The sequence below is a fragment of the Engraulis encrasicolus genome, chromosome 24, assembly GCF_034702125.1.
Source record: "Engraulis encrasicolus isolate BLACKSEA-1 chromosome 24, IST_EnEncr_1.0, whole genome shotgun sequence".
NCBI lineage: Eukaryota > Metazoa > Chordata > Actinopteri > Clupeiformes > Engraulidae > Engraulis > Engraulis encrasicolus.
This window is the reverse complement of record NC_085880.1, coordinates 31555266-31615265: the sequence shown is the minus strand read 5'-3', so window position 1 is coordinate 31615265 and position 60000 is coordinate 31555266. Positions and strand designations below refer to the sequence as shown.

Sequence of the window (60000 nt, the reverse complement as noted above, 5' to 3'; positions counted from 1 at the left end):
GCAGAGAATGTTTATTGTGTTGAGGTTGTGACCAAAATCCTTTTTGGGAACATTAAAATTAGGCCAAATCAAAAAATTAAAACGTGTTTTGGTCCCCATTTTAACTCATTAAAGCAGAAGTTTGGGTTGGGGGTGCACGGCTTGTCTTGCGCACCGGTAAGGGGGTGCTTTAAGAAAAAAAAAGGTTAAGAACCACTGGGCTATGGGGTGGTGGTGTTGCTGGACCCCCAACTCTGTGCCTGCCTCACCGTTTTCCATTCCACCACCTCCCCTACTCCCTCCTTTAAGAGCTTCAGTAGCCTCATTAGACATGGAGAGTCTTTGCCAGTAGTGCATCCATACACTTACACACACAAGCATGCACACACATGCACGTGCGCGCACACACTCGCACATGGGAAGGAATACATGCGCGCACACACAAAGAGACAGACACACCACGCATGTGGGAAGGCACGCACACAAACACACACTAGGTCTGGCCAGGTGTCATGTGTCAGCGCTTCATGTCTGCAGCATACATCTCTTTCGGTGGTCTTAATGCTCTTTTGCACTACAGCAAAATGTACACACACACACGCACACACACACACACACACACACACAGTGGTGACCCACTTCTTTAATAGCTAAGTTAATGACATTAGTCACAGTGCTATTTAAAGATCTACTGCAGAGGACTGTGGCTGGCTGGCTGTTATATTATTATATTATTGTTATTATTAAATTGTCCAAACGCCCTTTACAAGTTCCTAACATTCCTCCTGTGTGTAAGGCAGTCAGGCTGCTGCTGATATGGCTATATTGGAGTCAGGGGAATGGAGTAGGGATGAAGAGTTCAAAGGTTAGGGGTTTCAAATGGGTCAATGGGTGTGTAATTTACATGATAAACTATCACAAATAAGAATGCTGGTATGCTGTAGTAACCGTTATACTATAATATATATATATTTTTTGTTTTTACCTGTGATGAGTGGACAGAAGGTAGGACCTTATCACTGACCAAAGCAACTTTTAACTTCTTTCTCAAAGAAAACTATGGAGATATTTGCAATATGTTTTGGCTTTTTAAAAAAATATTTATTTATGTTTGAATCTCCAAAAAGGACACTCCCTTTAATGCAAAACATTCTTTTTTTGTGGTTTCCACATACACATTTTTCCTGAGTATTTATTGACTGTGGTCACTATTAATGATAGCCTGTGGAATGTTGGCTTCTTTAGAAACCCTAGAGACCCGTCGGCAACAAGGGTCAGTAGGTAGTTGTTGGAAATATATTTGCACGCGAGATGAAACGGATGAAAGATGACTACAAACAAAACAAAAAAGCCTTACAGAGACACTGAGTTGTATGTACACTACCCTTAAATGTACACTTCATTATTGGATGCAGACAAAGCAAAATGTCTATGAGTAGACGAGGAAGCGTTCAGGTGGTATCTCCCTGATGTCATCTTTAAGCCATGTCTACTATGTTCAAAATGGCTACTTGGGTCACTGCGTACTGTAGGAATATCCAAAAGTTGGCCGCCTAAATGACTGGAACAGGTGACATTTTGTTTTGGATGGCTGACTTACTGGGACTGGATGTTTCCCATTTTATTATTGTAGTGTGAAGCCTGATCTGCATGTTAAGTAGAGTTTAGGCTTTTTTGTTTTTCAGTGAAGAATGGAAATGGGTAACCCACTCCTTTTGTGTAGGAGGGAGAGGGCAATATCTGAAAGCAAATCATGCACCGTTCAGGATATTTACACTTCATCCCACTCAAAAGCACATGTTGCATTACAGGATGCATTTCTGGGTTTATTTTGTCTTCATCCGGGCTGGTGAATAAGCATGCATGAGTGCTTTTGGTAGATAATGCTCAATAAGGCTCCAGCCAGGTTGTCACTGACCAGACTGTTTAAACTAACACGTGGTATCCAGTCATGTCCACACTGGCATGGTATGTTAACACCAGACCAGGAAGGGATTCATTTTCATAATCTGAATTTTGGGGGGTAACAATATTGTCAGTAGACAATCAGTTTAAGTGGGGTTTTTTGTGGGGTTTTTTTGTTGATTTGTTTTTTTGGAGGGGGGGTTTTAAGAAGAGAATTACAAAACTGAATCTGGAAATGATTGGTAGAGGGGAATGGTCTGGGATTTTTCTTGATTCGTAAGAACCAAAACATTTTTTGTTTAGTTTTTCGTGGTGGAAGGTTGGACAAAAATGCAATGTTACTTTAAACTTTGTTAAACTGATCATCATTAGACTGTACTTTGCAAGAACCTACTTGGAGTGTGAAAAGAACTACCGGTAAATGGAATTCCCCCTCAAAAGCCTTTTTTTGTGCTCATCAAATTGACAAGAGTAAATTTCGTCAGCCAACAAAAATGAACATTCACTATTTTTAAAAGGCCATCATGTTTTTTAAAATGTTCCAAAACTGCCCTCTTATTTTAGAAAGTAACTCAACCTTGTTTTTTGCTAATATATATCTGAGTGGTTTACAAATCATTTTTAAGCTGCTAAACCTGACTGGATAGACATGAAGATTATGTACAGTACAAGTATGTATGTTTTTAAATAATAAAGGTCTTGGAGAAATGGTAGCCTATGTCTGCTCTTTTACTATGGTATACATTTGGTGTTTATGGTGTACATCGGTCATTGGTTTGTTTGTCTGTCTGTCAACAGGATAACTCAAAAAGTTATGAACGGATGTTGATGAAATTTTGTGGATTTGTTGGAAATGACAAAAGGAACAAGTGATTCAATTTTTCGATTTTTCAATCCGGATCCAGGAACTTTTCAAAAGATTCTTCACCATTGCAGCATAGGGCGTATTTTGACATTTCAGTTTCAGTCTCCACAAAAAAACAGGCAGAAAGACTTGGAAAAAAAGTAGGATGTAACCGTCAAGTGTTCTATCAAATCAAAGAAGGTGGATCTAACAAGAAGCAAAATTTTGTTTCTTTTCCGGTATCCACTTTATGTCGGGTGAACGCCACTTTAGGAGACCTTCGGTTAGGAGACCTTTGGAGTCCTGAGGTTGAGAATCAATGAAGTCCCCTTAGCGCTGTAGATGGTGGTAGCGCACGTCTTGCGCAAACATAGTATAGGTTGATATGTAAGTTTTGGAACATTTCATATAGATTTTTCCATTTGGTGTTTTTTTTACTTCTAGGACCCCCCCGAATACAAATCCACCTGTTTCCATTTTTTTCGTGAACATTTAGTGGCAAATTCAAGATGGCTGCCATTGTGTGTAGAAATTTCACCATTAATGCCGTTTTAAGGTTCAATTGAACTGTTTTATAATTCCAGGGCAACATTGAATAGAAAACAAATTATTTTCAATGTTTTCCTTCATTTTTTGTGGCAAAATCCAAGATGGCTGACATAATGTATGGTGAAATTGGCATATTTAATATTTTGAAGTCTATAAAGCCATTGTTGACTTGTTTTGGTAATATTTGTTACATGAATGTGAAGTCAGCCATTACATAAACTAAGCCCATTACAAAATCCAAGATGGAAGACATTTTGTTTAGCAAAATCAACATTAATGTTGCTTTCAGGTCTATAAATCAATAAATGATACTCTACTCTACTCTGACGCCATTCATTTGTGAATTCGAGCACAGAGGATTCCATGCTGGTCCAAATTATTGTTCCAACAACAATTGCTATGAGTCACTTCATGTACAGTAGGCCTACCTATTATGCAGTGCTACCTGTACAGTAATATGCACATTCACTGGATTGGCTGCCTATATCGAGGCAAAGGGCTACAAAGTTGCTTCAAGTTCGGCCTCAGCTTATCTGAAGGCTGTGAAACCGTATGTTCTATCCGGGATGTTGCATTCCTCCAATGCCAACAATCTTGCCATGCTCTCTGCTCATAGAACTGGGCTTTCTGGCATGACAGTCAGAGAATATCCTCAACTGTAGTGATGGGTCATACCCTGATATGGTCTTCCCTACGGTAAGCCCACTCATGTGCTTCACACGCTCTGAACGTCCCTCATATAATTCCCAACTTACTTAGGCCTATATCATCCATGGTGTCTAATATTATGCTTCACCCATCAGTAGCATCCATTGAGATCATGTCTCTGTGGGTCTGCTGTGGCTCATCCGGTTGGCATGCCTATGTTGGCCTCATAGCAAGTCATCCCAATTCTGAAGCCATGTGTAGTGAAGAAGAGGAGAGTGGGCTCACACGACTTGGAACCAAGGCCTTATTTGAACCCAAACCCAAAGTACTACCATATGTCATGACTCAAGGGGGCTTGGCTGTCCTCCCTGCTGGTTCCTTGGTCTGTCCTCTGTGTTTCAGGTGCAAGATTGGCAGGTGCGCTGACTGCTGATTGCCACACTATCATACACTGACCTTTGTGAGACCTTTGGCATCATGAGGATCCGTATAAGTGGCACAAGTGTGAATCTTTTATGAAAATAATTGACATAAAAATGAAAAGAAACTGGCTCCCTCAATGATGCTGCACATCATGAAGGTGGTCCTCTTGCCCATTATTTTTTTTACAGTTGTTCAATGAAATGAATTAATAGGATTTTCTTTTACTTTCTGATCAGTCTAGAGAGTTTAGTTGGAGGCAACAGGCCAACTTTTTGCAACTAGCCAATTGCTAGCCGACATGTGCGCACAAGATTTACAGTGTGTCACCCCAAATTCCAGATGCTCTTCCTATGAGACGAAACATTTAATGTAATGACAGTTATGTGCCTATCAAAATATTACCAATAGGCGTACAAAATAACACAATAGCTTAATAAACCTGAAAATACCAAATGTTCATATTTTGCTACAATGTTGACCATCTTGGATTTTGCTTCTAAAAATTGGAAACAGATTTTGTTTTCAGAGGGGGTCCTAGAAATATAAAACACAAATTATCAAAGGGGTCAGCTCAGATTTGGGATGAGACACATCAGGCCATATAGAGAGGTAAGCTTACGCAATCGTTTCATAGATGTCATGTTGAATTTTTATAAATTTTAAATGATTTTTGAAAAAGTTCATGTAATGACTGACTGAACGGTCCTGTATACATCAAGAATATTAAAAATACAAGAAAAAAACACTGACTTTAGAGACCTCAAAACACCAAACATGTCATTTTATATGTCAAGTTATATGTTATGTCAGCCATCTTGGATTTTGGTTCTAAAAATGAAGGGGAGAAATAGAATCAGGTAGTTTTGTATTCAGGGGGTCCAAGAGATGCTAAAAAACACCAATTCCAAAAATGTATATGACATGTTTCCTTCCATTACATTCAATTGTGTTAGAATCTGACTGCATATCCGCCATCTTGGTTTTTGGGCGTTTCCACTTAGGAAAAAAAATGGAAACAGGTGGATTTGAAGACTATGGGGTTTGTAGTTGATAAAAACACAATTTGGAAAAATCTATATGAAATGTTCCTAAACCACTTTTTTCTGACATATCCACCTGCACTAACACCTCAAAAAGAGAAGAAGAAGTAGGGGACAACGCCCCCTTAGGAGACCCAACTTGAGCACACGCTTTTGCATTGAGTGGGCGTGTTTTGCGATATCTTGGTTTGATTCAGTATTTTTGGTGGCGTGCACAGACATTGGGTGCCTTTGACTTTGCATGATTATCGACATGGTGACAACAAAATCTAAAAATGTTACTTTCAAAAAGGAGCTTTTTTGTCCAGTAGGGCAAAGGGGCAGGTGCTTTAGCAACACCTAATCCCCGTCTGTGCACACCTAGGACAGGAGGGACTAGTTTGAGTTTCACTCATCAGTCTTGTGTGGCGTTTCCTATGACTGCCAGGAAAGAATGTATTGTCATGCACAAGTTTATACAGTGCAAAGAGAGATGGTCCTGCTACGTACAGGTCAGACCAGTATCTGTCAGCCAGCCAATAGAAACAATAGAAGCACCAATACCAAGCTGTGGCATGATACGTCTTTATTTTGCATACGTGTTAAATATGACTGACATACAATCACAAGTGAGTTCATACAGTACATGTTTTTCTCAGTCAAAAAAACACAAATAGCCTTTGCTATGAAGTCACACACTGACAAACACACATACACATTCATTATTCGTGTTTAAAGAAGTTTGGTAATGGTATATGCTAAGGTTAACACAATCTGTGGATTGATTGTCCACCACACCACAGGAATAAGCCAGGGTGATGATGAAATGCTTTTTTATTTTGCTTTGGAAGAGTCCTTTTCAGTGATTCACTCAACGTCTTAAATACACCACCGAGCTGCCTTGGACACTTGCTGTCATATGTGTTAAAGGTCACAGACTAATAACAGTGGTAACCCACCAGGCGGCATACCATCCTGACGCTTGCACCCACCCCCACCACCACCACAAAAACATCCCATAGAGTAGAAATTGGACAAAAAAAACCATACATGGTCACAGCAACAACAAATTATCTTGTAATGATAAAAAACCGTGTCCAACCACACAAATGTATTTTCAACAGATATTTAATTTAGTCGTTCATTTTTCCTTCCACAACTTCCTAAGAAAACCTTGGTATGGCCAACACCATAAACACTCCAGAGGAATGTGAAATATCATCGCGTCACCTTATCATGATCTCCTAGCACAGCTCGTCATTGCACATAAGAAGACTAGATGCAGCTTTGACCACTCCTTTGTATTAGAGCAAATGGCTGAAGTCAGATCACTGCCATATTTTTAGCCAGTATATTGCTGCCATTGATCAGTGACAAGTCAATACACACATTATCCTGTAGGTGGCGGTAACATCTATGAGAAGTATTATGATGCAGACCCAAGCTGGCATCGCAAGGGGTTGGGACACGCCAAAAAGGCTGAACATGGCCTTATTGTAGTCAACTATGGTCATTGCACATGATGAACACATTCCAAAAGGTAGCCAAGTTAACTCAAGAGTGGAGGGCAGTATACTTTCTAATAGAGGAGCCCAGCCTTTAACCAGCAGAAAGCCTCAGGGCCCTCATATTAGATGGATTACCACTTGATCTGAATTAACATAACCGGCTAAGTAACTGAGCCTGCTTTTTGGAAATGGGGAAAGCCTCACTCTTGTCTGGGCTGGTGGGCGTTCCACAAAACAAGAATGAATGGAGGCACATGACGGACAGCGACTGCGTAAGGACACATGATGGAAGTTAAGGTGCATTCTCTTACAAAGTTTTTTTTTTTAAAACAAAAGGTTAAGTAGAGTAAGGCAACATTTTTTTTTGTTTCCAAAACAGGCTTCTTGGAACCTGTCTCCAATGACATTCATTGGACCCATGTCACATGGTCTGGCAGGAAAACTTAAGGAGTGATGACATGGATATGAACACTAGACAATGCATTGACCACTCCTTTTGTATTGCAACGCCATGTTTAGTCGGTATAACACTGCCATCAATTGGTGACAAGACGACGATACGCACATTATCCTGTAGGTGGTGGTGAAACAAAAAAGGATTCTGGCCCAAGATGGAGGCACCCAGTGATGGGTCACGCCAAAAGGATGGACACGGCATCTAGTGTTCATATCTATGGAGTGAGGATGGGAGCCAATGAGGAGGAGGAAGGGGAGGAAGAACAGGAAGTGGCTAGATAAGGTGTGGTCTCAGTCTGCCAATCACTCGTCGGCACTGTAACGTGGCTCATTGGGAGACGGGATTTTAACGTCAGTTGGCTCCACCCCCCAGATCTCCCTGGCGTATTCAGAGATGGTGCGGTCGCTGGAGAACTTGCCAGAGGCAGCGATGTTCTTGATCACCATCTTGGTCCATTCCTTTGGGTTCTGAGAGAAATTGATGAAAAAGTATTTTGCAGGCGTTAATGTTCAGTGGGTAAATAATAATCAGGTACAGGTGCATCATTCAACTAGACATTTTCACCAAAATTGCAAAAAAAAGTAGCCCCATATGCAAGCCGTTCCACCAGTGGAACACTGTAATAGTTAACTACACAGCACTACACTACCATGACATAACAGAGGGCCTTGCCCTTTAGCTATACACTAGGTCTTGGTCATTGCCATACTGGTAACTTTTCCTTTTTTAAGGATGACAATATTCTAATGCACTATTACTGTACTGTGTAACTGAATTACAAATAATCCCTCTTCACAGGAACCCCAATGTCCTCCTGTGAATTTGACTTACCCTGTAGAGTTCGTTCACTTTGTCCTGGCAGGCAATATATGCCTCATAATCAGCAAACACTTTGAATCTGAAAAGATCACATCAAATTTGATTGAAAAGAAAGTAGTAGTAAAAACCTAATTAAAATGGTGTTTTTAAGCAACAATGATATGCATGGATTGTCTGTATGCCTGGGCTGGCAATGTCATGACCTCTTAAAAAAAAATCCACAAGCATCACAAATGAAAGAGTCTAAAAGTACCAAACATGAACTGGCATGGCAGTGGTGATGTGCATGTATCCATACCTGTCGTGGTTCATAAGCATGTTGACCATGTCTTTGAACATGTCTGGATCTTTAGGACTGAAGAAGCCATTACTGATCTGGTCCATCACCTGTCGCAGCTCTGGGAGCCTGTCATAGTACTCTTTGGCATTGTACCTGCACAGGGGAGACAGTAAAATACACTCATTACCCGAATAACCGTATGAACAGACCAAGTCGCTGTTTACACAAAACCGGGTATTTTGAAAAGCGAAGACCTTTCCCTTCGTTTGTGCCTTTTGTTAAAAAATGTTTTACAGCCCTGCCGTGGCTTACGCGGTAGAGCACGGCACTGCTACACCGGTGACCCGGGTTTGATTCCTTTGCAGACCCCATCTCCGTCTCCCCACTTGCTTCCTGTCACACTCTCCACTGTCTCATCACAAATAAAGGCCCAAAAAGCCCCAAAAATATTTAAAAATAAACAAGTAAAAAAAGAAAAAAACTTATATCACCAATGGTGTCTCTCCTTGCATCCTGAGGGCAGGGGGACTGGACGTTGGGAATGAGATACTACATTGAGTTTGACCCTAGCAGTGGCCATAATGAACTTCAATGAGGTATAAAAACTACATCTCCCAGCTCACCCCTTCTTGTCCATGGCCTCCACGTCCTCCACCCTCATGCCGAAGATGAAGAGGTTGTCCTCGCCCGCCTCCTCGGCCATCTCCACGTTGGCCCCGTCCATGGTGCCGATGGTGAGGGCTCCGTTCAGCATGAACTTCATGTTGCCCGTGCCCGACGCCTCCGTGCCCGCCGTGGAGATCTGCTCAGATAGGTCGGCCGCCGGGATCACTGGGGGAGAGAGAGAGAGAGAGAGAGAGAGAGAGAGAGAGAGAGAGAGAGAGAGAGAGAGAGAGAGAGAGAGAGAGAGAGAGACAGACAGAGAGACAGACAGACAGACAGACAGACAAGCAGAGAGACAGACAGACAAACAAGCAGAGAGAAAGAGAAAGAGACCGACAGACAGACAAAGAGAGAGAGAGACGGAGACAGAGAGAGAGAGCGAGAGAGATTAATAACATGCAATCTTTCCCTGCATTTCATTCATACTCAAAATGTGTGTGTGGGAAGGGTAGCATGTAGTAATAAGAAGAAGATCTGCTAAGACAGGTTGAAACGCCCGCATCACAGGGGGTAGCGAGATGAAGAGGGGAAGAGTTTGAACACACACTCACACACAAAGACAGAGGGAGAGAAGCGTGCTTCAACAAGATACGCTAGACTGAATCCATTTCCATATGCCTCATGAATACAACAGATGGAGGTTCAGCACCTCAGCAGTCAAGGTCAATGCCAAGGCCACAGCCTGCTTTGTTATCCAACCCCAGGGAAATTCAGGTGAACCGCACATTGGCACATCTCCTATGTGTAAGAACATACGAAGGGTTCAGATGCAAAACCCCCTAAGTGCCTTTTCAGAAAATAATCTTAATTAATTTTTATTTAATACAAAGCTATCAAAATTGCACGTTTTTTTATTTTATTTATGTAATATAACTATTTATATGTATTATCAAGTGCATGAATGTAAACCAAACCAACAATGGGATTCTCTAAAAATATAGAAGTGCAGGTCTTCAGAAATGGAGTTAGGGGGTTTTGCATCTGAACTCTTCAGGCCATGGCTGAAATGGCTATGGCACCGTACTGTTACGTCAGGGAGCCAGATTCCATTCTGTCCTGAGGTGATTTCCCGATCCTCCCCCATGTCTCTCTCCCACTCCCTTCCATTTACCATCTCAAACTGTCCTATCAAATCAGCATAACAATAAAAAAAAAACAGAACAGGGGTGCATTATTCAAAACTGGAGTTGCTGACTAGGTTAGCTACTTCTGTGTTTGCAATGCAATTTCCCATTGGCAGCTACCCAAGTTGCTAACTGGCTAACAACTATGCTTTTGATAAACGCACCCAGAATCCATCACACTTCCACGCTCACGCTGGGCTTTTTATTAGGTGTGGGAAAGCCATGCATGTTTAAGCACAACTTGACTTTGAGAAACAGTGACTGCCTCACCTTTCTCTGCCAGGGAGACCCTGTAGTTCTCCAGGAAGATGACCTTGAGGCGGTCCCCCACCACGGGGTCGTTGTTGACCACCTGGCCCACCGCCGTGATCAGCTTAATGATCAGCTTGGCCATGTGGTAGCCTGGGGCCGCCTGAGAGAGAGAGAGAGAGAGAGAGAGAGACAGAGAGAGACAGAGAGAGACAGAGAGAGACAGAGAGACAGAGAGAGACAGAGAGAGAAACAGGCAATCAAATAGAGGTCAACCTCACCATATAGCCATATAGACAGACTATTCTAGAATATATACCAAGGGCATAGCCGTAGGTTTGGTCTGAGCTTTGGTGGGGACAACTTCAACCCCCTGGCACAGCCTGGCAAGATTGAAATGGTTCAGGAACATGACTGTTGTTTGTGTTCCATGCAATAAGTGAGGTGTTTGGTGTTAGAAATGTGTAGAAATGTGCATGATAAATATCACCCTTCTGGTTGCACTGTATTAGGCCTACTGTTGCGATGGCAAAATAACTTCTAATGTCCGCCCTTTTCTTTTTTGTTGTCTCTGAGGCTTATAAAGCTCACATTCATAATGAAACACCTATGCAGTTTGAGTTGAGGGCTTTCAGCACCACTAGCACATGGACCACTGCTTCCACCTGAAACTACCTGGCCGTCTCATGTCCAATCACTCTGTTGCACCCAATATCGGCAACATGGGTCATCATAGCTCCGAATAAACAGCGGAATCTCTCATATCATAAAGAAAACACTCAGTTTAAAATTATTTTTAAATTAATGCTACCACTGTAGTATATTGAAATCTTAAACTAATCAATGTAGATTTTCAATAGCCTACGTTTAAATAATATGGCAAAAATTGCTAGGGACAATTTTGGGCAACCATATTTCTTCCGGGCTCACAGTTATTCAAGGATGTTCAGTCGTATGCCTGTCCAATGTCAAATGCAGCCATTTTAACATTAAAAAAGTTTGCTCACCTTTCCTCCAATCATGATTGTTCTTGGGACAAAGAACTGGTTTGGGTCCCTCTTAATGCCTACATGAAAGGAGAAAGAGAGGAGAGGAAGAAGACATGTTTCAAGAGATATGTGCTGGGATAAGAGCGGTCATGATGTAGTTCTTCATCCGGCAGGAAGAGGGCAGCAAATCCTTACTAACTACGGAACATGCCTCACGAATGCCCTCTCTATGCCAACCTATGTATTCCTGACAATCAGTCAAAGCAATTCAATAGCTGCATCTTGTACGCAGTTGTGCTATACAAATACAGTTACTATTTTAGTACTCATCCAAGTATTTGGAGCCGTTTATGAACTCTTTTGCCAATTTTACGATATAATTGTATGCTAAATGTAGACTACTTCTCAACTATGGCTACTACCTTCAATAATATGAGAATAATAATAAATTAATACACTACTCCTACTAATCCTACTGCTGCTAGCAATGCTACTACTACTGTGCAGTGCTGCTACTACTGTTATTATTTGGTGTGCTCACGGTTGTAGAAGGTGATGATGTGGAGGCAGTTGAGGATCTGCCTCTTGTACTCGTGGATCCTCTTGACCTGGATGTCGAAGATGGACTCTGAGTTGATCTTCACGTGATACTCCTTCTCCAGGTACGAAGCAAACTTCTGCTTATTCTCCTACAGAACAAAGACAAAACAAAAAAACGCAAACAAGTCAGAAAAACCTACTAAATATATAGTAACAATATTCAGTTGTATGATCAGTTTTTAATCCCAGAGTACCAACATGCACTGAGGCAAATGTAAATATGTATTTTAGGGTTCATTCAGGTATGGCAGCCAAAATTTAGAAGTGGCAATTTCTTGGACTGGGAAAATGGTTGGTAGGTGGAATGATGGGCAGTCATGGGTAAGTGGTTAGAGTGTCGGACTTGTAACCCAAAGGTTGCCTGTTCAACTCCCGACCCGCCAGGTTGGTGGGGGTAGTACAGTAATCAACCAGTGCTCTCCCCCATCCTTCTCCATGACTGAGGTACCCTGAGCATGGTACTATCCAGCTGCACTGCTCCCTTGGGCTGCCCCCTTGCACGGGTGAAGCATAAATGCAATTTTGTTGTGTGCAGTGATCACTTGTGTGCTGTGGATTGCTGTGTCACAATGACAATGGGAGTTGGAGATTCCCAGTTGCACTTTCGGTTTTCACATAATAGATATTGCTGTATTTTTATTACAATATGGTTAAAATTGAGTCCGAGGTATTTGCAACACAGCTGCAAGTTTCCCTGCATGAACTGCTGCCACAATTTACTTAAGTCATTGCATAAACCAAAGCTGCAATGGAGAAGACCGCTTAATGTCATAAGAGCGTACTACGACATGGTCGTGAGCGGAGACACTTTCTTCTTCTAGCTGCCCTACAATCTAAGAACGCAGTAACTCTGAAAACTGCAAACCGAGAAAAAAGGCTTCAAAGTTTCCCATATGGCGCGACAACTGTGTTGTCGATAAATTGGTGGTGACACTTCCTGGTAATGCTTTTTTAGGATAGAAATTTAATGCACACAAAAACCCCCCAAAAAAACAACATTTATGTGTCTTTTTGCCACAAAAAACAGAGTTACTGCGTTCTTGGCTGGTATTACTGCCACAAACTGGAGTTACTGCAGGAGTTACTGCGTTCTTGGCTAGTATTACTGTCTACTCCCAAACCATTCCCATTGGAACGTGCAGCAGTAACTCACCGACTTACTGCGTTTTTGTTTTGTACGACATAACCTTTAATCCAACACCACAGTAACTTTTTTTTTGGTCATTTTTGCACTTTCAAAATGAGTTTTCTCCAAAACGGGACGGTGTTGGACCACCATTTTTTGATACAAGACAAATGAGGTAGTTTCCGATATAATTTTTTTTTCGACTATTTTGAGTTACTGCGTTCTTGTTTTGCACGGCAGTACGGTCAGTACTAGAGGAATGGTAAAGTACAAAGTGCCACTAACACCAGGGCTGGAGAGTGGAACAGGTCATAGGACACCGTGAATTTTTGACAGCTGTTATTAATTATCCCCCACAATTAGCGCTGACTGTAGTTAATTTGGCCACAAACTGAACATTGACAACCGGATATTGTCTTTCCGCCGGAACTCACAGTAACCGCTCGCATCCACAACCCCATCCAGAGTGACATTAGAGGATAGAACGTTTATCTGTCCAACCTAGCAACTGTAACTCAAGGGGGCGGGACTCAGCCAAAGGCAAATTGAGTAGCAGTAACCACGCACCTGTTTAACGTTGGCCACATCCCTGATGAAGGCATCGTCTCCAAGGTAATCCAGCAGCTTCCTCAGCTGGAACATGTCAGTCATGAAGTCTTCGCCTATTTTCTGGGGGAAACGGAGGGACTGGTTCATATTTGGAGTGATAATTTGCATTTGTAGAGTTGTACAGCAGACTTCATACACCATGGGTTGCCGTGGCGAGGAGAGGAGCTGTATATCAGAGGGTTGCGGGTTCAAATCCCACCCTTCCACTCTCGCTCACTCCAGGGCTGCGGTGCCCTCAGCAAAGCACCTAACCCCACACTGCTCCACGGACAGTAACCAATACCCTGTACTGATAATAATAACTATACTGATAATAAAATAACTAGCTGGCTTTGTAATGTAAGGCAATACACCGAATGTATGGTTACAGTGCTACACAGGCAAAAGAACATGGGACAGTGACACAGACCTTGTTCGCTACAACATGAAAATGTTTATAACACTAGAGACATCTCCTAAAGGTACTGTACCTTTGGCTAGGACACAAGACCCAAAGCCCATGAAGATCTGTGCACTTCACCTGTTGGACTTTTCGTGCATGAACGCATTGCCATGCGAGTTTTATGTCAATTTTGCACACGGCAGAGCACCAGTCACATCGTACACAGACGAGTGTGTACGGTGCAATATTGACAAAACATCGAGGGGCAATCTTCCGAACTTCCACGTTGAGTTTAGACTCAAACAATGGAAGAAAATATTAATGACGGACTCGGTCGCAGACGGTTGCATGCCACACCAAGCATGTCCTCGGGTTTACTGTAGCGTGAAAACATCCTACTACTGGCAAAGACATGAGGCTGACGGGGAGACGTCCAGCTCACCTCAGCTATCAGGTCGGCTAGCCCAGGATTGCAGAGCAGCAGCCAGCGGCGAGGAGTGATGCCATTGGTCTTGTTCTGGAACTTAGCAGGCTCTATGTCACAGAAGTCCTTGAAGCTATCCATGCACAGAGAGAGGACACACACACGCACGCACACACGCACGCACGCACGCACGCACACGCACACACACACACACACACACACACACACACACACACACACACACACACACACACACACACACAAAATACATTTACTTGAGTATGATAACTTGATCAAATCTTAAAATGAGATTTTGTCTCTCTGTGTTTCAATGGGATTACTCAAAGATCGCAGATTCAAACATGGTAGGGCAGTTGGCAGGAAAAGCACAACAAAGTGAATGATTTAAACTGAATAACTAACGTAAACCAAAATAAACCGTGGTTAAGTTTGGGCAGCCCCTGGTTTAGACACTCACACAGTGCTCTTGACGATGTCGGAATGTATCTGGGCCACCCCGTTGACGGCATGGGAGCCCACCACACACAGGTGAGCCATGTTGATCCTCTTGGGGTCCCCTTCCTCAATCAGGGACATCCTCCTCAAACGGTCCATGTCCCCTGGGAACAGCTCTTTGATGCGCTGAAACAGGACACCGAATATAGAAGACGCACAAGTCAAACACAGGAAAACACTGGGCATCGTCTGCCATTCCATTCCATTTGAAAAGGATATAGACAAGAGGAGGCAGTGCTGAATTGCCATTTGGAGGCATTAGTCCATTTTATTTGTTTAATACTAAGGGGGGCATTGGCAGGGTTATGATGAGGTCAAGGGGGTGTTGGGAGGCTTATGATGAGGTCCATGGGGGCGTTAATAAAAAAAAAAAACAACAACATCAGTTGAGAACCACAGGCTTAATCCAACAGGGCCGCGACATGCAGTGTGCCACACTGACCTCCAGGTGGTGATGGTTGATCTCGTAGATGATCTGCAGGTGTCGGGGCAGCAGCATCTCGAACATGGACACTGGCCACCTCTCCAGAGCTTCAGGCAGCACCGTGTGGTTGGTGTAGGCACACGTCTTAGTGGTGATCTCCCACGCCTGCAGGCAGGAAAGAAAACAAAATAGCCAATCTGTATATGAGCAATCGGGGAGTATTCCTGGTACACCTGCTAATAGAGAGCCACAGGCAGGGCTGAGCTGGGACAAAATATTGGGCCGGGCATTTTCAGCCAACGCCATTCCACTAGGCATCTAATTGGAGCCATTTTGACCACCACAGCCAATGTGCTTTATTTAAATCTCAGAGTAGCAGCATAAGGACTGATATCACTGAGGGGAGGACCAGGCCAATATCAGCCACAGTCCATCAGGCAAATGCCCTGTATACCACAGGGCCAATACACCCAGGCCTGGCCACAGGTGTAGTTAAGAAGTTAAAGCAATGAGCACTCCAGGCTCTTCTATTGGTTGATTTGTCACTACTCAAGGTTAACTTAGCTTAAACTACTACTGAGCCAGGTTCTTGGAATAGACCCCAGACTTTGTACAAGACAAGCATACAGGAGAAAAACGAAGGCCAAGTCAGGTAGGAATCTGTGGTGTAACATCCCATTCATTTGACAGAATGAGGACAGCTCGACATGTTCCTTCAGCGAACCATTTCATCATCATCTCAACAAAGCAATCTCACAATGAGACAGCAAAAAAATCTCTGCTATGGTGGAAAATAAACAAATGTACCATCTCCTGATTTTCAGGGACTGACTGTTCAGTCTTGAAGTGAACAGGCAAGTATACTTCTTACGGGATTACATTTGTAAAAGAAAAGACAGCTCATAAGTTTCCTGAGGGGGGCATTAAAAAAGCAATGCAAACAATCAGTTTACCCATTTGCAAGAACAGAAATCCCCTACATCTAAATTACATACCCCCCTGTGAGAACATCATAAACAAGCAAGCAAATAACTAATGAGAAAAAAAAAATCAACCTTGTCCCAGTCCAGCTTCTCTATGTCCACCAGTATGCGCATGAGTTCCGGGATGGCGAGGGCTGGGTGGGTGTCGTTCAGTTGGATGGCCACCTGGGGGAGCAGGAGAGGCGATTAGTACACCCGGCAGGCAGACAAACATCCACAACAGAGGAGTAAACAGTCAGTAGTCATGCGTTAGCAGTTAAGCGGTCAAACAAGCAGCAAAAGGTTCACCAGTTCAATTCAGCTCTCTACTCTTCCCATCATTGTGTGCACCATGTGCTGTGTATGTGATCTAAAAGAAAAATGGCAGTCACTGAAAAATCGTCTTTTAAAGTGATTGCCATTTTTCTTTGAGAACTTATTATAACCTACTTATTTGGCAAGCGTCGTCTGCTATGCCAATGAAAAGTAAACAGATTTTTGTCCTATAATTTTAAAGCCACCTATAGACCTTATTATGCACTATGGTCTGGTGTGTGTGTGTGTTAATGCGCGTCCCTTGTCCCTCCTCTGGTCCTCCTCACCTTATCAGGGAAGGCTTCGAAGGAGGTCCTGACGGGGTCTCTGCAGCCAAACTTGGAGGACTTAAAGCGCCTGATGATGTCCTGAAGAGTAGCGGCCACCACGAAATACTCCTGCTTTAGACGCAGCTCCTTTCCCTCGAAGAACTGGAGAAGAGAAGAGAAGAGAAGAGAAGAGAAGAGAAGAGAAGAGAAGAGAAGAGAAGAGAAGAGAAGAGAAGAGAAGAGAAGAGAAGAGAAGAGAAGAGAAGAGAAGAGAAGAGAAGAGAAGAGAAATTAAATACTCCAACTTCAAACTCTGGTCCATACTCTTGAATAACTACAACACAGAGACACACAGGAAACTGGCAATTGGTGTTGCGTTTCTCCAGTACCAACCGTTTAGCTTTGCTCTCTACTGACCCAAGGCGATCTCAGTCCAATCAGTTTTCGACCATACCCGTATTCCCTCATTGGGGGAATAAGCTACCAGTTGCTACAAGAGCAGGGTCATGCCTCTCAACCTTGTGAAGACTCATCTTTTCCGAGAGCTCTTCCCTGCAGAACAACACTAACTCTACTCCTCTCACTCTAATCCTGGGCACTTACAGTACGTGCACTACACTCAATAAGTCTTCCACTTTTTATACATTACTGCTCTCTATATTTTCTACATAACTTGTATACTGTTGTACTATGTATTGAAGACACACTGTGTTCTTGTTTGACTCTTTGTCCTCTTTGACACTAGAGAAGTAGAATAACCTTGAAAAAGCTTTATGTTACAACTCTCACTACGTCACATAAATCAAACTTCACTATTCTATTCACACCACTTCAACACATTCAGCAAAGCCATGCCAATCAGACACAAACAGCAACATGGCTAGGCTGGGTGACCTAATATAACTCAATATTGTCCCTCTCCTCTTACCATAGACATATTACAGCAGGCTAATGCAGTGGTTTTCAAACTGGGGGCTGGGGACCCTATGGGGCCATTATGGGTGCTAGGGGGGCCGCAGCAGCTTGGCAGGAAAAACAACTGAATAAACTAAATTAAACTCAGCACGCCAAAATAAACCAAAAATAAGCATCAAAAGGTGGCAATTTGTGGTGGGTGATCAATGGAGATTGCACAGACCTTGCAAGGAGCTTGCTTGCTTAGTTATTTAATTTATTCAAATTATGTATTGTTTTTCCTGCCAACCTGCTAGCTCTAGCACCCCCTCGCAGCCCCCAGGGATCACCGGCCCCCACTCCTGGGCCAGGCCAACTGAGCCAGAGTAACATTTGCCTGTCTTCTTCTACCAAGGCAGACACAACACCTGAATGACTCAGCAGCCCGAAATACCTTCCATCACATGGCACCTCTCCAAAATCGCCCTCATAATAATAACAATAACCAAACACATGACAGCTCATGCTGACACGGACATTAAATGCACTGCTATAGTTGACTGGTTTTATTTGCTCATTTCGTGAGGAGCTTTATTTATCCCGGAGGGTCTCATTGAGATGCATCATCTCATCTTCCAGGACCTCATTTCACCTTCCGGAGTTCATGGTCAAGAGACGGACAATGAGTGCAACTTAAGTAAACAGATGACATAGCTACAGTAACCGCACAAATAGACCAAGCGCGACATGAGCGAGGTGAGCGAGGCGAGCGATGGAAGTAATTGACTTTGTATTGAGTCGCGCGACAAATGCAATTCTGGAGACTAGAGGCGATTCGCGCGACGAGAACGAAAGTTTGAAGTTGAAATCCTTTCAACTTTCTATGACGTGGTTCGGCGACCAGCCGCGACAGCCAATGACTGTACACTCGCCTCCAAAAGAGTTGTTGCCTGTCCATCTGTTTGGAATAACAGCTAATAACCTGACTTTCAATTAATCACTTGGCTTCAAAAGTCACTCATATGAAAGCTACAACCCTCCCGAATGAAAATGTATGTACAAAAATAAATTTCATGCACCAACGAAAGATTGACCCTTTATTGTACACAGACAGGCAGATTGTGACAAGACAAAAGTTTTTTCGCCTATCGAACATAATGTGAAAATGAGCAGATAAGTCACTTCAAAACACTTCAAATACGCAGATTGGGTGTCATACTTAATCACTGAATCACTCTCACCTCTCCAGAAAATCAACTTTAGCCTTAGGTGTATGTTTAGGGTCATTGTAATCATGGAAAGCAACACAATGAAAATCAATGGAGTTCAATGAGAGATGGTGACATATTCGCTATTCGTAGAGCAATACATGTTTAACTTCATGATTTAATCAATGTTAAAAGCCCTCAAACACCTGCAGCATGCATGCAGCTCCTCATAAGAGCTGTATCTGTACCATGTTTCACTTTATGCACCATTTCTCTTTTTCCATATTCTTCATCTCCAACACCATATAGTTTTGATGCTGTCAGTTCTAAAATGGTTGATCTTGGGATCTTGACTTCAGAGTATGAGTCCCATTAGCCTTCATTTTTGTCAGAATTAGGCTTGACATACTCTTGGTTGGCTTTTTTGAGACAGGGCAGTGGGAGAGACTTCTTTGGTGTTAAAGGTGAAGAATTTGGAATAAATACATGGTGCCTAAAGTCAAACATGGGAGGGATACAGCTCTTATGTGGAGCTGCATGCATGCTGCTGGTGTGTGAGGGCTTTTATCATTGATTACATCATGAAGTTAAAAATGTATTGCTCTACGAATAGCAAATATGTCACCACCTCTCATTGAACTCCATTGATTTTCATTGTGTTGCTTTCCAGGATTACAATGACCCTAAACATACACCTAAGGCCAAAGTTGATTTTCTGGAGAGGTGTGAGTGAATCAATGATTAAGTATGACACCCGATCTGCGTATTTGAAGTGTTTTGAAGTGACTTATCTGCTCATTTTCACATTATGTTCGATAGGCGACACAACTTTTGTCTTGTCAAAATCTGCCCTGTCTGTGTTCATTAAAGGGTCAATCTTTCTTTGGTGCATGAAATTTATTTTTGAACATTCATTTTCATTCGAGAGGGTTGTAGCGTTCATATGAATGACTTCTGAAGCCAAGTGATTAATTGAAAGTCAGTTTATTAGCTGTTATTCCAAACAGATTGGTAGGTGACAACTCTTTTGGAGGCGAGTGTATAGAGGTCAGAAACCACAGCCAATAGGAATGTTTGAATGCTTTGCCTTCTGCCTGTACGGACATACTCTAGTCTCTTCAATCGCTCGTATCGCTTGCTGCTGCACTCTGTCGCTTGAATCTCATTGTGCCTGGTCTATTCGTGCGGTAAGACAGCTCACCACCATCACCCTTAACACCTTAAAATACTGCAATTCATTCTTAGACATTTCATGCATCTTGTGCTATTCATAGTTTACTTTTTATTACAGCGGTCATATCTGGGGTAGCCAAATAGGCCGTTTCACTTTATTGAACCACTGAGGGAAGAAAGTGTTTGCCCTAACTTCAACTGCGTGTCTGTGGTAACGGTCTACACTGCACAGTGTGTGCAGTAGAAGTGGCACGTCCTTATTTGGTCGCTAGAGTAGAGAATGCACCACCCCTTCCCCCTCCTTCCCCTTTCCCTTCTATTCTAGCTGTCTTCCTGAGAGAGAGAGAGAGAGAGAGAGAGAGAGAGAGAGAGAGAGAGAGAGAGAGAGAGAGAGAGAGAGAAGAGAGAGAGAGAGAGAGAGAGAGAGAGAGAGAGAGAGAGAGAGAGAGAGAGAGAGAGAGAGAGAGAGACACATGTGCACACACGCACACAGCAACGTAAGTGAGTTATGATGACAGCCATTCCACAATAGCCAAGTAGTAGAGGGAATAGTTCTACTTCTACTGTTATTAAATAGCAAGCCCTTGGGCCCTGTCTCCTTGCATTGCCATGAGGGCACACAAGCCTGAGGCAACCTTTATATGGTGACTATCAAAACAGACCACGCAAAAGTGGTGTCTCTTCTTTAATTTTTCTATGCCTTTTACACAAGGACAATTGCGTGTGGAAGAATTTTATCTGACGTGTCTGTCGTTTACACGGCAACCTCGCCGTCGGGGCCTAAAGACCAAAAAAGTGTGACACGAAGGTGTATGGGACATGAACATATTTTGGCTTTTTTGCGGTTTTGATGGAGACGCAACCCGGTTCGTCTTCAAAACTCCCCACTTTGAAAGGAGTCTTCAGATTTTTGCGTCTCCAAGCCCTGAAGGCAGGGTTTCCATGTGAACTAAAGGCACTTCTGATTAACTGTTTTGTCGTTTTCCCTTGCAATCGTCAGTCCCTGAATAAAATTTTGATGTACACTGCATCCCAAGCATGAGGACTTGTGGTCCTATTGTTACTGGACTAGAAGTACCCTACTAGTAGTAGAGTACTCACCCCTTCTGCTATTATTACACTGCCAACGATACCCTAAATAATATGTTTTGCACTTACATTGTCATTGGGGTACAGCACCCTGGAGATGTTCTCTGCCAGATTCCTGTCCAGCACGGACTGAATATAGTCCCCGACGTTGACTGTCAAACAAACAAACAAACATCAAGGTCAAAGATATGCGTGAACAGATTAAACCTCCTCCTTGACCACTGACTCCCTACTAGGCAACCATTTTAATCTCTGTGAGCCAACTTCTATTTATGTTTAATTAAAAGTTGCATATCGACATAGGTTGAACACAATGCTTTGACACAGATGTGCTACTCAACATTTTTTTAGCAACCATGCTAAAAGAAACAAAGATGACACACGTGCGAACGCACACGCACACGCGCACACACTCACACGCACGGCTGTTATCAAAGGCTACATGCATCCTGTCTGACTATCTGTCCATGTATGTGCAGTATGTGTACGTGTGACAGTGCATGCATACTACTACTGTATGTGCCAGAGCCCAGGAGAGCCTATGCAAGAGAAGTGTTAAGTAGCATGAATGCTGTGTCCTGCACGTTGCCTTGTCATGTGCTGGGCATTTGAGGAGACACTGGCATTTGGCCATGAGAGCTGAGGAGGGGGTACGAGGGTGTTTTGGGGAGGGCTAAATGACACACTGACATGGTATTGCTTAGCAATTCACACATACGCTGTGAGGGGGACCAACTAATCACCCCAAATTACCCTAGCATGTACAAACACACCCCCACTGGCTTCCCCTTCACTCTGGTTTCTCAGATCACAATTTGAAAGCACTCATCTAACACACACACAGACATCTAGCTCATATTACACCCAACATGAACTTGGGAGGCTGCTCTCTCTCGCTCACACACTCGCACGCACACCTGTGTGACTTTATATCTCAGCACACAGCCCACTAGACCCTACAGGATGTTTGCACATTTTCATCTTTTTGTTGTTGTTGGAATATTGTATTATGATTATTAACTATACTGTATTCCCACAGAAAATGCAAAACTTGGACTTTATTTTATTGTGAGCATTATTGAAACCGTCAGTTTCAACTGTCATGGCTCAGTGGACAGGTTTTATTGGTTCTATGGCAGTTGATAATGCGTCAAGTCTTGGGCAGGATTCTAACATCGGAGTTCTAAAATTCAAATTCAAAATTTGGAAAAAACTGGCAGTTGGTGAGGGTGCTCTCTGCCTCCTGCACCTGTGCAACTTCTGGCTGCTAAAGTGGAGGAGAGCTTTGTGACATCATCAGCCTGAAGACAGAAAACTGTCATATTTTTAAGGTCATGAGACATATGCTGTATTTCAGACATTTGAATACATTTAAAGGCATTTTAAGGATCCACGGGAACCTGCCTTCGATCACCAACTACATTAATATGATTAATTCATCATGATAACATTGTGAATATCATGATGAATAACATCAACATCAACATCAACATTAGATCATTAACATAATGTACTAGCTTTCTCTTACTGTAACTTAACAACTCTATCTGGCAAACAGATCAGTGGCTGTGTGTCATCTTTAGTCTCCAGAGATGGCAGGCTATAACACACCAGTGTGTGCTATAATCAGCTGAAAGGTCTGACTGGCTGACTGACAACAAACTTATGCACGTGGCCTATCAGTGCACCTGTCTGACTGCCTGTCTTTATGACAGCCTGTGAGGGGTGGGCGAGAGTGAGTACGTTTTCAAAAAAGTGAATGAAGGTGAGTGTGTGTGTGTGTGAGAGAGAGAGAGAGAGAGAGAGAGAGAGAGAGAGAGAGAGAGAGAGAGAGAGAGAGAGAGAGCGAGAGAGAGAGAGAGAGAGAGAGAGAGAGAGAGAGAGAGAGAGAGACCAAGAGGGAGTGAAGTAGAGGGGACCTACAGTCACTGAGGTTGAAGTCATTAGGTGCCTTGGCGGACCAGAGCCTCATGGTGTTGACCGTGTTGTTCTTGTAGCCAGGCACTGGGGTGTCATAAGGCATAGCCAGCACCACCTGCAATGGGGGGCAAGCAGAAATACCAATCATTAGGTCCATTTATACATACTGCATACAAGAGGTGTCAAATTCCAGGAGCAGAAAGTGAAAACCCGGCCACATTTTTGGTCCAGCCAGTGAACCATCTGATCCAAATGACAACATCCCGTAGGCCAGGCTGATGAGCAAATAAGTGGAATCGGGGGCGTACCTACTGTTATGTATGTATGTTGCCCGGGTCCTATGTTCCCGGTCTTTGTATGGGACCCGGGAACTTAGGGCCCTTTTTCTAAAAAAGGGTTCTATGTTCGCCGCATTGAATCTAACCCTTCCCAAAATCATCCCTAAACTTAACCTGTCAGTAATGCAATATTTCCGAGTTTTCAAATTGTGCCCTTCCTGGCTCAGTAGTAAACAAGGCTAAGTTAACAGTGATTTTAGAATTACCCTCCTGAACAGCATTAAGTCCATCTCGATCAGTGCTAAAGTTTTAGTTGTGCAGTGTCCCAGTGGCCGTGGCTACCATGCCATAAGGCCAGCTACAACCTTAGCATGTTGGCTGTTTTTTATTCATAAGCAATGCTCTAGTCCAGGGGTGGGCAATTATTTTGGCTCAAGGGCCGCATTGGGTTTAGAAAGTTGACCAAAGGGCCGGATGTCGTAGGCAACTTGCCCATGCCGATAATAAGAAATGGTGTACGCCAACATAATTACACCATTGTCAGTTATGCCATTCCTGCTAATTGTATCCAGATGTAGACTTTAGTAATCTTAGGTTTCCAAGACCCTTGTTTTAGGTAGCGCATTGAAGAATGAGTGACCATGTGAATCTGCATTTTTTTCTTGGAAAGGCTCTGAGGGCCACATGAAATGGCCGAGCGGGCCGCATGTGGCCCCCGGGCCTGGGTTTGCCCACGTCTGCTCTAGCCTAATTATTATATTATTGAATTATCTTAAAAACAGCATTAATCCATACACTGTACACTGTAACTAAGGCAATGTAAAGGCAGTGTGTGTGTCACCTGAGTGCCGACCCACTTGGCCCCCTCTGGCGTGTGCTCCACGCGACCGTAGAAGTGCACCGGCAGCATGTACTCAGGGCGGGCCTTCTCCCAGGGGTTGCCATAGCGCAGCCAATCATCAGCCTCCTCCACCTGAGTGACAGTGAGAGTACAACATGCATGACTGAATACTGCTGTACAAAGCAACAACATGTTTTGTCAAAATTGAGTATACTGAAAATAGTCTTCATAACACCTCTTTATTATCTTGCGGCAAAGCTTTATGGTCCAAATGTGTCCTGTTTAACTTATCTTGCCAGGCCAAATTTACAGTAACTACAATATCCAATCTGGTAAGTGGGTCTTAATAATAATAATAATAATATTATTATTATCTGACCTGCCAGCCGTTGGTTATCTTCTGGTTGAAGATGCCGAACTCGTAGCGAATGCCGTAGCCATAGGCAGCCAGGCCCAGTGTGGCCATGGAGTCCAGGAAGCAGGCTGTGGAGCAGAGGGGCGAAGAGAACATCTAGTAAGATCTCCAAGAGAATTTTAATTCCCTTCACTTAAGGCCGTGTCATCATTGATCAACAAGAAGGTGTCCCAGGTCAGCCCTCCATTACCAAGGCCATCATTATCATCATAATAATCAAATAAAACATTGTTCACCTGCCAGGCGTCCCAGTACTATATTGGCAGGGTCAACATCATAACCATCACCAATATCATCATCAATGTCTTCATCAATATATCATCATCATCATCATCATCAACAACACTTATCTGCTACGTGTCCCATTCCTCTGTTGTACAGTCCATAATCATCATCATCGTCATCATTATCATCAACAGTGTCATCATCACCATCCTCATCACCCCTGCTCACCTGCCAGGCGCCCCAGTCCTCCGTTGCCCAGTCCAGCATCCTCTTCAATCTCCTCCAGCTCCTCCAAGTCCAAACCCAGCTGGTCAACACAAAGCCAATGCACATTACAAACTGAGCGGATCTAGACAAAACTACTGCCAGAGAGACTCCTAGAATCTCTGCTTCTGCACTTAACAAATAGAGTTGATCAAGACAAAACAAATGAAGAGTTCAGATGCAAAACCCCCTAACTCCATTTCTGAAGACCTGCACTTCTATATTTTTAGAGAAACCCGTTGTTGGTTTGGTTTACATTCATGTACTTGATAATACATATAAATAGTTATATTACATAAACAAAATTTAACAACATGCAATTTTGATAGGTTTGTATTAAATAAAAAATAATTAAGATTATTTTCTGAAAAGGCACTTAGGGGGTTTTGCATCTGAACTCTTCAAATGCACTTTACAAACAGTGCTGGTCATGCTGGACAAAACCAATTCATATTTACAACCAGGATGCAATGCCTTTGTGTGGTAGCAGTGCTTTAAATGTAACCCAAGGTGGGGCTTTCAAAGTGGCTGTTGTATTGCAGTGGTACTTTGGGTTTTGGATTGAGAAACATATTAGGAAGACTGAAAGTCTTCAGTAAAAACACTCAGTAAAAACTTTTAAAAGATGCCCATACAAAAGAGGGCTTTCAATGGCGCTGTAGTACTCGAGTCGAGACCGGTCTCTGACATAGCTGTCTCGAAGGGATTGGTGCATAATCATTTACTATGTATTACGCACTTATTCAAATACAACCACATCATACGTGACTTTTTAGTTATTTACTTATTTCAAGTTATTTTCTCATACTGATTCTTTGTAAAGTTCCGTAGAGCATGCAGAGTATACAGTCACTATGGTGTACAGATTCAATGTTGACATGCAACTGCTACATCGCTAATCTGTTTAATCAGTTTTTGGTCTCACCCTGTCTTGGTTTTGGTTTCAACTGGTCTGTCTCTGTCTCTGTCTCTGTCTCTGTCTCAGTAATGTCTTGGCTTGGGACTAAGCGGTCTCGACTGCATCACTGGCTTTTAGTGGTCTCATAGATGGAGGGGTAGGGAGAGGTAAGGGTGGGATATGCACCTGCAACCAAGGCTATAGATTAACACAGCCAACCGGCCAAATGCTGGTGAAATTTCAGTTTGGCAGGTAGAAAGCAAAGCGTACTAGCTACTTTGCCTGCTAGTGAGTGTATGTAGCATGGCTAGTAAGGTTTAACATCTACTATCCAAATTTACTGGTTAAAAAGTTAATTTATAGCAGTGTTTCTCAAAGTGTGGTCCGGGGACCACTGGTGGTCCGCGACATAGCTCAGGTGGTCCGCGAGTGGATTTCTACATTTCCAAGACAAGCTAGAAGTAGGCTATATTTGTAACACAATTACAAAGTTAAACACATGGAAAGTCTTATTTTCACCACAATAATACAGGCTTGTAATGTAAATAAAAAGTAAGTGATCTGCATTGAAATTAGCCGTGTCAAATTAACACCCCTCAAATGTCAATTGAGTTGACAGGTGGTCCCTGAACACTTTTTGGGGGACAAAGTGGTCCTCGGTCTGAAAAAGTTTGAGAAACACTGATTTATAGTCTTTTGAGACCCTCAAAGTATGCCTACAGCGCCTATAATATAATAATGAATGGTCTCAAAGTATGCCTACAAGCACTGCAACCAAAGGTACAGCACATTGCATATTATGTGTGGTGATGTAAAAATGTTAACTTCCTTGTGATGTGATGGGGGATAGGAACGGAATGAGGAAACCGAGACAGAAAAACCTGCAAAACAACTGTGACCTGACAGACAAAAACAGGCGACTGCCCTGCAGGAGAGGGGCATTCATATTACATTTGGTTCTACCTGGTTCTAACGGGGGGGGGATGAAAGAACCAACTATCCCCTTTAAGTGGGCAAGTTGTACATGATGGACCTGAATTTCAAGACATGTTAGGACTGGGACGGCAGCCTTGGGGGACCGGAAGTCTCCCTGCTCATCATCACGGCTCTTTGATTTGAGCAGTTCTTTGATAGCAGTTTGAGGCTGGCTCCCAATGGACTGAGTTTGCATTCCATTGAGATGGCTGCCCTCGTCCACCTCCATTTAATCAGCTAATACCAACTGGAATTTTATTTGTTATTAATACTATAATTATAAATGTAGTGTGCGTATGTGTGCGTGTGTGCGTGCTCAGTGCTCCAATGGTCTTTCATACATCGCCAAGATGTGTGGGTGTATGCTGCTCACTGAACCATTGACGATTGGCACTGTGCGGCAGCTTTCAGAGGCGATGTGTGTGTGTGTGTGTGTGTGTGTGTGTGTGTGTGTGTGTGTGTGTGTGTGTAAACAGGTGTGGCTGGCCTCTCACCTGATAGATTGCCTCGTCGCATGCGTTCTGCAGGCCCAGGTTGATCATGGTGTTCTGAAGCGTGCGGCCCATGTAGAACTCTAGTGACAAGTAGTGGATACGCTGCAAATGACAAGAAAAGGTAAACCATAGCATGGCTCACACGGCATTTCTACATTTGTAAAATCAACACCCATGTTTCAAGTCAGAGGTGTGCTCAGTCCCTTCAGAAAATAAAAAAAAGCTTTTGGATGGGCACTCTTTGGCCCAAGGTTAGGTCATCCAAGGTGAAGTGAAAATAAACACTATACTTGACCAAGGCCTCATGTAAGATCTGACATTGATGGATGATGCAGAGCAGACGTCGGACAGCATCTTATCCACACCCAGGGTATTCGCATACTTCCCCTCAACATCCCTTATTCTCTCATCCAGGAAAAAGATATGTATTCAAACTTAAAAACTCTTCATGCAAATGTTTGTTTACGTTACATATCTGAGCTATGAGATTGCAAACTATTATGATGGTAGGGTAGTTCTGCGCAAGATGAAGTTCACTTTTGTACCGGTAATTACTTTTGTCTGCCTTGTTGAAAGTAGGCCAACCTGGCTTGGAGGTAGCTCTATATGCATACTAAGATTTGCTCAGAAAATATGGATTTGTGCCTGCAATTCTCGTTTCACACAACAACAAAAATCCGCAATAGCATACTGTGTCCTCTTGTCCTGATAATTATCCAGCATTTTGTCTGACACCATCCAAGTTAGTAAGAAGAAGTGAGTGAGACAGTACTGAACAGAGATCCCCTGGCCTGCAGGTAGTTCTAATGCTACAGCACAGTGGCTACTTGTATCTTATCAGGAAATGACACCGAACAAATACCATGCAGTCAATAGATCCAGGCAGAATTATGCAACATCCATATAAGACTTCAGTAAGACTGACAGCTTGGGCATTTAAATTGGTGAAATGGCAGAGCCAGACCTTCCCTTACAATTTCAAACGACTGACACTTGACAGTGCACCAGTTTATGTCGGCTATGCGCTCACTTTCACGGTATGTAACACCGTAATCCAAACTACACATGAATAGCAGGAAACTTCCTGTTAGCTGCAATACTACATGGGAACATATACACACACAGAGACACACTGCCAGGAAAACGGCATGTTACCTTCGGGTCTTTCTCATAGTAATACTGCTGGGTCCGAATCCACCTCCCAACCAGGTGGTCTCTGACTGTATGCGCCAGAGCGAAGAAATAATCTCTCGGCGTGGCCACATTGCGATCCTTGACCAGCGTGAAGTGCAGATGCCTGTTGAAGTTGGTCTTGATTTCCGCGACATCACCGAGCCCAGCGATGCCCCTCACGCTGATCTGCCGTCTCTTCTCCTGGTCGCTCAGCGGCTTCGCCATGTCAGCAGCACCTCACTCACTGCACCTTGACGAATAAACAGCAGATGTGGATGCAGGGGTTGAGGGAGGCGATCAACAACTCGGCTGGGACGACGAAGGACCTTGCACAACAACTGTGTGCAGAAAGCAGGAATATTTGCGACACACCCCTTATAGTTGGTGTGCAGCGAGAGACAGGCCGGGCAGTGTTCTCGGCTCTTATTGGTGGAAAAGCCAACACAGCTGGGTTTTCACAGGCTAGTGAGCTCTAGTTCTACAACCTCTGCAGTCAAGTATGTTCAGTCCATGCTTTGTGAAACCTGTAAAGTGACAGCGGCTCTCGAACGTCTTCCGCGAGGAAATGAATGCCGCTGTTGTGCGTTGCAGAGTAATTCATTTGTAGGAATAGGACTACCGCATAAAGTGTTGTCAATGTTATTGACTACTACTGATAGGCCTAAAGGAGATTCCCAAGGGTTTGGAGGTGGTGGTAATAATGTAATTAGTTTCAAACGGTGTTCAAATAGTCAGAGCCCGTTCTGCAAACCGAGGTCCCACCTCGAGATGACCCGATCTGACCCCCTCGCTGTGGAACGTTCAAGTTGTTACAATTCGCTTCTTGTCACTTGTTACACTGTTGCCAGTCATGCCCCAAAAGTGATTCATGTCTGTCACAGCTGATAACTTTGCAGGTCGTAACGTCCTGGAAGAGACATTTTGGGTGGCAAATAAGCCCATGAATAGAACGTGTGTCACTATCTAAATAACTTTTCCCTATTTTTCGGTGAGTTCGAGACAGATTTAGGAGTCTAGGTTAGGGTATTTAACTACTTTATTTAGGCTTAACTTTTCACCCAACACAGAATTTGAAGATGGGCCTAAAGGGCTATCATCCTAATTAGGCTATCCAGCCAAACGGGTTACCCGAGATGAGGTAAATCAGGCTAACAGGTGCCTGTGACCCAAATATCAGTTCCTTCACGCAATAGCCCCACAGTCTCGCTGTGAGATTTTTGTGTGGGGCCAGGGACACTTCCCAAGACGCTGTTTGGAGACTTGCAGAGGAGGGGAGAGACATCCTAAGATTGTGAAATGTCCACCACATCGCAGAAACACCGGGTCTTTGTCGGGGAGCCTATGGGCGACAAACCTGTCACGGATTTGTCTGGAATCGGAGAGGTTTTGGGAAAGAAGCTCGAGGACCAGGGTTACGACAAAGTGAGTAACTTATCGTGTGCCCACTAAACCAGTTGCTATTGCCTATCGACTGGCTACTGGCTTTGTGTCAAACTGGCTACAGGGCCAGACAAACTGGATGGGTAGCCAAGATCAGCCAGATAATTCCTGCTGAACGTGCGCTTATCACAGGTGGTTTCACTAAATTAGCGCGTCAACGACCAGGCTGTGTTAATTAGGCTGGAGCAGGTATGTGGCAGGTATTTCGCATCCTTCTTGAATCTTTCTGAACACCTCTTTCCTGGGAATGAATTTATTTTTTCACGAGGCCATAAATCTAAAAAATAAATAAAAAAAAGCTTTTAAAAACGATGACCCAAATCCCACTCCTTTCATTTAGGCCCCTACTACTAGGCTACTTGGCATTGACCCTTTCAACAAGGAGGCTTATTAGGCCTAGTGCAGGTTCAATTGTCTCAAAAATAAGGTTTAGTAACATTTCATATAGATTTGTCCAAATTGTGTGTTTTTTTAATCAACTACAGACCCCATTGTCTTCCCATTGTGATCCACCTGTTTCCAATTTTTTTCTTAAGTGGAAACGCCCAAAATCCAAGATGGCGGATATGTGGTTCTTACACAACGGAATGTAGCCTAATTGAAAGAAACATGTCACCATTTTGGAATTGTTGTTTTTAAATATTTTTTACACCTCCTGAACACAAAACAACCTGTTTCCATCCCCACCCCCTTAAGTTTTAGTAGGCCTACCAAAATCCAAGATGGCTGACATGACATAGCATAAGTTATATATTTGGTGTTTTAAGATCTCTAAAGTAATTGTTTTTCCTTGTATTTGTAATATTCATGATGGATAAAGGACTGTTCAGTCAGCCATTACATGAACTTCATTCAAAAATTATCCAGTCAGTTGTAAAAATTCAACATGACATCAGAAAAGGCATTGAACGGCTTTTTATAATATGACCAGGTAATATGTCTATTTATTTGAAGGACCCAGTGTTAATTTTGTCATCCATTTTTCAATTTAGTATTAGTCTTGTGTCAAAGTTCATTCTTAGTCTTAGTTGCTTTTAGTCTTTCAAAAATCATTTTTGTTTAGTTATTATTTAGTCGACTAAAAGTCCTCAACATTTTTGTCTAGTTTTAGTCTTTCTCAAGTCATTTTTGTTTAGTCATTATTTAGTTGACTAAAAGTCCTCAACATTTTTGTCTAGTTTTAGTGTTTCTCAAGTCATTTTTGTTTAGTCATTATTTAGTTGACTAAAAGTCCTCAACATTTTTGTCTAGTTTTAGTCTTTCACAGATACTTTTTGTAAGAGTTTAGTCGACTAAAACTCTAAAAGGGTTAATCGACTAAAATATTTAGTCTAGTCTAGTCGACAAAATTAACACTGGTAGGACCCCCTCTGAATACAAAACAACTTGTTTGTATTTTCCCTTTAACTTTTAGAAGCAAAATCCAAGATTGTTTTGAGGTCAATAAAGCCATTCTGCAGTATTGTACGCCTATTGGTAATATTTTGATAGGCACATAACTGTCATTACATGAAATGTTATCAACATTGATCTCATATTTTGCCAAAATTCAACATGATATCTAAATATCCTAGATCTCATCTATATCTGAACAGACCCCTGACCTCATATTTTGCCAAAATTCAACATGATATCTAAATATCCTAGATCTCATCTATATCTGAACAGACCCCTGACCTCAATAGCATAGCAGCAGGTGGAGCCGGTGTGATTTATGACAGGAGTGGAGGCCTCTTTCCATCCTCGTGATGCCTCAGTCTCAGAGGAAGAGCATCTGAAATTTGGGGTGACACACCATAAATGTTGTGCGCAAATGTTGGCTTCCAATTGGCCAGTTGAAAAAGGCCAGTTGTCTCCAACTAAACTCCCTCGACTGATCAGGAAGCACAAAAAAATGCTGAATGGAAAAATCTATATGAAATGTTCCTAAACATACAACTGAACCTGCACTATATGCCCATGCAGCTGTTAAAGGTGCACTGTGGAGGATGGTGGCCAGTGTAGGTATTGCAACTATGCTGCTGACACTGTGCTGCCTATGTTACCAAATGTAATCTTTCCATGACTATATACAAGTACTAAAGTGAGCAAAGTACAGTACATTTTGCTGCATTAAATGGCTATATCTGGAAATGTAAAATGACTCATGGAAAAGCTCCACCTTTTCATGTATGAAAAATGCTGTTTTCATAACATTTGTGAATGGGCAGCATGCATGCTGGAAAGAAACTGCTACACAATATTAGGCAGTGCACCTTTTTAAAAGGCACGTGGCACGTGAACTGGATAACCAATTCAGGGTTTGAAATGCATCTGCCTTTCTCCGCAGGCGTATACAGTTTTAGGGCAGTTCCTACTGTTGCGAAAAGACGATGAACTGTTTATAGAGTGGTTGAAGGATACCTGCGGAGCCAACTCCAAACAGGCAGGGTCCTGCTGCCAGTGTCTGAAGGAGTGGTGTGATTCGTTCCTGTGAGGTCCATCAGCAAGTGGTGCCAACTGTTACACAGGTCAGTCCACTGTCACTTATCATTTCAGGAATTCATCTAGTGCAGTTTTTGCAAAAGTATCCATTCAACAAATTAATATGGCATCTTTACAGTATTTGCATATAAATGTTCCAACAATATGCAATATCCCTGTTATCAAATAATCCAGTTCCAACAAGTTTACTTGACTAATTAGATTGATGAATTAGGCCTACATGACTCACATTTTTCTGCATTGTTTCTCTGATGTAGGTGTTTTCGAGACTGTCTCCATTCCTGACTGCCCTCAAAACAGCTTTACAAGAATTCCCTGCCATGAATTTTGAATCTAGTAGACTTATTTTTTATATATTGCTATAATAAAGTTTCAGATGGAATTGAGGATATGTGTGGATTTTTGTGTCACTGTTGGCCACACTTTTTAAGTGTACGGTTTGCTCAGAAGCATAGGGTTGGTGTCAGTGATGTTTTAAAAGATTATTATTGGGTACTCGTTGGAACTAAAAGTATCTGCAGCCTGTAGATTTCAATTGAGGTGCTGTTTCCACGTAGCTGGATATTTTTATATGTGGATTGGTTTTGCATTGGTTTTGGCCTTCCGCTTCCACGTAGCAGATATTTAAAAATCCAGGTGCAGGAGAAAAAAATATCCTGTTTAGGGGTCTGAAACGCATTTGTTACAATGGAGGATTTTTTTTATCCACATGTTGCGTTTCCACGTAGCAGGAGAAAAAAATATCCTGCTACGTGGAAACAGCACCTTAGTTGAACAGGTGTATGTGAGGTCCAGGGACCCTGATCAGTACGCCACTGTCACATAATCCAGCAAAAACACCACAACAGATTATAAATCCTGAAAAAAGGGTTTGTAATGTATTTTTTTTTTCAAAAGTAAAAACAAAAACAAATGTCATGCATTTTTTTTCAACATACATGACCATCACTACCTTTGTGCTTCTTCATTCACGGATTTACACAGACATTCATTTACTCAATACAGATTTACATTCAAACTGACAAATCTAGTTTATCATTATTACCCCCATGTAAAATATAAAATACAATCAATGTTATCCCAGAGTAATACCAGAGTCCTGTCCATCCCAGGAAAATTGCTTTGGTAAAGACCCAGTAAAAGTTTAAAAAAAAGTTTTAAAAAATTGACCAGCGCTCTCCCCCATCTTCCTTCATAACTGACGTACCCTGAGGGTGGTACCGTCCCACTGCACTGCCCCCTTGCATGAATGAGATGTAAATACAATTTCGCTGTGGGCAGTGAGCAGTGCACTGGAGTCACAATGACAATGGGAGATCCCAATTGTTTTTTTTTTTTCACTTTGTGGAGCTCTTTGTGGGAGCAGAGGTGGAAAAGCCTGGGTGCAGAAAGATAAAAACCCTTCGACTGAATGGCAGCTGTTAGCAGAGATGGCATAAGTCATATACCATCATTATTTTACTTCTAAAAGGCACGTAGAGACAATAAGATATTCACTTTGTTGATTAAAAAAAACACACACACGGTTGCCAACCTGACTTTCGCCACATGAATAGCTTCGGCCTTGCTACACAAACATCCATATGGAGTTACGTCATAAGAGTAGGTCTCCGAAGGCATGGCTTTATCAAAACAGCCTGGCACGTGACTGGGATAACACTTAAAAAATGTAAATTTAAATAATAATCACTAAAAAAAAACTATTTTTTCCCTTTTCCATGACGTTTAAATTTTTATCATGTCACATCTCTGAAAATCCTGCGACTCTGATACAGTAGATTCTTCTGCTTTTTGGTTTGGGAGCAGGGCGAATCCAGGGGTTCTCCTGACCCTCTAGTGAGGGCACAAAGCTGAGCTTGCGAAAGTCAGGCTTCACAATCGCAGCTGATCTGACAAACTCCACATTCATTTTCCACTGATATAACGAAATAAAATTTCCATGAAATGAAAAGAATATCAGCTGTGTGTAATTTTTGGATGCATTGTAACAATGATATACGAGTGTTGATATTGCTCTGCTACCAGCTGCCATTCACTGCAATTCATTCAAGGCTTGATTTTTTTTTTTCTCCCCCCTCTGCATACTCCGCCTTATACTAATTTTGTGTGGACGGACTAGACGTACCGACTGGATTTGTTGAGTTCTTTCCATTCTCCTAACTCCCGTCCTCCCTTATGCTTGTGGCCTCGCGATGACATTGCAAGACGTCATGCACAACAGAAGTTTAATTTAATATCACGCAAAAGCGTAATATAAAGGGCAATTTCTCATTTGCTATCGCAATGTTGAATGAGGAAAAGACCCCGCAAAAGTTCTCAAAGTAACGTCCCTGTGCACAACCACTGTCCAGGTGCTGGTGATGTGCAGTAAGAGTAATCCAAGTAAATGAAGGATGAATCACCGCACACTGGTATCTTTGCTAGTAGTTTATGTGGTGAACGACGCGTTTCGCTATTGCTTCATCAGGTTCACCAGAGTGAACCTGATGAAGCAATAGCGAAACGCGTCGTTCACCAAATAAACTACCAGCAAACATACCAGTGTGCGGTGATTCATCCTTCATTTACTTGGACCCCGCAAAAGTTGTTGTAGCTAGGATGACAGCCTGGAGACTTTATTATTTTCTCCACGGAGGAGGAGCGTCAGTGAAGTGCAAGGCCACAAGCATAGGTGGAGGGTGGCAGTCAGGATAATGGACAGTACCCAGAGCCAAACTCCCCGGCAACAGCATGTATGGAAATGATAAATGAGTAGAAGTACAAGGACGGATTAAGCGTAAGGCTACTTTCAAATCCACACACCGATGATGAGCACCCTTTTACAACACATTTCTTTTACGTTTTGGGCCTTCCTGCCCCTTCCTCTATAAAAGGGAGGTCGTCAGTGTACGGACCATCCTTTGCATTTTTACCTGAACCGACGTCTTGATCGTGCACCTGTTCCAACCTATTGGATGTGCGTGACTTGACTGATGATGCTTTTAAAAACCGCACTTTTAAAACTTTAAAATAGCTGCATTGTCCCTTATTTCAGCGTACATGATTTGGACTTTACTGGGTCTTTGTCCTGACTCGGAGAGGGCGGGCCGGGCCGGGGCTGCTCGGTTGTCTCACAGTGAGTGGAGTGTTTGTAGGTGATGGAAGGTGGCACCTAGAGCCCAGCTTGTCTCCACGCCATCAATGGTTCTTGACAGCTACAAATCATATCCAAATGAAAATTGTTAGTATTTTAATAGGGAAATAATTCTTTTAACTATGAAGATTAAAAAAACTTTCAATTTTAGGGCCTGGACCGGAACGGGGCAATGGGGGCCCAGAATTGGGTCCCCATTACATTGTATGTATTACGAAGGGGGAGGGGCCTTTCAGATGACTTTGTACCAGGCCCGGAAAAAACGGTCAACGGCCCTGTGCTCTCCTGTGTGCCTACGTCTCTACGTGCTCGTGTACAGTAAGGATAAAAAGGTGCTCTAGTATCTGCAATGACTGGAGTGTTACTTACCATGAACTGTTTGTCTGTGGAGAAGCCTAGTTCCTGCAGTAGCACGGAGATATACACCAAGTCCAGGCACAGAAATGGATTGTCTCCGGAGTTGGCCGTCATATTATTGCACACTGCAAAAAAAACAAAACAATTTGGTTAATGCAAAGAAAAGATCAACTAATTCTATAACGTAAGCTTATCTGTTTTGAATCAGTTCAAATAAATCTCTACCTTTTTTGGCGCCTACAATGTAGTCACCGACTGTGACGCTTCCACCAGACTTCTCATCTGCAGTACATAAGGATAAAAGCCAACAGTTTCTGAGTCAGTCCATTCAAATCATTCACAACCAAGCACTTCTTCAACTGAACGATGCGAGGCAAATTAGTTATTACAGCACTTTTTTGTAAGTATTGTCAGTGATTCAGTGCCAGAGTGTTAGCAATAAGCCACTTAAGTCTGTGGGTTTGTGTTTGATTCGGCTAAGGGGAGTTTTACAGCACTTCGCTTCGCGTTGAGCTACAACTTCCCTTACCTGTTGTAAATCGAACAGAAACCCATGGCCTCTTGTGGCTCATTGCTTAATTGTATGTTTCAAACCTTGTGTGCCGAATTTGCTGCACGCGACTAAAAACCAATTGCAATTAAATCTTGACTTCAAGATGAAAAAAAAAAAATAACACACACACCGATGAGTTTGAGGTCCACCGCTCGATCGTAGTAGTAGGAGAAGGCGTAGAACTCCATGTTGAAGAGATCCTCTGCCTTCTTCACCCTCTTGTAGAGCATCTTCTCCACCTTGATGCGGCACGGCTCATACATGGGCTCGGCTGCAGAAACGCACAACGGTGCAACACTCATTATTGTGGACCCTTTTACATTACACTTAGCTGACACTTTTATCCAAAGCGAATTACAGTTGTTTTACAGGGTATTGGTTACAACCCTGAGAGCAGCATAGGGTTAGGTGCCTTGATGAAGGGCACCTCAGCCATGCAGTGCGGTAGGGAGTGGAAGGGTGCGATTTGAACCTGCAACCCTCTGATCTTAAGTCCATCTCTTTAACCGTTAGGCCACGGCTGTCCATTTTTACCATGCAACGCAGTGCAAGATTCACTAGTCAGCAGCGTCTTGGGCCATCTTAAGCATGTGCAGTAACACAGTACACAACACAAACTGTTGTGATTGATTTAAGACCATTCCGATGCATGACATCACTACGGAAATTCTACTTTCTCCTGTTCACTGTATTCACCCTGCTGATGGCTGAGTAAGAGGAGAGAGTCCTCTGACTGTACATTCAACCAGTAGCATGCAAAGGTATACATGTTTGTTGAGCCCACCCTCTTAACTTTTGAAATCACCACAGCCTGGCCAGACTAGAGGCTCAGAAGAACTTTCATGACAACAAGGCAGCATACAGTACGTACGTCTCTTTCCATCGTATGAGGGTCCTTTCTGGCCCTTGAGCGCGTACTTGACCTCGGCGTGTTCCCAGGTGCCCCTGTAGTTTGGAGCCAGACATGGACTCAGCAGCTCCTGGCCTGGCAGCACTGCAACACACACCAGCCAACGGCATAAAACACCGAGGAGTTAAAGCCATACTGTACCATTTCTGGAAATAAGCTCATTTTATACCTCTCCTTCAGGTAAATAATTGAGTTTTACTTTTCCTCTTCTCTACTTCTAGTTATAAGCTACCAATCATTGTTGAGCGTCTTGTGTAAAATTTGCACTGCTAGACTCAGAAAACGCCTGGAAGTACAGGAGAGGGGTAAAACTCAATTATTTAACTCAAGGGGAGGTGTGAGATTAGCTTATTTCCAGAAATGGTACAGTATTGCTTTAAGCAGCCAGCCATGTAAAATACTGATGAGTTTAATGCAATACTGTAATGGGTTATTTTATCAACATAAGAGAAGAGCACAAAATACCATGGTGAGGTGTAATGGGTTCTTTATTCAATCAGTACATTTTAAAAGTAAAGGACACATAAAAAACCCTCCTATTTCAAGTAGTTGTTTGACAAGTGCAAGAACTTCAATATTTTTGAAAGGGGTGGCCCGCAGAAGGGTGTTGACAGAGAAGACCAGGTTACATTGTGTTCTCACGCCATCTAGTGGCCTATTTTTGTATTGACAATGATGACTGCAGAAACTGCACTGTGATGCATGGAATAACAAATGAAATATAAAATTCCACACATTTTTGGATGAATGTGACAGACACAACCATCCCCATAGCTAAGGACATTAAATGTAAGTGACTGAAATATAATATTTAAAAATGCATAAAATAAAAAAGGTGTATCAAGATCTTGTACATGGCTGCACATATTTTTTGCTTCAGTGTGGGCATTTTTTTCTCCTCCCTGTTAAGCCAGCACTCTATTACTAAACCACAGCAACAGCTGGCATTCAAGGAATTAATCTTCGGCCATGTTATTAAGAGATTAGATAATGGCTTATTTATTTATGGGACGGAGGGAGGCAGGGTTAGGGAGCGAGGGGCTCTTTATAAGGGCAGAGAGAGAAAGAGAAAGAGGGGAGAAATTGAAAAATACATACATGGCTCTCCTTCAGTTCCTCCCAACACCGCCAGTCTTGCAGACATCAGGCCCAGACCCAGGTAGCTATAGGAGGAAGATGTGAAGCAGAGAACAAATTATGCCAAGAAAAATAATAAATATTGAGTGCACAACGTTAAACTGGAGAGAGGAAAGAAAGAAAGAAAGAAAGAAAAAAATGCTAAAACACACAGTAATTACTGACCACTAAAGTGGGAGAGAGAGAAAGAAAGAGAGGTTTGCTTTTGTTTTGTCTTGTTATTTGTATGCAATGCATTGGCAACACTGTATCTTAACAGCCACGCTGAGCACCATTTGAACTTGAATTTGAATTTGAGAAATGAGAACAATGGGTTTCTCTTTATGTTAATGAGGCGCCCTTAACATACCCGATGAAAAGAGAAGCGCCTGGAGTGGTGCTTTGAGTCTACCTAGCTTATCTGACAGAAAATGATGAAAGATGTCTTGACAGAAGTGTCTGCATGTGTGCATTACATGTTTCCACTCCGTTGACGCCAAGGAGTACACCATGCCATGCAGAGGTGTGGTCTGTCATTTGACTGCCCATTTTTGGAGCGTTGAGGCACTTAATAATTTAACATTTTCAATCTGGCAATATAAGAATAATGCTCATAGCGCCTTGCCATTCTACTGTCTTCGATGTACTCATTAACAAAATTATTTTACACGTGAAATTCTTGTTTTTTTCCCCACAATGGCTGGATTTAATTTGAATGGCCCATAACACACATCACCCAGCAGAAAAGTAGGCGTAAACAAATACACTAGCACACAAGTACAAGAACACTTGTACACAATGGCTACGTTTACATGATAGATTTAATTGCAAATTAATAATTCAGAATTAAATAGTTCCGTCAAGTTTATATTGCACTTTCATTTAATTCTGAATTGTAAAGTGTTTACATGGTGTTTTCAAAGCGTAACTGGGTTTTATTCAGAATTAAATTGAGTTAATTTGGAATTTGTGTCCTATATAACAGAGGTCAATGACACTACTAAATCAATTAACAATAGGGCCAATTCTCCCACCTGTGAGAGTAGAGTGTGTGGGTGAGGTTGAACATCTGAAACGATGTAATATCATCGGGTGAGGTCTGAACGGTTTTCTGCGGAAAGGAAAACAAGAAACAAGTAATACATTCCATATGCATTTACAAACACCCATAAGTGACTTTCATAAGTGAAATTAATCCCAACTCTAGAGTGTTTATATCCATTAAGACTGATGCGTTGTTTTGAAACATTCAGAAGGATCTGAGATATTTATCTAAGCCTCAACTACACTATACTGCAACTGCACCACCCTCTCCTGTTACTCCACTCTACTACTCTTGCAAGTTGGTTATATCCATTAAGGGTTATGCCTTGTTTTGAAACATTCAGAAGGATCTGAGATCAATCATGATTTATCCTAGTATCAAGTTGTTGTAGTGTTACTTTGCACCACTCTTAGGGATCAGTATTAAAGTGATGTTAATATGCTGATCAACACCCACTAAACACCTAATAGCATCCAAAGAGACATCAACACAAGCACAGAACACGCACGCACACACACACACCATCATCCATCCAGAGAAATCTATTATTGTGTGTGTGTGTGTCTGTGTGTGTGTGTGTGTGTGTGTGTGTGTGTGTGTGTGTGTGTGTGTGTGTGTGTGAGTGTGTGTGAGTGTGAGTGTGTGTGTGTGTGTGTGTGTGTGTGTGTGTGTGTGTGTGTGTGGTGGACGTTGCGCTGATCGGTCCCCAGCCAGATCCAATCTGCGAGCAAATTTCCCTTCTGGAGGCGTGAAGGGCAGGCTCTGCACTAAGGAGATCTGAACTCTTGGAAAACAGTGTAATGACATGGTAAATTGGTCCTCAATCCCTCGTGTACAAGACCTGACCTAGTTAGAGAACAAGAATCAACCTCCCCACCACACACACACACACACACACACACAAACACACACACCAGCAGCAGCAGCGACGGCAGCAGCAGCAGCAGCGCGTCCTAATGTCCGACAACATTTATTTACCAGCGCTGCACTGCCGGATTAGCATGGCATTTGCGGATTAGCCGCTAAGATGCTAAGATGGGGAGGCCATCCCGGTAGTTTGTGAGCTTTGACAGAAGAGATCTGGCTGTTTGCTCTTGGACATGGGTGGTGCGTGGGGGCTGTGGTCAAAGGGATGGTGGTGGTGGTAGTGTTAGGTGGGGGAGCTGTGTTGATGGTGCATGTGGTGTTTGTGACTGTGGTATCGGTGGTGGTGGTGGTTGTGTTTATANCAAGGAGGTCTACATAAGGGGAGAAGGTGGTTCCATAGAACTCCATTCAACGGTTTTGATGCAACCGCGGCTGATTTACTTCCGCCTCAAAAATACGGAAGTGAAATAATCACCTTGGCAACGTTCAGCTACATTGCTGATAGGTCGACATCGCTGACAGCGCCAGCCAATCCAAAAACACCTACTTGAAGTCATATGTCCCGCGCTCCCACCCGATGCTGGAGCATCGTCAGATGAAAATATGTCATGGCGTCTCAAGTTATTAAAAGTCCTCAGCTGTGGAAATAGTCAACACCGAAAACCCTGATTGTCACAAAACCACCAACGCAAGTTGAAATACAACTGGTGATCGGTAAGTGTGGAGAATACCAATATGATATTTATGAAATGGTACTAGGGCCAACGAAATCTTGAAAGGCTTATGAAACCATACGGTGATATTATTTAGCTTAGCGGCTAACCTGAGCCAGCCAAATGGCATTAGAGCTAACTTAACTTCAGCACATTGTAACGGCATGTCGTAATGTACAGACACATTGTACAGTTGCAAACTGAACTGTACACGGAAAGTGCATATGTGCTATTTGGGGTCTTCGTATTATTTGGCCGAAAACTATTATCCAAGTCTGCAATGTAGGCCCTATCTCAGTAGCATCATTGAAGTTGTGCAGGCGAGAGCCCTTGGATGTTCAGTTTCACGTTGAATATTTTAACATCTGCGACCATTGGCGTTAAATATTATTAGGAATGTTTGTCCTTACTGTATCATTGTGTTTATAGGGATGGTGATTATAGTGACAGTGGAATTGATCCCTGGTGGTTTTGAGTTACCTCCGACGAGGGTTGGTGGGATGAGATAATTTCCAGCCCACAAAATGCTCAAATCTGCCTGGAGGCGCTAAATCTTACCCAATTGGAATTGGAACCAAATTATATCGATTTCTAAGGCCATACATCTACAGAGAAACCCACCAAATGCCCGTTTTTGGCCGTTTTTACCAGCAGAGGGCCGCCCTAAGTAGTCCAATTGGGCAGGAAACCGCTCAATCTGGCAACACTAGTTGTGTGGTCATAGTGATGGCCAACCTGGGAGTTTGTGCAGTAGTGAGCCTGGAAATGAGTTTTACTCTCTGAGGGAGATGGCGGCTGTGGTGGTAGAGATGGTGGTGTTTAGCCTTGGGAAATCCCATGCTGCCTTGCACAATCGTTTCAATCTGAGGGCTTTCAGGCCGACCAGAACGGAGCCGTGCCCGCACCAGTTATGTTTGGCACTAAAGTGCTTATCTGCAAACCGCCCGTGTTCATACCGAGCTCTGAACTTTTTCCGCAACTGACTGTGTTACCCTGATGAACCTGCTGAGGCCACGCTGTCTTCAAGGTTCACAGAGAAAAACCTAGTATTTCGCGGTTCGCATTGCGAACCAACTTTGCAGTTCGTGAACGCTAAAATCTGTGGCGTGAACACGACAGTCGGTTTGCGATTGGGTGTGGGAACGGGCTCCGGCACGGTTCTCCGTCGGCCTGAATGCGCTATCTGAGAGACATGCATGGGAACCCTCGCTGAAATCTTTGCCTGAATTTGGGAATCCAAAGAGGGAGAGCAAGACTAATCAAAGCTTGTTGTTTGTTTACAGAACCATCATGTCTATGGCAGGTGCGAAACCAGCTTTGCATCAAGATTCAGATATCACTGATATTTCAAAACGTTTAGATCGACCTCCCCTACGTGACAATGAATAGACGGTTCCCAGACTACATCTCAGTTGTGATGTGGTGTGTGTGTGTGTGTGTGTGTGTGTGTGTGTGTGTGTGTGTGTGTGTGTGTGTGTGTGTGTGTTCACCTCATCTCTAGGGGAGAAGGTGATCTGTGTGGAACCTCCTCCCAGGTCCAGCATACCCACGGTGGGGATGTCTGCCGCATGCAGCGAACCTGTGAGAGAGAGACAGGGAGGCCAAGCTTTAATATTAGTGCGGCATCATCCATTTCGTCGGAGAGAGAGAGAGAGAGAGGGAGAGAGAGAGGGAGAGAGAGAGAGAGAGAGAGAGAGAGATGTACAGATAAAGATCAGGGCTTGACACTGGCACCTGCCAACCGGCCAAATGCTGGTAAAACTTGGCTGTGGCTGGTAATAATTTCAGTGTCACTAGGCAATTTGGCAGGGAGCTTGATCCTTTGTATGACATATCAGAGTAGCCTATATTGTGTTGATTGCCTAATGTGTATCAATTTTTCGTATTTAAGTTCAAGAAAAGCTCAGTTTCTATTTCTCTGATTTATTTCCATGTCGAAAGCTATGCACTCATCTTTTTGCTTTAGCACCCCATCTTCTGAGGTGAGATGTACAGTATCATGATGAAGAAAAAAAACAGTATCGAATTTTCGACTACTAGAATAGTTGAATGGCTAGTGACTCGGTAAAACCACTAGCCAAAGTGGCCGGTGAATGAAAAAGTTAACGTCAAGCCCTGATACAGATACATCATTAAGAGCTGGAGATGGCTTGGGCGTAGGTATGGACAGGTGTGTGTGTGTGTGTGTGTGTGTGTGTGCGTGTGTGTGTGTGTGTGTGTGTGTGTGTGTGTGTGTGTGTGCGTGTGTTCTTTTGATATTCAAGTGAGTGTGTTACGACACCGTTGGGATTTTAACCACATGCTGTATGTGTGTGGTATGGTGTGTGTGTTGAATCATATGTTTAACCTAATGTTATTTAATAGACTTGTGACACTGTACATCCACTTCTCACAAATAGGTTTGAATAGAATACCTCTCATCAGCAAAGGTTGCTGTCTTGCACGTTAATGTCTGTCCTGTCTTTGTTTATACATGAAACAGTGTGAGACATAATTCTGTTTCCTTTCTATGAAGCCATGAATTTGGCTTCCCACTACGCGTGCTTGCGTGCGTGCATGGGAGTGGGTGTTGTGCTAAAGTAGCATCTACTTACAAATAAAAATAGAACTTCTACATGTCGCAATTCATTATGCGCCTATGACTTTAGTTTGTTTGGACCTGTGTACTGTGAGCCAACACACAGGGGTCATCGTAATGCGACCATGCTTTGGATCAGTGCCAAGGAGCACTGTGTTCGGATTTAAAAATATCATCGCCCTGGCTCAGATCCTGACGGGCGTCATTTCAGTTCCGTCTGCCTGTAATTGAGTTATCACATGGGCCCAAAAGTGACTGTGAAGTAGACTGCGCTTTCAAGCTCAGTTTTATCATATTTCTTCAACCACCATGTTCACAGCAAACACATTTTGGGCCTTAAGCCATCATCGGTGCATGTTGCAAGTGCAGTTTACTCTGTTTTAAGCGGACAGTTCCTATATGCACACCCAAAGTTGTTTTTTTATGTTAGAAGTTGAGCGCGTCCATCACTGCTACTCAATAGTCACTCAATAGTCCCATGTAGGCAAGCTTTGAAGGAGTTAGGCTTGTAGGCGATGGTTGCTGGTTCAATGTCCAACATCAACAGGAGATGGGAAAGTGAATGAGGCGGTGTTTATATTGATCCGAATCACCAGATCATCGTATCAATGTCTTGAAAACAATTTGTACAAAGCTTTCCCTGTCCACACACCTGTAGTGTGAACATGCACTCATGAGGGCACGCGCAATCCGTCATAAACAATGAAATAATATGGGCTGTATAACACGTGTAGCATTTAGGCTGCCCCCCTCGCTCATGATTTGTGATTAGTGACTGGTGATCTGCACAAGTGCGGTGCAGGCAGTGTGTTGCACACTGACGAAGGAACAAGCTGAAGAGCTTCTGTGCAAGGAACAAGCTGAAAAGTGTCTGTGCAACAGGCAATAAGTCACAGTTCATGCAAGGTGGGGGCTCCTTAAATATATTTGGGTGAGCACCGTCACAACACCCTATACACACTGAGTGAAGCCTTCTCAAGGTCATTGTGAAAGCGAAAGTGAAAGCCCATTGGGAAACTCCAACTCCCATTGTCATTGTGACACAGCACACAAGTGAACACTGCACACAACAAAATTGCATTTATGCCTCACCCGTGCAAGGGGGCAGCCCTCAGTGGCGTGCCATGGGGAGCAGTGCGGTGGGACGGTACCATGCTCAGGGTACCTCAGTCATGGAGGAGGATGGGGGAGAGCACTGGTTGATTACTCCCCCCACCAACCTGGCGGGTCGGGAGTCGAACTGGCAACCTCTGGGATGCAAGTCTGACGCCCTAACCGCTCACCCATGACTGCCCATTGATCAGCATAAAAGAAGTTTCATTGTGTGCTGTAGATCATAATGACAACAAAAAATCATTTCCTTTTCAACATTAACCCCACCTGTTAAAAAGTTGATGGTGATCCATGCGGACATTCCTGTTTTGACAGAAAAGAGAAAATATTAGAGTCAAAATATTAAACACCAATGAGCACCGCACACCCTACATTCAGTCGGAAGAAATGACTACTCAACTGTCAATATTAAAGTACTTATTGTGCCCTGGCTCGGAACACTCGCTGATGTTAATGTACTTGAGATACTGACCTTTTAAAAAGGCTTTGCTTTGTGTGTGGAAGGCGGACAAAAAACGCACAAAGCCAACCCCCTTTTAAAGAGCAAAATTTATCCTTCCAAGCATATGGCACTTATCTACTTAGACGCATTTTCCTACAGCTGTGTGTCACTTTTAGAAGCGAAAATAATCCCGCTAAACTCCTGAGTGTTCCATTAAAAAAGTGATACTTTGTTTTGAAACATTCGGGAAGCATATCAGCTCTCTTGTGATTATCCTTAAAGTAAATCTTTAAAGAGGCGACATAAACTCAAAACAACATAATCTTTAATTCATGAAAAAAAAAGAATAAAAATGCACACACTGTGGAAAGTGCTTAAAGCCTAAAGAGAGAGAGAGAGAGAGAGGGAGTGCTAGGCTAGCATACATATGCGCACTGCTCCACTAACTCCTCCCCTCGTCCATCAAGTCCACTTATTATTTTTTCCCCGTATCTGACATGGGGAGGGCTGCAGTAATCTAACAGGATAAGCCCTTTGCAACATGGGTGCCACGAATGAGCCAGAGGGGGCACAACTATACCAGATAATAAGTCTATCCAATCCGGTTAGCTCTGTCGCAAGAGATCAGCATTAGCTCCGCCAAAACCAAAGGCATTTTATCTATTAAGATTTTAACAGGAATTTTGGAGACCGTCCAAACCAATTGCCAAAAAAAACAATAAGTCCATGTCTATCTCAAAATGCTTCATATTTTATTTATTAACAGCATTTGGGGCAGTAAAACCGTATTTCCCTTCTTTTTTATTTTTATCTCAAAGGTCAGCAATCACTGCCTGACAAATTAATGGCAGATAATCCGTTTGCAAAGATTAAGTAGGACATTATCCTCCTTGGTAGTCATTATTTCTTGTGTGAATTGCTTTAAAGGATTGGATTACTCAACCAATGCCTCATAGGACAATTGCTTGGTCACTGTATGCATCTGTAGGAAAGAAACAAACATGTCGATAACATCTATAGATAAACCTACAAATGTATAAATCAGAAACCAGTGAACAACCTGTCCTGTAAATCTCTGCTATGGACAATGACAACTAATCTGTTTCCGTGTTTGTGACTCTTACTGCAGCTGTATCGCGCTGACAGTATATGGAAAAAAGGGGAATAATTTTAGAACCCACAACATATTTGACTTAACCCAGCATCCATGTCTTCTATAACAGTGGTTCCCAACCTATGGGTCGGGACCCACCTTATGGGTCGCCAAAGATCCACAGGGGGTCGTAGAGCCCTCTTGATTTTAAGGGGTTTCATTTTAAATATATACTGTATAGCCCATGTTGAATAAAAGACAAAGCATTTAACTAATAAATGCATAGAAGCAACAAATTGTAAGTGCTACATTAAACATTTATTCTATGTTTGACCAAAGACGAATTGAGGAATAAAATAAGTAAAATGAGTTTTCGCAGGAAACAGAGGGCATCTTGTGACACGCATCTCGCGTGGTTGGGTCACTAAAGATTACAATAGTAAAAACATGGGTCCCTTAAGAAAAAGGTTGGGAACCACTGTTCTATAAAATAAACGAGAATGCCAGAGTGTAGTTCTGCAAATACATGTGTGTAGTAGTCGAAAAGCACCCACACAAGGTACCTGCATTGCCATTTCCGCCTATTACTTTTTGCAATTTGGTTGCACCCTACAGCATTACACTGTCCCACAAGTCACCTTGAGGTTCAAGAGCACCCTCCAAAAAAGACAGGGTCAAAGAGAGGCAAAATTGCCACAATATATTAGGTTTTTATTGCTAGTATAGTATAATCTACAACAATATACTACTGCTGTGGAGTGGTATTACTATGTACTGCCTGGTCGGAAGCAGCAAATGAGGTTTTCTATTATGCGCAGCAGCGTTAGACTAAAGAATTGCAAAATGACTCCATGACCCCTAAATCATCCAAGGGTCACAACCTTTGCTAAGCTACTGTCCCCAAACAGCCCTCCAGTTCTCCGCTACGGGCCTGGTGCCATCCCCTGCTCCTAAGCCGTGCCAATATGTATAGATTTGATGTGGGGAAATAAGCTGTTACCACTGGCCCGGGCCGCAAACTTGTATATTTCCGACTCTGACTTGACTCCCGCAGCTGTAATCTGCTGTAAGTCAGGACTGCCGACTGCAAGAGGGAAATCAAAGCCTGGCCAGCTCGTGTGATCCCTTTAGTAGAAGGCCTTTTTAAGAAGCCAGGGAAGGGAACACACCCCTCCCCATGGGACAGGGCCTACAACTGGAGAGAACTCACTCCACCACATTTATCATGACTTACATTATATAGATTTAGACCAGTGGTTCTCAAACCGTTTGGGAATAAACACCCCGTGGATGGACCTAATCATGAGTCTCCCAATGCCCTCTTGGGAAATGGCTTATCAGAATTAAGAGTTAAATAAAATAGATTTAAAAAAAATGAAGTGTTGGCCTACCTTCATCAGTGCCGTCCATGATGGCCACACTGTCACCGCTGGACAGGAAAGGGGACGCAGAGAACAGCTCCTTTACCTGGGGACAGCAGCAGCATAACAAGGGAATGATGGAAATGATTGGTACAGTACATTTTGAATAATCATATGGTCAGCACAACAGTCTTCAGGACAACATCAAGCAGCAGGTGTGAATTGTAAAAATAGGCAATTGTTCACCGTACTAGCTAGCCATGTTAAAGCTTGTATTTTTGAGTGGTTGATTGTTCAGTGATAGGCAGCATTCACTAGGCAAGAAAAGTTAGAAATTAATTTATGTCGTTGAAGAGTGATATAGCAACATTTCTGGAAATAAGCCAAGTTTACTCCTCCAGTTGAGTTACATAATTCAATTTTATCTTTCTCCTGTACTTTCAGCCCTTCTCTAAGTAAGACAGTGCAAATTCTACCTCCAAGCTAGCATAGTGGAATCATATGGGACCAGCCAACAAGTAGCTGGTGCCATGGGATTCAATGATGATTGCTTTCTTGGAACTAGAAGTGACATCACCAGACTAAGGGAATAGCTAGGAATACAGGTGAAAAAAATAAAACAAAAAAACTATTTAACTCAGGGGAGGTGTGACATTGTCTTATATCCAGAAATGAAACAGTATCTCTTTAAATATTTCATGTAAACAGACCCTCAAGGTTTCACTTAATGAGTGAGATTCATGCAGTCACTGTTAGTGTTTATAGTTCACATTGTACATGAATAGTACGGTGACAATATAAGGCCTCTAAATTGAGGAAATTAAGAAATGATTGGAATTTGCCTGGTGCTACGTGCCACCCTTGGACACGTGTAAGCTAGTCCTGTCACTGTTGAGTGGGACTGACTAGCAAGGCAATGCCATCCGAGGCCTTTCAAATGCTGCATCAAATTAATTTATGTGAATTGACTTCATGGCCTTCGGGTCATTCAGGGGTCATGACCCAAGCTAAGCTAAGCTAAGCTACCGTCATCACTTTGAGTGCATCTTAATATGGGACCTTGCCTCCTCCACTTGCCTCCTCCACTCGCTTCTCGTCATGATGACATCACTGACAACAGCATTATATTTCAATATCTTGCAAAAGCTCAATTGAAGAGTCTTTTTTCTCGTTTGCAATTGTTATGGTGAATGAAAAACAGTCCCTCAAAAGTTGTTGTGGCTAGGCTGACAGCTGGGAAACTTTATCGTTTTCTCCACGGAGGAGGGGCCAGGAGGCGGGGCGAGGAGACAAGCGCAAGTGGAGGAGGCAAGGTCACATATTAAGACGCACTCTGTGTATAAATAAGAGGACATCACCAAGATCTCATGGCCACAACAGTGACACAACATCAGTAAGGCTTGGACATCGTAATAATCTGAATTAAAGTCTTTTACTAGCTAGCCTGCCAGCCAGTCGTGTATGTTTCAGCTACTATTGTATAAGGGCTGACAGGCTTGCTAAGCGGTGTTAACTTTTAGACGGTATTAAATGAGGTTTCAATGTGCTGCGTTAAAACTGAAAAATTGCAAAATGACGTCCTGACTCTTAATCATTCAGGGGTCATAACCCTTGCTAAGCTACAGTCATCTCCAGAGAAAAATAAAGAAAACCCATGACGCACAACAGTCACACAGTATCAACATTAGTTTGCAGGCTGAGACAAAACACGAATGCAAGGAATCTACAGCACCAGACCTTGACATACAACATGGCTGTGGTCAGGGTACATTAGAGCAGATGTGCGAGTAGACTGTTGTGGAAAAAAGCAGCTTCATGGGATAAATCAAAGACATGCATTGTTGTCCATCATTACTTTCACTGCCTCTTCTACACTTTCAATTGTTCAGCTCTTTTCCAAAATGAGATATATCCATTTTATAGAATGTTGGGAAATTGACATTTTGTATTGGGCATTCCATTGAATTGCATTGCAAAATTCATTTTTAAAGAGGTTTAAAAGTATGTTCTCAAAACATTTGAATGGCAAGAATTCACACATAGATGATAGGGCTTCTTAACAGTCAATTCCAATATTAAAATGCAAAAAGTCAAAAATGGTGGATATAGCGTTTTGGAAAAGAGCTCTTCAATTGTTCTGCTCTTTTCTGGTTTTCACATGTCCCATTCAACCAGTGTTCTATTCTCACACACTGTCAGAGAGGCTGAGCTTCTCTGAAGTGGCTTGCTGCCCGAATACCTCACTTGAAGCAATGCATTCAGTGTATGACTGCGGCCTTGTGTTCCAACTGGGACGAAGAGGATAAGTACGTAGGTAAGTATTGCAAACTTGAAAAACATGTGAAATACTAGAAATTGTCTTCCAAATGTCAGCGCACCTGACCAAACAATGTCTACCCCAGTTAACCAGTCAAACTGTCTAAACTTGTCAGTCACTGATCAAGTTGGCCATTTTTAAGGAAGCCAGTTGTCTTTTACCCAGAAAGGCGTGAAAATGGTGACCGCGCCCTCGTCTGTCAGCATGGCAGGAGGCGGGGTATTTTAAGGTAAGGTTCAATATCTTGTCTGACAGCTTACAGTGAGACACGTGACACTGTGAGAAAGTCAACTTTCCTATGATGCATATGTTTTACACACAAATTAAGAACCTATCAATTAGATAAGTCATCTAAATCATGCAAGGAGATCTCTACACACCATAATAATTAAAGATAACAAAACACAGACTCTTCATTGTTTGGTATTATTACATCCACAATCACCGCACTCACTCTCGCACACTCCCCTAGGCACATCACTCTTCACCATACACACACGGTCAACACACTCCCCTGAAGTCTGGGGCCAGCAATAGCTCCAGTAGGGTAGTGGCCTACAGGCCCCACACCTCACGTGTCATGTCGCCACGTACGCACACACACATACACATGTGCACACTCTCTCTCTTAGCTGCCCATCATGTCCGATGATGACCCTTGTTCCAGGGGGTGGCGGGAGATTGGTCACGTGCGCACACACACACACACACACACACACACACACACACACACACACACACACACACACACACACACACACACACCTTGTTGAGCAGGTGGGTGGCCTTCTCCCCGGGCAGCAGCCGGAGTCCTGCGGTGGCCTTCAGTACCAGCGGGGTGGTGGCCCACACCTCACGCGGCACGTCACTCTCCGCCACCTCCAACAGCTGATGGATGCCCTCCGCACACTACAGGGAGAGGGCAAACAGTTACAGTTACAGTACATTGCTTATATTAGTGCCACTTGTTAAAGGAAAACTGCACTGTTTTCAACATTTAGCCCCTCTGAATTGTCTGCAATAAAATAGAGTGGTCCTCAACAATTTTATTGATGCTGTCTCCGTTATTTGGCTAATTTGGATTTTGTCTCAACTGACTTTATAAGGGCCATCTATCGGCATGTGCAAATCTTTTCCTAAAATCACCCCATATATTTGTTTTTGAATGTATGCATCTCACTAAGTGGTTAGCAGGGTGTTCACTGGCATTCCCCAACAAGTTTGAAAGCGAAATATGGCTTCTGTCATTTTTTTATTTGCCATTTTGTGAATGAAAGACAAAAAAGGTGTTAACAAAATGTGTAAATGCAACGCCTCTGGCAGTTGATAATGCAGGCAAGTCTGGAGGAGGATTCTAACATCAGAGTTCTAAAATTCAAATTCAAAATTGAAAAGGAGGAGAAAAAAACTGGCAGTTGGTGAGGGTGCTCTCTGCCTCCTGTACCTGTGCAACTTCTGGCTGCTTGAGTGGAGGAGAGCTTCGTGACATCATCAGCCTGAACATGGACAACTGTGCAGACACCTTTCATTCATTGTGTCTGACATTTCATGCTAGCCATGTGAAATTCGATGCCAGACCTCAAATGTTTTTAAGGCATTAACCCATTTTGTCCTAAGCCCTATTTGGAAAAGGATGCCCTTTACCTATCAAATCCTAAATATCTCAACCTACGAAGCACATACAAACATGAAATGAGTTGCATTTAAAAGCTAGGACCCTCGTCTGTAACATACCCACATTTTAAATATAATAGCTTAAATCTCAAGAACCTGAATGTAGCGTATATGTGTTTCCGGGACACAATGGGTTAAAAAACTTTTTACAAATATGTGGGGACCGTGTTATATCTTGCGAATGTAAATCGTCCTTGCTAGTAGCCTACTAGAGAAGGAGTGGCTTTCAGTGGCATTGTGCAGGTCTGTCTACATAGTACTTGTTTACAGTGACAATAGAAGGCATTCTATTATAGTGTGTCAACCACAAAGTCCTGATATTGTCTCAGGGATGCAACACACCTTGAAAAAATCCTGCTACGCATGACCTCTTGTGTGTGCACTTCACACAGCTTGTATTGCAGGTTAGACATGTTATCCAATTTTCTGCCTGATGATGTGTGTGCGCCAATTGGCACAGAAATTGGTGGAAAATGTGATGTTAAATAACTTGGCAATGTCCAGTAAAGGCAAGAAAATAATATATTTTTGTACAGGGATCAACTTACTCTATCAGGGTCATCTGCGTAAGCGGAAAGTCCCGGTTTAATTGCTTTGAATGACTCGTGGGCCAATTTGGGAGGCTCTGTTGAAAAAAAAAAAAAAAGACAAAAGAGTTAAAATGTGAAATGACCCAAGGACAAGTCGTTTGCATTTATAACCAGCTGAATCATATTAAGGTAGGAATCGTCTATGGCACCTCATAATTGTTGATTTAAATAGTGAGCAAATCTGAACATTTGCAGGAGAGATACATGGCAAAAAAAAACATGAATGGATGGGTCAGGATACTCACAGTAAATACCAGTAAGCATGTATATCTGCTCTGGTAAACTAAGCATAGTGCTTGGACCTTAGAGTGCATGTGATAAAGCCCACTGGGGCTAAACTACAGTACAATCACCACATTAACTGATCAGCTGCAATATAAATGCTTACATAATGCCACTTGATTATATGCATACAGTGCATTACAGCAGGGGGTTGAAAACCCCTCAATACAATGGCACGCTAACTACACTGTTGTATTAACAGATCTCTTAGCTGTGTGTGTGTGTGTGTGTGTGTGTGTGTGTGTGTGTGTGTGTGTGTGTGTGTGTGTGTGTGTGTGTGTGTGTGTGTGTGTGTGTGTGTGTGTGTGTGTGTGTGTGTGTGTTAAAAGAGCAAGAGCTTAGCGAGATATGAACCACATAAATGGTAGGTGCTGGATAGCCACCGACTGGAATATGGAGTGACAGTGAGTGGAAGGACAATCATAGGTTTAACAATACAGTCAAAAGCTGCACTTAAGTGATTTAGCTTAATATTGCAAATGGGATAACTAAGCTGATGGCCGAGCCGGCGAGCCACGTATCAACTTCCGCTATGTACGGTATGTGTGCCATGGCAATGGCAGCCAACATACTGTAAGTCTAAAAGGCCCATGTTAAAGGTATAGTATGGTCTTATTAGTTTATTTCCATGATTTATTATGCCCATCTACAAATGCTATCTTTTTTCCACCACTTTCAAAGTATTCAGTATAACTGGGAAATTACACTTTTCCATAAATAAAAAAGGATCTTCTCCGCCATTCCAGTAATTTCCAGTAATAGTTCAAGAAGACGCTTTTGCACACCTCTGTGGTTGGGCAGGTGCGTAGAATATTATCCCAGTAGGATTGTCATTCAAGTGTAAAGAAATCCCGCACACAGTCCATTCCACCAACAAACTTTAATACAACGTTGTATTAAAGTTGTATTAAAGTTTGTTGGTGGAATGGACTGTGTGCGGGATTTCTTTACACTTGAATTACCAGTAATATACATCTTCAGCTGCAAAACTTACAGTACTTTGGTTCAGACCAGTAAACATTAGTTTATTACTTAGTAATTACCGGTAATGCCTACTGTGGCCACAATCCAACATACTCTCTTTTAAAGCTACTGTAGGCACATGCAACAACCAGGATGCATGATAGGCCTAGCCCATGTTGTGCTCTGACCTTCAAAACAATGTGCAGTAGGCTTATTTGTTTTCTTTTTGGTATTAACAGGCCTTGGGAATGTCCTGAGTTTTATTTGCCGTTCCCCGCCCACATTCACACTCTGCTCAGTTGAACAAAGCCATACTGCAATGGTAACTGACCATGCAACAGCACTGTCATATCCACCATTTATCATGCTGTTGAACTAAGGCACCACCTAAAGTCCAATACCTTTACAGAGGATTTAGAGGAAACCTAGAGACAAAGGAAAATGCACGCACGCACGCACACACACGCACACACACACACACACACACACACACACACACACACACACACACACACACACACACACACACACACACACATATGCTCAAAGACTTGTTTTCATACCATTAGGCTGCATGAGGAACTTAAACACGTGTATCCTCGTCCCTGTGCTGCCAGCATCGAACATGATGCCATAGCGGTGGCTGACCCCTTCCTCAGCTGCAGTCGGGGTGGGCGCCTCCTTTGGGGCGCTCACGACGGGCACCTCCTTGGGGCCGCTCACGACGGGCACCGCTGGCAACGGCAACGGATGCCTGAGGAACGTCGCTGGGCTCTTGTTGTCATGGTTGCGCTTGGTGTAGGTGAGGTAGAGCACCAAGCAAATGGCCAAGAGAAAGAGGACGGCGACCTTTGGGATCCTCATGGTAGTCACTCCTCAACTCCTTCTCATCCTCCTCCTCGGATATCTGTGGGTCAGATGCAACAACACTTGTGGCTTAACTTGAGCACAATCGACGCAAAAACAACAGAACAGTTCCGAAACAAAATAGGTGCTTGTGTAATGGTTTCTAACCCGTTAAGACACAGTGTTATACATTTGATATTAGGCCCTACCAGAATGGCAATGACCAAGTCATAGGGCATTGCTTACTGTGTAGTGTGATATGGTATTTTTCAATGACTATTACAGCGTGCCACTGGAGGTATGGCATCCATTAGGGGGCTACCTTTCCCATCTTTTTTTGTGATTAACATTTTTATTGAGCAGACAGGTGTAAAACTGCAAGATATGAAACATAAAACCTACATACAGGAGGGAAAGTGGGTGGCTTGCAATAACAACTACAATTCTAATTCGCACTCAGTAAACACAAACCAGATGTTTTGGGGCATTCTGTGTGGATGACATATTGTTTTAGACACAAAGTCCCAGAGTTTTGATATTGGAGAACACTCCCAGAACATGTGAAGGTAAGTAACTTCTCTATCTGTTGATAGGCTACAGTGTGTGCATAAATTTATGATTCTACCCATTTTGTGTAATAGATATGGTGTGGTCTACTGGGCTCTGTGTAAATGTCTCATCTAAAGATGTGGTATAATTGGCTATCTGTCTTTTTATTGGATACTTGCAGAAACTAAATAAAAGATTAAAGACAAAGAACAACACTGTCATGTCAGGAGCATGAATATAGTGACAAACATGAGGACAAATGCCTATGACAAATGACAGGACAGAAACACTAAACGTGGAGTAAATATTGAATTTCATACCTTTACTGTACCATGTGAGTATAATCAACATGCCATACCTACTGCATACCACAGAGCTCTGACTGAGGTGACTGCCACCGTCACCAACGTATGGAGTAACGAGTCCAACTCATGGGGGCATCGAAGATAAGACATATCTGAAAGACTGCCAAGAGCTAAAGACAACTTGCATTACTAACACCAGAAGAAATCGACGGGAAATCTTACCTTTCCTTCACAGTCCCCTGTCTTGGTTTGACGTTCCTGTCACTTCTCTCGTGATCGGTTGGCTTGGTCTTCTTGTTTGACTGCACAACATCACATATCTTGGATGCGGTCTCATTGTCCTCCCATCAGAAAGGTGCGGGGTATTTAGAAAATGTAGCCTTTTGAGATATTAAGCCTTCGCCTGGAGGTTTCACTCCAAAACTAGTCGGACGTCTGCGCTCACAACATTGGGTCGGCTGAGTTTCTAGAATGCATGTCTCCGTTTGATTACGTCAGGGAAACATTTCCTGTTGATGACGTGTTCGAGGAACTGTGTGGCGTGTGAATCTTCTGTGTTTTGAAAAACAAAAAATCCGTCAACTTGATTGTTTATGGTTATATTCCTCTACAGACGCAATTAAAATTGTGGTTGTTCATTATTTCACGCTAACCCACCATGAAGTTAGAATCCAAACTCCAAAACCGGGTAGCAAGCGAAGCATCGAGGATGGTGAGGCTGTAAATTAACCTAATATGAAAGTCTGATCATTTACCATTGTAATAAACATTTATAATGCAAACATTGCATTATGTATAACATTCAATCCACTGACTACTAAGTAGTGTTGAAACATGTTGAAAACTGAAAAGCAGCAGAATTTTGATTCATTTGGCCCACCCTTTTATTTACTAGGCTATTCTTTTATTATTTCTAAAGCCTATTAGGCTATTATTATCATAGGTGTGCACAGATAGGACGAGGTGGTGCTAAAGCACCTGCCCCTTTGCCCTACTGGTCAAAAAGTGCCCCTTTTGAACATTCTTTTTTGTCACAATGTAGGCTACTGGTTCATGTTGACATGATCATCAGCAAAAGCTTGATGACCAAATGCACAGTGTTTCCCATACATTGAGGAAACTATGGCGGCCCGCCATAGTTTAAATTTGGCCGCCATAGTTTACGAAAATGTTAAAAAAAAAAAAAAAAAAAAAAAATTACTTTTTTTTTTTTTTTTTTTTTAAACGATTTCCGTTTTTGTTAAAACGAATTACGATTTCCTTCGCATTTTCCTCCTGGAGTAAATACATCCTATAGAGAAAACCACAAAGTGCTTGAAAGACAGGGGATCAAAAGCCTAGTCAAGCTGTTATAGTTAACTTGGGTTTGGGCAGGGACACAGGAAGTGGGGTGCACGGGGTCGCTGGACAACAGACGCAGCTGCATCATAGCCTTTCTACCTACAGGCCGCCTACCCTAAATTCAGACATAGTTTTTTTTCCCCTCATTATTATTCTAAAATAGAAACACAAAATATGAATATTTTCTACTTTTTTAATACTTATAAGTAGTTTGAAATGTGAATGCAATTTTGGTTTGAAATGAGTGATTTTTAGACCCCAACCAGACCGGAACAGTGGTGTAGAACGGTGCAGCCAGTGACGCGGGAGCGATGTTTGTTTTGTTTAGCTTGTGGTGTCAAGGTAGTAATAAATGTGGTATTAACAGCGATATGTTGGCTTGGGCATGCATCAACATACACCCATTGGAGGAGCTAACTTGTTGTGAAGAGAAGTCTCATCACTGTGGTGATCAAACACGGACCAAGCAAGGAATTAGGTGAATTTAAAGTGCGACGGGAGAAGAATGTCACAAAAATTGTGCATCGTGTCAGGTAAGAAGTGGCTTTTATTCCTTGCCGTGGAGATTGGATTCGTAGTAGCACATTGGTAGGCTAGGTCTTGCCTATTGCTGGTGAAGTCTAGGCTATCTTAGCCTCGGAGTTTGCTATGGGGTGAATCTGTAGCACAGCCGATGTTGTGCGTGGCTTGTCTATCAACTGTTGCCAACGTTGAATTGCCGCGGTGTGAAATGGCTGTTCTATTGTTAGATGTTTTGAACTTTTGTAGTGGGTGGCGATTTGTTCCTTTTGCCTCTTGCTGCTGATTTGACCACCGTTTAACCTATGGCCTACGTCAAATGCAAACTAAAGGTGGCTTTTACACTCTCCTGTATCAATAGCCAGCAATGGCACGAGCTGCTTTGGCGCTTAGCCTACTTCTCTCGCCGATCACAGCACACACTCTTTGGCCTGTCAGAGTGTAATCACATACGGGAAGCAGTATGCCTGTCTGTGTGTCGTGCGCACAGACCTACAGGTCTGTGGTCGTGCGTGTTTTGTGCGCGGGCGGGGAGACAGGGCAGTTGTCCTGATCGTATGCATCTTGAGATACACAGTCGCAATTGCAAGACAATCTAAATTGTTTGAAAGCCCGGTCACCTCTCACAAGTGCATCGCATAGCCTAGTCATTTAGTTCTACTAATTTCACACATTGTAGACTGCCCATGGAGAAGAGAGAAACTGTCACGGTAGCGCGATTTGCTCTTGAACACGCCCTCACCTCCACATTAGGTGCGCGTTTCCCTTCCGCAAGAAGAACTTAATAATTTTGAAGTGAAATGTTAAACAAAAAAAAGGTAAAATCTAGTAATCCTTGGTTAGGCTACATAAAACATGAAGAAGTTAGTCAGATGGGATTCGCCATTCTTCATCCTAAAATTGATTAGAATGCAGGAAATTGCATCTAAAAAAACACATTTTTTTTCTGGGAGAGGACTCCAGAACCTCCGCGCCGACCACAGGCCCCCCTGGTCAAAATGAGTTCCTGCGTTCCTGGGTTTGGGAGCAGATAAAAAAAAACTTCAGAGGAGGGACAGTTGGGATGAGTTTACTAACACTCCCCAGGCTTTGTTTTACAGTTGTAATGTGACAGGCCTTCATTGACGCAGCAGAGGAGACATCGGGCTGCATATACAATGTAGAAATGAATGTGTAATGAATGTGAATATAGACATACATGTGTAATATGTTGTTCAGCCCTTTTAATGGAAGGAATTTTGAAAAACTGGCCCTGTGACCAGCACCCCTCATGTAGAATGTGTACGCCTATGTGTGTGGGGGGAAAAGGCATAGCCTACCCTCTTAGACCCTTTTTGTCTATGCGTTACACACAGTGATCTTAAATTCTTATCTCTGCTCCTATTTTGTTTTATTATTGTTTTCATTATATAGACCCCTGTATGAGGGACAAATGAAACTGTGTTGTAAACAGAAATGATTCACTGTACTGCATTTTTTGACAATGACAATGTACTACTATTATACATGTAATGGGTAAAATGGGTAGCCTTATTTCTCAAAATATAAATGGCTGAAATGTTGGCCCAGGCCTATAGTTGCTCCATGCGCCAATTTCACACTGTACTCATTGTTTTGCCGTTTTGCATTCACGCTGTGTGAATACACCCCCCCCCAAAGGCCTGCGTGAGAAGACCCCCCCAAAAAAAAAATCCCTGCTGCCCCCATAGTTTCCAAAATTTCTGTGGGAAACACTGAATGCATGTGACAATAATGCCCCAGTATATTCCCTTTAGATAGTTCCACATGCCCACCCTCCCTTGAGCACCTGCCCCCCAAAATGTCTGTGCACGCCACTGATTAATATGATCACGTGTTAAACCTCTGGCTGCTGAAATAAGGATCAAGCAAAGCAAAATATAGGCTTTAAAGATAAATGAACTAAAATTGAAGCAAAAGGTCCCTGAAAATACCAAAATAATGTAGGCCTAAGTAAACATTTGTGTGTCAAACGGATAAGGCAGTCCTAAGACAAGTTATACCATGTAAAAAGGTAGCCTAATAACAAGCAATATGCTAATGAAGAATCATTTCAATACGCATTTGGTTGTTGGTTAGAAGTTGATCCAAATGTGCACCAAAATCATTCCATCAACCCATTTCTAACCTGTCCAAATACGCCAAAGATGCCAAATCCGTGGATAAGTTTTTGTTTTGCTTGAAGCTCCGTCCCTAAAACCTGTGGGTTTGATCTGTTTTGGCAGAAGTGCAAAACCGCAGTTTGTGAACAATAGGCCCATATCTCTTTCATCTCAACAGCCAGGCACCCCCCTTCCAAAAAAACCCCCTATCTTTTCATTTAAAATGCATTAAAATTGGGCTAGTTGCCCACTCATATCCATGCTGTTTAGAGACCTGTTTTGCGTTTCCCTCCATTTTTCCCCCTTTATTGTTCGACCATATCAGCAAGGAGACAATAGTGGCAATTACAATCAATTTG

The 60000-nt window shown here is 42.7% G+C and overlaps 3 protein-coding genes across 4 annotated transcripts; 1 reads left to right on the top strand and 2 right to left on the bottom strand.

Annotated features, from left to right (window-relative positions):
- Positions 1-5936: 5936 nt before the first annotated feature.
- On the bottom strand, positions 5937-29285 carry pygb (phosphorylase, glycogen; brain). Its single transcript, XM_063191046.1, has 20 exons — positions 28913-29285; positions 27758-27859; positions 25355-25433; positions 24866-24969; positions 24487-24618; positions 23371-23482; positions 21517-21599; positions 17102-17245; positions 16593-16685; positions 15556-15702; positions 15076-15239; positions 14616-14730; positions 13750-13851; positions 11998-12145; positions 11475-11533; positions 10489-10630; positions 9055-9262; positions 8450-8584; positions 8164-8230; positions 5937-7799 (listed from the first exon to the last, which is right to left on the bottom strand). Exons 1-20 carry the CDS (start codon positions 29153-29155, stop codon positions 7635-7637), a joined length of 2544 nt encoding a protein of 847 aa, XP_063047116.1. The 5' UTR covers positions 29156-29285; the 3' UTR covers positions 5937-7634.
- A 746-nt stretch (positions 29286-30031) lies between these two features.
- On the top strand, positions 30032-33241 carry LOC134440895 (barrier-to-autointegration factor-like). Its single transcript, XM_063191049.1, has 2 exons — positions 30032-30352; positions 32700-33241. The coding sequence occupies exons 1-2, from the start codon at positions 30227-30229 to the stop codon at positions 32844-32846; spliced, it is 273 nt and encodes a 90-aa protein (XP_063047119.1). The 5' UTR covers positions 30032-30226; the 3' UTR covers positions 32847-33241.
- A 2099-nt stretch (positions 33242-35340) lies between these two features.
- Positions 35341-56130, bottom strand: entpd6 (ectonucleoside triphosphate diphosphohydrolase 6). 2 transcript variants are annotated; one of them, XM_063191047.1, is made up of 14 exons: positions 55884-56130; positions 54525-54868; positions 52675-52751; positions 51218-51361; positions 48166-48241; positions 45507-45542; positions 43039-43127; positions 39958-40034; positions 38906-38970; positions 37769-37891; positions 37028-37168; positions 36570-36626; positions 36357-36469; positions 35341-36048 (listed from the first exon to the last, which is right to left on the bottom strand). In XM_063191047.1, exons 2-14 carry the CDS (start codon positions 54823-54825, stop codon positions 35965-35967), a joined length of 1383 nt encoding a protein of 460 aa, XP_063047117.1. In that variant the 5' UTR covers positions 54826-54868; positions 55884-56130; the 3' UTR covers positions 35341-35964. The 2 variants fall into 2 exon arrangements, with proteins under 2 accessions (XP_063047117.1, XP_063047118.1); XM_063191048.1 differs by lacking the exon at positions 35341-36048 and having other exon boundaries at positions 36370-36471; positions 36571-36626.
- Between the last annotated feature and the right edge of the window lie 3870 nt (positions 56131-60000).

Excerpts from the sequence above, each read along its gene's own strand:
- LOC134440895 (XM_063191049.1), top strand. The coding sequence starts at position 30,227 with ATGTCCACCACATCGCAGAAACACCGGGTCTTTGTCGGGGAGCCTATG. Across the intron at positions 30,353-32,699 it reads AGGACCAGGGTTACGACAAA|GCGTATACAGTTTTAGGGCA; the intron begins GTGAGTAACTTA and ends CTTTCTCCGCAG.
- pygb (XM_063191046.1), bottom strand. The coding sequence starts at position 29,155 with ATGGCGAAGCCGCTGAGCGACCAGGAGAAGAGACGGCAGATCAGCGTG. Across the intron at positions 21,600-23,370 it reads TGACTTCAACCTCAGTGACT|TCAACGTCGGGGACTATATT; the intron begins GTAGGTCCCCTC and ends TTTGTTTGACAG. Across the intron at positions 8,231-8,449 it reads ATGCTTATGAACCACGACAG|ATTCAAAGTGTTTGCTGATT; the intron begins GTATGGATACAT and ends TGATCTTTTCAG.
- entpd6 (XM_063191047.1), bottom strand. The coding sequence starts at position 54,825 with ATGAGGATCCCAAAGGTCGCCGTCCTCTTTCTCTTGGCCATTTGCTTG. Across the intron at positions 52,752-54,524 it reads GTTCCTCATGCAGCCTAATG|AGCCTCCCAAATTGGCCCAC; the intron begins GTATGAAAACAA and ends TTTTTTCAACAG. Across the intron at positions 45,543-48,165 it reads CATGGACGGCACTGATGAAG|GAATGTCCGCATGGATCACC; the intron begins GTAGGCCAACAC and ends CTGTCAAAACAG.